Genomic DNA, 72089 nt, shown 5'->3' on the forward strand with positions numbered 1-72089 from the left:
CTGGAAGCTGAGGCTTAACTGAAATCTCAGAGGCCCGGGCTCATCTCTTCCTCAGACATTTTCAGGAGTGACCATGGCCCATACATGTGATCTCTGTCTGTGGCCCTGAGGGAAGCTGGGCAGCTTACACAGTGCCTCGGGGCTTCCAAATCACAGAAGTGTCAACTGCCAAAGAGTCGCCACCTTTCGCCTCAGAACTGGCATGATGTTAACTTCTGCTCATCTGTTTACTACAGTAAGTCATGCAGCCAGCCTGGACTCAGTGTGTACGGGGGCTACACAAGGTCCCAGATATCAGGAAGCAAGAATCACTGGAGGTAACTTTGGCCACTAGATCCACATGAGCTGATAGAATAAATACATTCCTTGTGGCAACTGGCACCAGAGTGCTAATGAAGCACATAGACCTTAATAGTCATCAAGGTCATGTCAGTTTACTTCTCAAATAGCACCCACACCCACTTCCTCATCTCTATACTCCTTGCAGCTCCCCTAATCCAAGCATTTAGCACCTCTCACTTGGATAACTGCAAAGGCCGCTTCACTCTCTTCCTGCCTTTATTCTCAACTCTTTGAATCTGACTTCTACGTGACCACAGAGTTTATATATATATATATATATATATATATATATATAGGAGAAGGAAATGACAACCCACTCCAGTATTCTTGCCTGGGAAATCCCATGGACAGAGGAGCCCAGCATGCTGCAGTTCATGGGTCAATAAGAATTGGACATGACTTAGCGACTGAACAACAATAACAATAACTGAATAACAATAATAACCACAATAACATATAAAATTAGTTCACTTCCTGCTCATCTTTGGATAATGAGGAACCATTAGAAATTGTAAAGATCAAATTTTATATTAAGAATTACAAGGCAATGTACAATTTTCCCCTGAGTTACTTCTAGTTTTCTCATTCACTCTTTTCTGCCTCATACTCTAGATGTACATCAGCCACTTTAAAATAAAACCATTTATGCTGGTATTAAGCTTTTTCCTTAATCTGAACCTTTGTGGATGCTGTCCTCTGTGGTCAGAATGATTTTTCCCAAGTACTTGTGTAAAACACATATATGTTCTCAACCTTTACAGCCCAGTTCAAGCAACATTACTTCTTATGTGAAATCATAGCGGATAATATTGTTAATTTTTAACTATAAATATTTTTGGATCTGGTCCCCTCTTAAGATTGTTTGACAGGAATATTTGCTACTGAGGGACATCTTATATTTATATTCATTCAAACTGGTTCCTACGAGGCATGAAGAGATTCCTTTTAGTCCACAAACCAAACCACAGTCAGGTTCCCTTCTTTTCATTTAGCAAATATCTCCTTCTAGGCACAAGACCCAGAGATAGGCTATAGCAAATAGGATGGTGTGAGTTGGTAAAGGGCAACCTTCTCCAGTGGGTGACTATTCTGTCTTGGTTTACATCCTTCTGTGTAAACTGTGGCAGGGCTCCTGATCTGCATGAAGACCAGGGAGCTTTTAAAGTATCCCCGAGTGCTGCTCCAGACCCCTTGTTCTTTTAGGGTGGAGGTGGAGCCTTCACCAACATAGCATTCCTAGATTTGTCTTCATTTTGGGGATCCAAATCCAACATGGCTGAAAAGGAAAAGTTATCCCAATGATGTGCATTTCAAAGAACTTTGTTAACTCATGGGATTTTCCTTTTCCATTACATCCTAAACCTGCTTCTCTTTCTGTTTCTATATATAAAGTAATTCAGATTCAGATTTACTTTTGACTTCAAAGAAGTCTTGAGATGTCTACCATTTATATAACTGCATGGCAACAGTTCAAAGACATTAAGGACCCTATAGTGCATTGGAGGGCGGGCCCTGAAAGATACATTCACATCCTAATCCTCGGAAACTGTGAATGTGAACTTATTTAACAGAGAAACTTTTCAAATGTAATTAAGAAAAGCGTATCAAAATCCAATCATACTGGATCATCTTGGTGGGGCCTCAATCCAGTGACAAGTGTCCTTTTAAGAGACACACAGGTAAGAAGTCCTTGTGAGGTCTTCTCGATGGAGGAGGAGGTTGGAGGTACACAGTCAGAAGCAAAGGACCACATGGTGCCACCAGAAGCCAGAAGAGGCAAGGAAGGATTCTCTCCTAGACCATTTAGAAGGAGTATGTTCCTGCTTACACCTTGTTTTCAGACTTCTGACCTCCAGATTGTAGGGAACCAATTCTTGCTTTCTAGAGCCATCAAATTTGTGATAATTTGTAACGGTAGAACAAGGGCTACTGGGGCTAACACAGTTTTCCAAAGGTAACATTTCTAAATAGCTACAAGCAACTCCTGATTGTTTACATTCATGGAAAGGCATTTTTTAATTACTTTAAATAGTAATTAATTCAATTACTCTCTGGGACATTTGCATTCAAATTCTCACATAAGTAAACATACCCATTTATTTATCATTTAACAAATGTTTGAGTAACCACTATTTACCAGGTATTACTGGATCAGCAATTTTTGATCCAGTCACAGAGGGGCAGCATCTGCAAACAGACACTCCGTGGGGAAGACGGGCGGGTAACATGGTGGTAAGTGATGGGCTGTCTCAAACTGCAGTCACTCCTTTCTTTTTTATTTCCCAAAGGCAGTCTAGACCAGGTTTCTCTAGGTCTGGAAGAAGGTGATACAATGGAAACCCTTTTAGGAGCAGGCAGATACAGCAACTCTTTCTGAAGAGGAAGAAAAGGGAGATGCTACTGTTAGCACCAGTGTTGATCTTATGGATACAAATATCATGTGAGTTTGGCGTTTCCCTGATTGCTCCCAGAAAATTCAGCACAGCAGAATCTTATCTGCAGGCAACTGTAAGAGTGGGATTTTCTGACTGAGAGAAGGATGTTGAGAAAAAAATGAAAACTAAAATGTGGGAGATAGAGTTGGGGAGAGAGACATGGAAAGAAGGAGAAAATACACAAGAAGAATGAGAGAGACCATTACAGCTGAGAGAATAAACATCTAATCAGACTTTCTCTGTTACTTCCCTCTGTTTTTCTGAACAGAAATGAATAAACAACAGATAAAGCATTTTCCTGAATTCTTGCTTCTGCAAGAAGGAGAGAACTTCACCACGTACTGCAATTCCCTGAGCACTTTTTACAGCTTACAATGGTATAAGCAGAGGCCTGGGGGCAGCCCTGTCCTCTTGATGATATTAGCTAAGGGTGGAGAAGTGAAGATGGATCGGAGATGGACAGGTCGGCTTGGAGAGTCTAGACAACACAGCTCCCTGCACCTCACGGTTTCCCAGCTCTCAGAGGCAGGAACCTACTTCTGGGCAAGGGCACCGTGCTCTGGAGGCACCTGCTGTCTGTCCCCAAACCTCACTGTGGGCTCCAGGGGTCGCTCCTCCTCATCTCTCCTCAGAGCAGGGGCCAGAGAAAGCTGAAGTCATGACATCTACGAAGAAATTGAATTTTTAATAATAAAAAAAAAAATCCCCAGACTCAGTGTCACTGAAGAATTCTGTTAAACATTGAAGCAGAATTAGCATGAATTATGCACAGTTTCTTGCAGACAATAGAAAGAAAATAATTCTTCACTCATTTTATGAGGCTAATATTACCTTGATGCCAAAATCAGACAAAGACCATAAAGAACTGAAAAGTACAGGAAAATATCTTTTATCTAGAAGATAGATGCAAATTTCTTAAAATATTTTAGCAAGTAAAATTCATTGATATGTAAAATGAGTAATATACCAAGCACAAATGTAATTTCTTTCAAGGGTGCAAGACACTTTAATATTGAAAATCAATGGATAAAATTCACCATATTACCAGGGTAGAAAAGAAGAATCATATCATCATATTAATCTAGTCAGAAAAAAAAAGGATTTGCAAAAATTCAGTAGTCAATTATGGTGAAAACTCTGAGAATCACAAGAATAGTGGGGAATTTCCTCAATGACTAATGGTATTCTTATTAATAAAAGACTATAATTTTCTCTAAGAAAGAGAAAAAAATGAGAGTGTCCATTCTTGTCACTCTTTTAGTACAGTGCTAGATGTTGGAGCAAGAAGTAAAGAAAATAGAGGTAATGATCTTATAGAGTTGAAATAAGAAATAAAACTGACACTATTTGCTGGTAACATGATTATCTATGTAGAAAATACAAAGAATATACCCCTAAATTTATATTAGGGAAATCCAAATTAAAACTACAAAGAGATACCACTTCACATATATCATAAGGGCTAAAATTAAAAATAGTGACAATACCAAGTTCTGGCAAGGATGCAAAGAAGTTGGATCACTCATGCATCGTGGCAGGGTGAATGGCCCAGTCATTCTAGAAAACAGTCCAAGAATTTCAAATACACTTAAATATTCACTTCCTGAATTCTTAATACTGCAAATCAACCAGTGATCTTCACTGAATGAACAGATAAATATTCTGTAGTACATTCATACAGTGAAATATTATTTATACATCTTTCTCAACTTCAAGAGGGTTATTTTGCAATAAATCATTTTAAGTTGAAACAATAGGAAGTCAAAAGTTCTTTTAATGTGGGAAGGAAATGTAAAAAAGAATAGAGATAAATATGTACATGTAAAACTGATTCACTTTGCTGCACTGAAGAAACTAACATTGTAAAGGAACTATAATCCAGTAAAAATCAATTAAAATAAAAAAAAAAAAATCCATCCAGTATATTTAAGCTAGCTTCCCTTAAATGTGGCCAATACTTGCATTAGCCTACAGTTGGGAAAAATCAACTCACACAGTCTATTTTATACTAAAAGGATAGAAATCTTATGCAATGTATTGAATATTGTACTGAAAGTGAAAATCAAGATGGTTATATGGGTATGAAATGGCTGTAAATGTGTTAGTTGTTTACACTCATGATTTTGAGGCTGGCCAGGAGCTCAGCTCACTCTTGCTGCCCAGAATCACCAGGAAACATAATACTGCATGTTGCTAGCCCAGGAAAAAATAACATTTCAATATTCCAAGTATGATTTCTACTGAATGCATACCACTTTCTCACTACTGTAAAGTCAAAAATCCTAAATTGAGTTATCATAAGTTGGGGACAGTCTGTAGTGATGAAAAGGAACAGACTATTGATATATGATGTAGTCTAGGTGAATCTCAGGATGTTATGCTGAGTTAAAAAAATCAATCTCAGAGGCTACATGGTATATGATTACACATATTGGATTATTATGACTGTATACGTAGTGTGAACCTATTTATACAGCATTCTCAACAGGACAAAAACAAGATGAAAGGAGATCAGTAGTGACCTGGATTGTAAAGAATTGCAGGCCTCGGGAGGGTGTACAAAGAGAGTTTTTTTAAAGAGATGGAACAACTCTATATCATGATTTTAATGGTGGTAACAAGAGCCTATACATGTGATAAAGTTTCACAGAGCTTTGCATCAAAACCAGAGTGCATATAAAATTGAGGTATCAGATTGCGATCTGTATTTTAATAAAATTTTGGCAATATCAATTTCCTGGTATGTATATGTAATTATTATATTAGCATATATATTTTAGAATATCAAGCTGCTCTTCAGGCTGTTGTGGCCTTTGTGGTCTCTTCTGCTTAGTTAACAAATAATTGGAAACCAGGACATCAGCAGATTTCAGGGATTTTCAAGGGTTGTGGAGGTGGGATGGTCTGCAAAGTAAGTTCTTTTGGGTGATGGAATGATTCTGTATCTTAATTTTAGTGGCAAGAACAAGAACCTACAAATGGGATAAATTTCACAGCTATGCATAAAAAGGTGGATATAAAAACATGTGACATATATAATAAAATGATACATATAATATATGTATTATCATTCTGCTCCCCAGACTGCTCTGGACATTTGTAGTCTCTTCTGCTTCCTTGTAAATAATTAGAAGCCAGGATATCAGGTGCCTGTCATTCAGAGTTGAAATGGGACAGAAGAGTAGATGGTTCAACTACATGTAAACTCTTCTCCTTGCATCACTTATTAATGAGTTCTTTTGACCTTAAATTTTAAGAACTGACACTGTTTTGGAGATTGTGTCTATACTTCCTTTTCCACTTGCTTATTTGCTTTTGGTTCTTTTAAATTAATTCATCTATTAAGATGATCAAACTAAATGGAAGACTGAGAGATACATACTTCATGATCATGCACAGTATATAAAACTTCAATCATCAACTTCTGTGGTATTGACATATACTAAGTGTTTGAATGGGACTCGAAAAGGTCAGTTTTCATTCCAGTCTTGAGAATGTCAAAGATTGTTCAAACTATTATGCAGTTGTGCTCATTTCACATGCAAGTAAGGTTATGCTTAAAATCTTTTAAGCTAGGTTTCAGCAGTGTGTGAACCAAGAACTTCCAGATGTACAGGCTGGATTTCAAAGAAGCAGAGGAACCAGAGATCAAGTTGCTAACATTCATTGGATCGTGGAAAAGCAAAGGAATTCCAGAAAAGCATCTACTTCTACTTCATTGACTATGCTAAAAACTTTGTGTGGATAACAACAAATTGTGGAACATTGTTAAAGTGATGGAAATACCAGCCCACCTTACTTGTCTTCTGAGAAACCTGTATGCAGGTCAAGAAGCAACAATTAGAACCAGACATGGAATAACGGACTGGTTCCAAATCAGGAAAGGAGTCTTTCAAGGCTGTATAATGTCAGCCTGCTTATTTAACATATATGCTGAGTACAACATGTGAAAAACCCGGCTGGATGAATCACAAGCTGGAATCAAGATTGCTGGGAGAAATATAAAAAACCTCAGACACACAGAAGATACCACTCTAATGGGAGAAAATGAAGAGGAACTGAAAAGGCTTTTGATGAGTGTGAAAGAGGAGAGTGAAAAAGCTGCTTTGAAACTAAACACTCAAAAATCTAAGATCATGGCATCTGGTCCCATCACTTCATGGCAAATAGAAGGGGAAAAAGTAGAAGCAGTGACAGGTTTTATTTTCTTTGGCTCCAAAATCCCTATGGACAGTGGCTGCAGCCATGAAATTGAAAGATGCTTGCCCCATGGAAGAAAAGATATGACAAACCTACAGGTGGGCTAAGTCACTTCAGTCGTGTCTGGCTCTGCATCCCTATGAACTGTAGCCCTCCAGGATCTTCTGTCCATGAGATTTCCCAGGCAAGAATACTGGAATGGGTTGTCATGCCCTCCTCCAGGGGATTTTCCTGACCCAGGGATTGAACCCACATCTCTTATGTCTCCTGCATTTGCAGGCAAGTTCTTAACCACTAGTGCCACCTAGGAAGCTTAAGATGACATATTAAAAAGCAGACACATCACTTTGCTGACAAAGGTCTGTATAGTCAAAGCTATGGTTTTTCCAATAGTCATGTGCGGTGTAAGAGTTGAACTATAAATAAGGCTGAAAGCTGAAGAATTGATGCTTTTGAACTGTGGGGCTGGAGAAGACCCTTGAAAGTCCCTTGGACTGCAAGGAAGACAGACCAGTCAATCATAATAGGAATCAACTGTGAATATTCACTGGAAGGACTGATGTTGAAGCTGAAACTCCAATACTTGGGCCACCTGATGCGAAGAGCCAACCCTTTGGAAAAGACCTTGATGATGGGAAAGATTGAAGGCAAAAGGAGAAGGGAGAGGCAGAGGATGAGATGATTAGATAGCATCATTGACTCAATGGACATGAATTAGAGCAACTTTGGGAGATATTGAAGTACAGTGTAGCCTGGGGTGCTGCAGTCCATGGGGTCACAAAGAGTTGGACATGACTTAGCAACTGAAAAACAACAAGAAAGTGTTTGAAACCTGTAGATACCAACTTCTGTGGGAGAGCATTACAGCATTATGTCACAGAAAGACTTGGCATACTTATCTTGAATTATTTTACAAAGAGAAAAATAATGAGCCACTAACAAGTGAGACTGAACACTTTGGACCAATGACATAGAAAATGTGACATCAGGACAATTCCAGGACACATGGTCTAATAAATGCAATTCTACTTGTGGAGGAACAGGACTGAATATCCTGATCTTCCTCAAAGTCTAATAAATAAGACTTAATTTCAAATTTCAAAAGAATACTTTATTCCTGTTATAATTTCATTCAAAATTTAAAACTGAATAGATGTTGAAAGTCAGATGGACTGATTTTTTTGTCATTTATGGTGAAGTAACTTTATTAATTGAAAAACCTAAATAGAGTCATAGAACTCAATACAAAGAGATACAATAATTATTTTGAATAAAATTTCCATTCACCAAGAAGCCTAAGATCTGCAACTTTTATTAAAGAATCATTAGATTCTGGATGAAGAAAAGTAAGTGTAGGCTAATAAACGACCAGTTAATAGATAACAGAACATTTCATAGGCTATAGTAAATTATATTTTAAATCAGCTGGAAAAACCATTTTGCTGAATAATTATCAATGTACGTCAACTTGCTTAATATTCAGTTCCCCTCAGCTCAAATTTGAATACTGATTGCTTTTTTCATGCCTTCTTTCAGGATCTAATTAATTTAATGACCAGGGAAAAACAAGTAGACAAAGTAAAGGTTTGTGGTGAGCCAGACTTTTTCCCATGCATGCACAGACCACGTGGTCTATGAACATGATAACCCCCACTTGCTGTGCGGGGAGTCACACAGGTACCGGGTAGTATGTATATGTGCTGCTGGGCACTCAAAGACACTGAACTCTCAGCTTGAGGCAGAACTAAGCACATTTGAACAGGGGAATCCATGCCTCATGCCGCTCTCCAGCCTGCTCTGGGTGTTCCTGGCCGTCGCCTTCTCTGGTAGGGATGCTTCCAAACATGGGAGTGAGTATTCAGGGTGAAAGGTGGTGCTTCACAGGGACTTGGGGAGGAAAGAAGGACTAGGGAAAAGCAAGCATCTTATGATTTCTTTTTTCTTTTTTTTTTTTGTCTTTGGATCCTAAATAACTCCTACACTATTTTATTCACTGCTTCATCTTTGTTTTCTGATTGTTTTCCCCACAGCATCTGGTGTGGCCCAGAAAGTTACTCAAGACCAGCCAGATATATCCACCCAAGTGGGGCAGTCAGTCATCCTGAATTGTTGGTATGAAACAAGTTGGGGTGTTTACTACCTTTTTTGGTACAAGCCACTTCCCAGTGGACAGATGACTTTCCTTATTCAACAGTATTCAGAATACGGTAATGCAAGCAACAGCCACTATTCTGTAAACTTCCAGAAAGCAGATAAATCCATCAGCCTCATCATTTCATCCTTACAGCTGGAAGATTCTTCAAAGTACTTCTGTGCTCTCTGTGAACTCACAGTGCTTGAAGTAATAGGAAAAGCTGTACAAAAACCCAGAGCTTGATAAGAGAGAGACCCCCTGTTGCAGAACCCCAGCTGAAATGCACACCCATAGACCCCAGACAAGAAATGATAGCCCTGTGGTTGTTTAAGTTCTGGTCTGGATCAGAAGATTTAATTCTAGATAAAGGCTCCTTCTATGTCATTGGAAACAGGTGTCCAGAGTAACTTTCTACTAATACATTCTCCTCTTGAATTTTTGACTTTAAGTCAACCATACAGAACATGTGTAAAGTTGTCTAGATTTGAAAACTTGTCCCATAATGCTTTAAACTGGCAGTTTTACTTCATCACAAACCTGGCTCTAGCTGTGTGGAGTCACCATCAAAACCATGTCCTTAGTCATTTCCTCCTAGACTTTGTGTCAGGGCACAATCAGGAAAGCAGAACCATGGGTGATGTAGAATAAGAGATCAGTTATAAGGACTAGATCTCAGGCAAAGGCTAGAGCTAGTGGACAAGTCTGTAAAAAGCTGTTGTTTTTATATCTGATGTTGAGCCTGAATTCACTTTAAGTGAGCTTAGAGTAACATTTGTAAAGGAAAGTTTGGTGAGGACAAAAGCTGGACAAACTGTGACACATAAAGTCAGACTTAAACTATGAGGACACTTGGAACCCACAAAGACTTGTCTGTCTCACCTTCTTCAGTCTCACAATACTGGGTGACCTTGAAGAGAAGTGGCTGTTATTTGCCATTATGCTACACACATACTTGGCCCAAGACAAAGAAGATGAGGAGGACTTCTAATGGGAAGTGAAGGAGTTGTGAGTCAACAATAAGATGAGCTAGTTCATCAGCAGCAATGTGTAGAAAAAGCATTTGCCAAAATCCAATAGTTCACCATGGTGAAAACTCTAAGAAACCAGGAATAATGGAGAATTTCCCCAACAGCTCATAGTATGTTTACTGATAAAAGACTCTATATTTTTCCCTAAGAAAGGGAACAAAAGGAGAATATCCACTTTAATCACTCTCCTTCAGCACAGTGCAGGACATTGTAGCCAGTGCAGTAAAGCAAGTAAATATATAAACAACCTTTTAAGCCACAAAGGCAGTCAAATTACCACTATTTTCTATCTATGTAGAAAATCCCAAAGAATATACCCTCCAAAACTCTTACAACTAGTAAGTGGGTTCAGAAGGTCTCAGGATATATAAGGTAAACACAAAATCAAATGCATTTCTATATACTAGCAATAAACATGTGAATAGCTAAATTAATAATATAATGCCATTTACAATGGCTCAAGAAAGACCCTAAATCCTTAGGCATGAATCTAAGAAAACATGTACAGAACTTATACACAGAAAGCTACAAAACACTGGTATTTCCAAAAAATACAAATAGCTAATTATTCTAGCTTTTATCCTAGAAAGACCAACTTTCCCCCCATGGAGCTGCATAGGCATCTTTAAAAGTGAAAGTGAAAGTCACTCAGTTGTGCCCAACTCATTGCAACTCCATGGACTATACAGTCCATGGAATTTTCCAGGCCAGAATACTGGAGTGGGCAGCATTTTCCTTCTCCAGGGGATCTTCCCAACCCAGGGATTGAACCCAGGTCTCCCACATTGCAGGTGGATTCTTTACCAGCTAAGGCACAGGGGAAGCCCCATGGAGCTGCATAGGAACTTTTAGCGAAAAAAAAAAAAAATTGGTGACACATGCATTATGACCTCTTTTTGGACTTGATTCTATTTATTGACTTCATTTTATCCTCATACCAACAGACCATTCTACCTTAATTACTGGGGCTTCATACATGTTTTGAAATCTGGAAATGCAAGAGATGTTTTCTTTGTCTGATTCAAGGCTTTTGCTAGGTTTTTGCACTTCCACATAAGTTATACAATAGCTTCTACCACAAGAGATTGAGGTAATTTGCTTGGGATTGTGTTGAATTTATGAATTCATTTAGGACAGTTGACATCTTAACATATGGAGTCTTTGGATCCATAGCCTCTTTATTTATGTCCTGTCTAATTTCCTTCATTAATGTTAAGATTTTTGTAGAGGACATGCATTGTTGCTGTTGTTTAGTCTCTATCATGTCCAACTCTTTGAGACCCCATGCACTGCAGCCTGCTAGGCTCATCTATCAATGGGACTTCCTAGGCAAGAATACTGGAGTGGGTTGCCATTCCCATCTCTAGGGGATCTTTCCAACTGAGGGGTATTTTCTACATGTACAAACGTGTGATGTGTAAATAAACATAATCCACCTGGTTAGCAGGCAGACTCTTTACCACAGAGCCACCTGGGAAGCAAGGCTACTTGCTACAGATATAATAATTTTATCTTTTTCTTCATATAACTTTTTTACCTTTAATTGACCTAAATACCCAGCATCAAATCCAGAGCTAGCATTAACTGGGTTAAGAAAAATGTGAATACAGGGAATTAATTATGTTTTGAAATGGCCAGAACAGAACTAGATATCTGTCAATATGAGAACAGATTCAATTCAACAGCCAAACAGACGATACCAACCTCTTGTTTGGGGTTTTGAAAACACTATTTCATTGAGCACCCTTAGGAAATGGTCTTTCCTGATATCAGTGTCTGTAGTTGGCAAGGACTGGTCACCACTGAGTACCAGGCCATGATTTGCATTTACACCAGACCTTAGAAATGAGAACATTTCTCATCTCTCTAAAATGATCTGTGATTTTTTTTCTCCCAAATCAAAACTATTCTAGAGTTACTGAAGAGGAATCAAGAAGAGGACTTGCATACCTTATATTAAATTAGTTCCCAAGCATTTGATAAATGACATCTTAATTGCATTTTCTAATGCTTTTGCTAGAATCTAGAAATAAAATTGATTTTTGTGTTTGGTGACTGTATCAATGCACTAATATGTTCTAGTTCTTACAGTTTGTTTAGAGGTACTTTGTATTTTCTACATGTATGAACTTATGATCTGTAAATCATAATAGTTTTAATTTGCTTCTCCTTTTCAAACTTAATACATCTTATTTCCTTTCCTGGTTTGATCCCATGCCCTCCATTAGGACAGTGAATAGAAGTAGATAGTCTACCTGTCTTGTTTGTGATCTGATAGGGAATAATATTAACTTTGATATTTTCAATGATACCCTTTATTAGATTTGGGAATTTCTCTTTTATTTTTGGATTGTTGGGAGTATTCATCATACTTACTCCCATACCTCCCATCATAAATACATACAAAAGAGATGTTAGCCTTTCAGCAAATTCTCTTGATTATTTGAAAGTAAATTAAGTACATAATTTTGGTTTTCATCAAGCAAAGGAAGATAACCTCACCTCATATGGTCAAGATACAATCTTCTAAAATTAAAAATTCTGAAAAGAGGCAATAGGCTAGAAAACTTGTTTTTAGATTCTCCATATATTTTTGGTTTTCAATATTATTTAAAATGACACTTTGTGTCAGTTCTAATGAGGTGGATGAAACTGGAGCCTATTATACAGAGTGAAGTAAGCCAGAAAGAAAAACACCAATACAGTATACTAACGCATATATATGGAATTTAGAAAGATGGTAACAATAACCCTGTGTACGAGACAGCAAAAGAGACACTGATGTATAGAGCAGTCTTATGGACTCTGTGGGAGAGGGAGAGGGTGGGAAGATTTGGGAGAATGGCATTGAAACATGTAAAATATCATGTATGAAACGAGTTGCCAGTCCAGGGTCGATGCACGATACTGGATGCTTGGGGCTGGTGCACTGGGATGACCCAGAGGGATGGTACGGGGAGGGAGGATGGAGGAGGGTTCAGGATGGGGAACACATGTATGCCTGTGGCGGATTCATTTTGATATTTGGCAAAACTAATACAATTATGTAAAGTTTAAAAATTAAAAAAAATGACACTTTGAAGTGTTTTTTACAATCTAAAAAATAAAGTCAAAGAAACCAACAAACAAAATGTTCATGCTAGTTTTCTTCTTTTTGCTAATATAATAAAATAATATATTCTCATATAGCTTAAATGAATTCATTTTCATTTGTTCCTATATTTTCAGTAATAGTGGATGTTGACTTGTGTGTGCATGTGATCAGCCAAAGAGAGACTCTCAAAGAATATTTGTGATTCTTTGTTAGATGAATGTAGCATGATTACCATAATATTTATTTCCATATCATTAGTTAAATTTTCCTCCATCCTAGAGTTGAGATGTTTGTTATCTGTTTTTGAATTTTGTCCACAAATAAAACCCTCTATTTATCCTGTTGGAGTCTTCTGTTTAACTTGACTTCCATAGGATTGAAAGATTGCTTTTAGAATAATTTCAAGAGTTGTTCAGCATAACTTCTTTCACTAAGTTCATGAGTAACAGCTCATCCACTCATTCAGAAAACAGATAACTCTTGAGTGCTTTATATGTAGCAACCTCTCTTTACAAACATTGAATAACCTTAAAATATGGGAAGGTTAAAGACAAAAGGAAAACTACAAAGAAGCTGAAAACTGAGGATCATAATGGGGGTGTGACAAAATAAAGGAGCCAAAAATAATTAAAGTCTTCTGTGGAGCAGTATAGAACTAAGAAAACACAGCTGAGTACAGAGGTGGTACAACTACGATGTGTGTGTTCTCAGTCGTGTCCAGCCCTTGGGACACCATGGACTGTAGCCCACAGGCTCCTCTGTCCATGGATTTACCCAGGCAAGAATACTGGAGTGGGCAGCCATTTCCTTTACCAGAGGATATTCCTGATCCAGGGATCGAACCCCCTTGCCTACATTGTAGGCAGATTCTTTACCGGCTGAGCCACCAAGGATATTTACCTTTCAAATGAGGAACTTTTCAAAAGGTTGACTTCTGCTGGGAGTTTAGCTCTGCAGTTTGTTTATTCAGTCACAGGAGGGGGCTGCTTTATCTGGAAACAGTGGTCCTTTCTGGCTATAAAGGAAAGGAAACATGTTGTCCATCGATGTTCCACAGAAAAGAGAAGAAAAATGACAGATTTTCAATGTCTTTAGATAAACTGATTTTATAATCCTTTGTTGAGTGCATGTGGTCAAGGATTCAGGGAATCATAGCCTTATAGCCTAAACCTTCTCCATGTACCTCCCTAAACCCTGCTTTCCCATTTCCCACCCCTGGTTAACTCTTTCCTTCCCTATTCCTTACGCTCTTTTCTCTTCACTCCTCTTTTTCTGCCAGGATCATCTACCTTCACCCTTCTCCACCCCAGATAGTTTGCTTTCCCTTTGTCTTTTCTCTCAGTGTCTGCATCCTTGGTGCAGAGCACCTACAAACTTGGGCACAGAGGGCGTAAGGATTAAGGACAATTGTTCAAGGAGGATGAGGAGAATATCATCCTTGTCATCAGTTACTATATCAAGAACCGATGCACTGAGAAATGTCTGCCTAGATGGAGACAGATGCATGATTCCAAGGACCTTTTCAGGATGCTGAGCTCCAATGTCCAAGCTCAAGATGTTTAGCTTTCTGTCTCAATGTTACTACTATTTCCTGTCCCTCAGAACAACCACAGCCAACTTTGAAATCTCACATACATTTACTAGAACATGGATGAGAATTTTCATCTCTTTATAATGTAGAACTCAGTAAAGCTTTCTGGGATTAAACAATGTTTTCCACAAGCTTCACGGAGCATCAGAAAATTTCTTTGAAGAAGAAATGATAGAAGACAGGTTCTGGATAGACACACCACTGTGACTGATGTTCCTTTTCCAGAGCCAGACTTTAAACTTCACAAGGGATAGCAGTTGGTACCCTCTGAGATGGGGATGTCTCACCTTCTTTGCAGGATGTGACTAAAACAGGGCAGGAAGACCTAGACAGGGAGCTGCTTGATCATTGGCTGACAGATTCTGGCAACAACACACTGCAACAGATACCTGCACTGGTTGTAAGTCTCTAACAGCAGCAGTTGTTTCTGTTCTCTGGAAACAAGCCTAGGAGCAGACACAAGTGAGAGCTCTGAGCCCACAGTCCTGGTTTGTCCTTGAAGTATGAGGCTGGTGATTGGAGTAACTGTTTTTCTGACCTTGAGTAAGTGTTCTATGTCTACAAGGGTTGACTTTGAGGCCAAGGGACCATAAAGCGTCACTTGATCTCTACTCTTCTTCCTGTGTTTTATTCAGCATTATAGCAATGGAATTGAGAACAGATCTATGCATTTGCTAGTGAGCGCAAACTTCTACATGACAGATTATTCCATAGCCATGATCCGGAAGAGACCTTAGCAGTAAGTAGGTTGGAAGAAATCTCTGGGGTTATTGAGCCAAGGACCCTGGGATAAAGCCTGTTGAGTTCTTAGATTTTTGCCGTGTGTCTTTGGTCCCTATATAATAGGCACCAATAATATTTCTCAGGACATAGATAAAAACACTGGAGTAGGGGGTAGGTCCAGACAGCTTGGGGAGTGTTGTGCCCTTGATCCACAGAATTACACTGATTTGTTGTCAGGGGATAATTTTATTTTCTTGACCCTTTAGGGACTGTGATTAATGCTAAGACCACCCAGCCTGGCTCCATGGATTGTGCTGAAGGAGAGGATGTAGCCCTGCCTTGTAGCCACTCTACCATTGGTGGAAATGAGTATATACATTGGTATCGGCAAAATCCCAATCAGAGTCCACAGTATATCATTCATGGCGTACGAGGCACAATAAACAGCAGCATGGCCTCTCTGACCGTAGCTTCAGACAGAAAGTCCAGCACCCTGGTCCTGCCCCAAGTCACCCTGAGAGACACCACTGTGTACTACTGCGTCCTGAGAGAGGCACACTGGGACAGACGGGGCTGCACCTGTGCAATATCTCTGGTGGGAAGAAGGGGGGACACAGTGGGGGAGCAGTCACGAGAGCAAATCTAGAGTCCTCTGGAAGGAGAATCAGAAGAGCAGTAAGACATGAGGGAAATGAAGGGAAGGGAAATGGAAGAAGATGCATAAAGAAAAGAAGAAAAAGAGGACAAAGAAGAGTGTTTCGTTGGTTGATGTGGCTATGAATGATAAGGAAACTAAGAATCATAATTTTAACACAGGAATAAAGTGAAGAGGTATTAGTAGTTTGTCATGGCTCCTCCTTGTGTCAATAAAATGTTGGTTTCAGTGCGTTAAAGATGAAAAGATAAAGAAAACACAATTAATTCTCCTATTCCAAAGGCTTCTTTCATTTGGACCCAGGACAAGTCCATACTCAGAAACACATATTATTACAGTTGTTTCACTTGCAGATTGATCTTACTCAGAGGAAAATCTGAAATGTTATTTTGTTACTACTCTAATGTGATAAAAAAATTGTTTAAGAAAACAAAAACTAAGTGAATATTTATTTTTAATCTGTCTAGTTCTGCCTCTATAAAGAGTTTTCATCATTTTCTATATTCTTTAAGCAGCACATAGATCCATCTCATCATAAAAGTCTCAGGCAGAGCAAAAGTGAAGGCTCATAGCTGTATCTCCTTCATTCAACCAAATGAAGGAGACTCCTCCCACTGTCCTTTTCTAACAGTTTAATGTATATCATATCAGCCTGTTTATTTCAATTACATATATTTTTGCACAGTTCCCCAGGTCAAAGGTTTCCCTGTTGAAAGGCTTCCCCTTGATGAGAATGAAAGAGGAGAGTGAAAAAGTTGGCTTAAAACTCATCATTCAAAAAACTAAGATCATGGCATCCAGTCCCATCACTTCATGGCACATAAATGGGGAAACAACGAAACAGGGAGAGACTTTATTTTGGGGGGCTCAAAAATCACTGCAGATGGTGCCTGCAGTCATGAAATTAAAAGACGCTTGCTTCTTGGAAGAAAAGCTATGACCAACCTAGATAGCATATTAAAAAGCAGTGACATTACTTTGGTGACAAAGGTCTGTCTAGTCAAAGCTATGGTTTTTCGAGTAGTCATATATGGGTGTGAGAGTTGGACTATAAAAAAAGCTGAGTGCTGAAGAATTGATGCTTTTGAACTGTGGTATTGGAGAAGACTTTTGAGAGTCCTTTGGACTGCAAGGAAATTAAACCAGTCCATCCTAAAGGAAATCAGTCCTAAATATTCATTGGAAGGATTGATGCTGAAGCTGAAGCTCCAGTACTTTGGCAACCTGATGTGAAGAACTGACTCATTTGAAAAGTCCCTGATGCTGGGAAAGATTGAGGATAGGAGGAGAAGGAAATGACAGAGGATGAGATTGTTGGATGGCATCACTGACTCAATGGACATGAGTTTGAGCAAGCTCTGGAAGTTGGTGATGGACATGCAAGCCTGGCCTGCTGCAGTCCATGGGGTTGCAAAGAGTCGGACACGACTGAGCCACTGAACTGAATTGAACCCCAGGTGGTGCAGTGGTAAAGAATCTACCTGCCAATGCAGGAGACACAACAGAGGCAGGTTCAATTCCTGGGTCAGGAAGATCTCCTGGAGTAAGAAATGGCAACCCACTCCAGTATACTTGCCTGAGAAATTCCATGGACAGAAGAGCCTGAGTGGCTACAGTCTAGTGGGCCACAAAGAGTTAGACACAATTGAACACACATGCACATACCTTTGCACATCACTTTATGCAACTGCATACACATTTATACACATACATGCATATGTACACACAAACAGATCAAACGATTTGCCATTAAATTGAATTTATTTGGATTTTTTACATTGTGCCTTTTAATTTTCATTTAATAATGTCCTGGGGCTCTTCCTACAGTTGAAACAAAGTGGAGCGGCCCACTACATTCTTTCTGATGCTTATTTAGTACTTTGAAACATTTTATCATTAAATTAATTAATAATTAATTAATTTTAACTCATTAATGAATAATTGTTTCTTATTCTTTGCTATCATAAAGAATGCTGTCTTACACATCTTTGTAGAATCACTTTGGCATGTACATGAAAATTTTGATTAGATATACGAATTAGATACTAGAAAATTTGACTAGATGTTCAATAAAGGGCACATTTAAAATTTTTGGAGAAGTGGCATCTTGCCCTCTATATGCTGTAAACAGTCATACTTCAACAGAGTGAGAAGACGTATCTTGCATCCTCGACAAATAGGAAATTACCTGTATTTTTTATTTTAACAATCCAAATGTACTTTATCTATACACAATGTGCATGTATGCTAAGTCGTTTCAGTCATGTCCGACTCTTTGTGACCCTCTGGACTGTATCCTGACTGTCTCTCCATGGGTTCTAGGCAAGAGTACTGGAGTGGGTTGCCTTGCCCTACTCCAGGGGATCTTCCCAACCCTGGGATTGAACCTGTGTCTTTATATCTCTTGCACTGGCAGGCAAGTTCTTTACCACTAGTGCCACCTGGGAAGCCCCAATATAAGAAAAGGCTTTTTATTAATCAAATTGGTTCACTACTTTAGGATTGACAAGCACTGTGCTTCCTTGGGCACGTTGCTGAATCATTATATGCATTGTTTAGATTTTCATTGACTTATAGTTGTGATAATATGCTGACTGTGAGTATCCAACTGACGTCTAAATGAACATTTTTTTGTTATTCTTTTTTGCAAAGTTAGGAGAATTCCTTGCATCTTTCCAGGGGGCTCTATCTAGCTACATGCAATCATAATCTTTCAAACTATGTGGTATCCACCACCTTATGACAAACACAATAATTAAAAATTTTAATAAAACAAGCAGAAATTTATTCCATTTATCACAATCTATGAAGAATGTCAGAGATAAAGAGAAGTTTGTATTGGAATGAACTGAAGTTCACAGGAAGAGCCTAACAAAATAATTGGGGACTAATTTCACATTTAATAATGATAGGAATGGGGAACAGAAAAAGGATGGAAGGAAAAGAGAGAACGTGGGAAGAAGGAAAGAAAAAAGGTAAATAGGAAAGAAAAATTTAATGAGTCCATGAATGAGTAAGGATTTTGGAATACATTCTTGTCTTCATTATGAGATCCCGTGTTATGTCCTTTGACTCTTTCTTCTATTTTTATAGAAGATCTAACTCATGCCCTCTATATTTTATTGCATCCCTAGCAATTGTCAGTAAAGTGTTCAGCCAAGAATATTTCTTTATTCAATAGATGTTTATTGAGCAGCTACTATACATCAGGTAGTATGCTAATTACTGAGAACACTTCAATAAATTAAACAGACAGAAAGATATGTTTTAGGAAAAGCAAAGTGAGGAAATAAACAAGTGAGCTCTAAAGCTGGGAAGAGGAGGAAATGAGGGGAAAGGTGACTGAAAGTGTCCTGAAGGGGTATGCTGATCTTTGGAAGGTGCTAGAGCACATCTCATTGTACTTTCTGAGACTTGAGTACAAGTATCTGTTACCTCAGATTTCACTCACAGAATCAAAACAATTTCCAAAGTATGATAAACATAGCCATTTACATATTTATACGCATCATACACACCAGGACAAATTTCTCAGTCTTTTTGAATATCCAAGAATACGATGTGAATGATGCCACATTGAGGATTCTAATGTTTCACAAACTCCATCTGTTAGGCACATCTGAGAGACTGATTCTAAGTTAGAAGAATATCTAATTCATTCTATCAGAATTGCATGAAATGTGCAACATACTAAGTGATTTCAAATTGACTTGCCCCTAAAGTAGATAAGATGTAAGAGGGTTATAAGAAACAAATAACAAGTGTATACACTCATGGCACATGGAAAAGACAATTTCCTGAACACAAAGAAAAGAAAACTTCTGAAAATAATCCATTGGGATAGCCAAAATTTACTGATTTATGACGTCTTCTTACAGACTTGAGTACCAGTTGATCTGGTTGTGGCCACATCCCTCTGTATTAGGACCTTTGAAGGCACATTTGCTCCTAACTCTGATTGACTCCTTGTAGAGAGGAATTATTCACCAAGGAGTCTGACCTGTTTAATTTTCTACATTGGCCTAACTACCTCTTACCATTCCACACTGCTTTCTACTTTGCCCTCTAAATCCTCATTCTATTGAAAATAAACATTCAGTAGCCCCTGTAAAAGTTCCTTCCACATATCCTAACTGAAACCTGACTGTTTGTAATAGAGCTGTTTTGCTTGTGGTTACTTCTGGTCCTCCCTCATCTAAAACACTTCAAATCTAGAGATGAGAACAGCATTCTTGTCACTACCACATCCCCCCAAAAAACAGACTCTTGTCTTTGACCCTTTGGGGCTTTGCCTTTTACCCCTACTTTTCCCTATTCCTTTTATCACTCTCATCTTTATAAACATCAGACACTCTTCTGTGGGAACCATGTTTTACTGTTTTCTCAGAAATGTCTCCTGGAATTGAATCTTACTCATTCCCTCTTCCTTGCTTGCTCTCCCCTGTCTTTAAGTTAGATGTTCTGGTTGACAAGTCAGCATTGCAAGATGCTGTTCTGCATGATAAACAAACCCCCCTTTCTTCAAAGACCTTTCTTTAGGACTCTCATGTGATTTCCTGCAGATCTGCAGGAGGTAGCTTCCTTAACCCCAGAGTGCTGGTCTCTGTCTTGCTTTACTGCTCTTAGTTAAAGATTACATGACAAGTTACCAATAAATATGCGCTCAGCTTTTTCTCAGAGAGTTGCTCTTCCACTAACTCTCCCTGCACTGTCTCTTACAATCCTGTGTGTTTGTGAGAATTATTCAGTGTGACACCACCACACTTTTCCTTATATATTGAAGATGTAAACACATAAGATTCTACTGTAACCTAAAATACTCCTTGACTTAAATTCAGAGAGGACAATTCAGAGAGAAACCTGAACTCATCAAGTCTGAAGTCTATCAATTAGGATCCCTCTCAGTCACAAACTCCCATGGCCACACTCCAGAAAGATGTGATGATATTTCTCCAGTTAGATGCCGCTCCACCTCTGAAATCGTATACCTGTCTAAATCTTGCATCCTCAAATTCTTACACTCATATACTTCTGCTGCATTCGTTCTTTGACTCTTTATGATCATTTAGTCCCCAGATCTCTTTATTGTTATCTTATTTCTCAGAAGTTTCCAATCTTTTATTTCTCTTTCTACAATATCTAAACTTCACAGCCCTCTTTCAATCAGTCTTCAGTCACTAACTTCATTGTTTTGAGTTAATTCTGTGTCATGTCAATGATATTATTAATTCTTAAACATGGATTAATATCTGCCTTCTTATGTACCTCATGGGGGTAATGATTCAAAACACTATATTACACACATACCATGGAATACTGTTCAGTCATCATAAAGATCAAATTACAAGAAAATCTACTTTCTTATATACTTTGATAAAGCAGAGTTCAAGAAAATCACACAGATGGGCAGATTGATGTCATTGAAATTGTTATCACCTCCAACACTAACTAGACCCACAGTGCTTCCAAGAAAGTATTCTTTTTCTCTGTAATCATTTCTCATTGTCAATTCCTACAGTGACTTTTTCAAAACTTCTCACACTCATCACATTTCTTAACACAGGATCTTTTCTATTAATTATCTTGGAAGGTACTTAATCTCTATCTACAAGAAGTAAGTGAGTGAGTGAAGTCGTGTCCGACTCTTTGCGACCCCATGGATTGTAGCCTACCAGGCTCCTCCCTCCATGGGATTCTCCAGGCAAGAGTACTGGAGTGGGTTGCCATTTCCTTCTCCAGGGGATTGTCCCGACCCAGGGATCAAACCTGGGTCTCCCGCATTGCAGACTTTAACCTCTGAGCCACCAGGGAAGCCTGTACAAGAAGTAAAAAATTCATTAAAATTAATAGATGTGTCAACTTTCTGCCTTCATACCCTGAAATAATACTGAAATCCAAACCAATTCTTTCTTCATTCCAATGAAATTGGAAATAACTGTTTCTCAGCTCAGCCCCTCCTCCAGCCACAGTCACACCGTGACGCCAGGTATTTGCCCCGTTTAGTATTTCTTACCTACACCAGTACAGCTTTAACCACAAACACTTTTTGGCCTAACAGATTTGGGTTTTGGTCTTTTCCCTTCTGAATATCTCCTATATTTCCTTCTGCACTAGAACCTCTGACTTGTAGCTAGGAGAGTATCTAGATAAGACTACAGATTTAAAGTAAATATTTAAGTGGTTGACCAGTTTTCCCAGCACCACTTGTTAAAGAGATTGTCTTTAATCCATTGTATATTCTTGCCTCCTTTGTCAAAGATAAGGTGTCCATATGTGTGTGGATTTATCTCTGGGCTTTCTATTTTGTTCCATTGATCTATATTTCTGTCTTTGTGCCAGTACCATACTGTCTTGATAACTGTGGCTTTGTAGTAGAGCCTGAAGTCAGGTAGGTTGATTCCTCCAGTTCCATTCTTTTTTCTCAAGATCGCTTTGGCTATTCGAGGTTTTTTGTATTTCCATACAAATTGTGAAATTATTTGTTCTAGCTCTGTGAAGAATACAGTTGGTAGCTTGATAGGGATTGCATTGAATCTATAGATTGCTTTGGGTAGTATACTCATTTTCACTATATTGATTCTTACTTGTAAAAGAATGAAACTAGAACATTTTCTAACACCATACACAAAAATAAACTCAAAATGGATTAAAGATCTAAATGTAAGACCAGAAACTATAAAACTCCTAGAGGAGAACATAGGCAAAACACTTTCTGACATACATAACAGCAGGATCTTCTATGACCCACCTCCCAGAATATTGGAAATAAAAGCAAAAATAAACAAATGGGACCTAATTAACCTTAAAAGCTTCTGCACATCAAAGGAAACTATTAGCAAGGTGAAAAGACAGCCTTCAGAATGGGAGAAAATAATAGCAAATGAAGCAACTGACAAACAACTAATCTCAAAAATATACAAGCAACTCCTACAGCTCAACTCCAGAAAAATAAATGACCCAATCAAAAAATGGGCCAAAGAACTAAATAGACATTTCTCCAAAGAAGACATACAGATGGCTAACAAACACATGAAAAGATGCTCAACATCACTCATTATCAGAGAAATGCAAATCAAGACCACTATGAGGTACCATTTCACACCAGTCAGAATGGCTGCGATCCAAAAGTCTACAAATAATAAATGCTGGAGAGGGTGTGGAGAAAAGGGAACCCTCTTACACTGTTGGTGGGAATGCAAACTAGTACAGCCACTATGGAGAACAGTGTGGAGATTCCTTAAAAAACTGGAAATAGAACTGCCTTATGATCCAGCAATCTCACTCCTGGGCATACACACTGAGGAAACCAAAAGGGAAAGAGACACATGTACCCCAATGTTCATAGCAGCACTGTTTATAATAGCCAGGACATGGAAGCAACCTAGATGTCCATCAGCAGATGAATGGATAAGAAAGCTGTGGTACATATACACAATGGAGTATTACTCAGCCATTAAAAAGAATACATTTGAATCAGTTCTAATGAGGTGGATGAAACTGGAGCTTATTATACAGAGTGAAGTAAGCCAGAAGGAAAAACACTAATACAGTATACTAACGCATATATATGGAATTTAGAAAGATGATAACAATAACCCTGTGTACGAGACAGCAAAAGTGATGCTGATGTATGGAACAGTCTTATGGACTCTGTGGGAGAGGGAGAGGGTGGGAAGATTTGGGAGAATGGCATTGAAACATGTAAAATATCATGTATGAAACGAGATGCCAGTCCAGGTTCAATGCACGATACTGGATGCTTGGGGCTGGTGCACTGGGACGACCTGGAGGTATGGTATGGGGAGGGAGGAGGGAGGAGGGTTCAGGAGGGGGAGCACATGTATACCTGTGATAGATTCATTTTTATGTTTGGCAAAACTAATACAATTATGTAAAGTTTAAAAATAAAATAAAATTAAAAAAATAATAAAGTAAATATTTAAACACAATATGCTGGACACCAAAACGATAAAAAGTGAAGGGATCTAAAAGGAGAGAAAATGACTCCAGTAAAGATGTTATCCAGTTTAGTTGGGTGTCTCAAGAATATTCAAATCTGCCTTGCCATAATTGCAAATACAAATAACTCACAATTGCAATTACTCACATTTGCAAATTGCAAATACTCACATCTCATCCTATGACTGGGGCAAAGCAAACAGAAAATATTTGTTCAGTGTTCATATATGAATTAATCACTTGAAACAAATTTATCCTCTTTCAGTTCTGGATGCAAGAACTCTAAAATCAGTTTCACTGGCTACAGTCAAGTTCTTGGCAGCGTTGATTCTTTCCCTTCACTGCACATTACCTAGTTTTAATTTATTTATTTTGTAAGTGGAAGTTTCTACCTCTTAATCCCCTTCACCTAGTTCACCCCTACACCCACCCCTTTCCCCTGTAGTAACCAATAGTTTGTTCCCTATATGTCTGAATCTGTTTCTGTTTTGTTATATTTGTAAATTTGTTTTGGTTTTAGATTTCATAAAAGTGAAAGCACACAGTATTTGTCTTTCTCTATCTGACATTTCACTAAATTCGATATCCTCCAGGTCTATCATGCTATCTCAACTGGCAAAATTTTATACTTTTTTATAAATACTAATATTTTGTTGTATACACACACACATACTCACACATATATATCTTCTAGATCCATTCATATGAGTGAAAACTGAGGTTGTTTCTATATATCTTCACTATTGGAAATAATGTTGCAGTGAACATTTGAGTGCATACATATTTTTGAATTAGTGTTTTGTTTTCTTCTGATAGATACCCAGGAATGGAACTGCTGAATCGTATAATGCATGTGCATGCTAAGTCATTGCAGTCATGTTCTACTCTGCAACCTCATGGAAACATGGATCACCAGGCTCCTCTGTCTCTGAAAATTTTCCCAGCAAGAACACTAGTTTAAAAATAAAATAAAATTTAAAAAAAAAAAAAAAAAACTAGAGTGGGCTGCCATTTCCTACTCCAGGGGATCTTCCTGACCCAGGGATCGAAATTGTGTCTCCTGCACTGAAGGTGGATTCTTTATTGCTGAGCCACCTGGGAAGCCCCAAATCATATAGTAGTTAAATTTTTATTGATTTGGGGAATCTTCATACTGTTTTGAATAGAGGCTACACCAGCTTACTTTCCCAGTGAGAATACACAAGTTTTCCCTTTTATCCACATCCTTAACAACACTCAATTATTTTTCATTTTTGTCATGATAGTATTCTGGTAGGAGTGAGGTGATATCTCATTGTGGTTTTGGTTTGCATTTAACTGATGATTAGAGATGTTGAACATCTTTTCATGTGTCTGTTTGCCATCTGTATGTTTCTTTGGGAAAATGATTATTTACGTCTTCTGCCTGTGGTTTTGATATTGTGTGCAAAAGTTATTTTATATATTCTGGACATTAACCCCTTATTGGCCAATCACTTCCAAATATCTTCTCCCATTTGATAAGTTGCCCTTTTTTGTGTGTTAATGGTTTCTTTCACTGGGCAAAATATTTTAATTTGATTAGGTCCTATTTTCTGTGTTGTTTCTTTTTTGTCCTTGCCTGAGGAAATAGAGACAAAAATATGGCAAAGATGAATCTCATAAAGCATATTGCCTATACCTATACTTTCTTTAAGAATTTATGAGTTCAGATCTTATATTTAAGTCTCTAATCCATTTTGAGTTTCTTTTAGTATATGCTGTGAGAAAATATTCTAATTTCATTCTTTAACATGTAGCTGTCTAGTTGTCTAACACCACTTATAGAAGAAGCAGTCTTTCCCCCAATTGCTTATTCTTGCCTTCTTTGTTATAGATAGATTGACCGTGTATACAAGGGTTAAAATCTGGACTCCCTATTCTGTTCCATTGACTGAATCTCTGTTTTGCGGCCAGCAATGTATATTTTAGATTATAACACCTTTGAAGCACATTTTGATGTCAGGGACTGTGATATCTTCAACTTTGTTCTTTTTGTTTCAAAATGGCTTTGACTATTTGTGGCCTTTTGTGGTTCTATACAAATTTTAGGATTATTTGCAGTAGTTGTGTGAAAAATGCCATGATTATTTTGAGAGGGGTTGCATTAAATCTATAGATTACTCTGGTTCAGAGGACATTTTCACATTGTTTATTTTTAAAACCCATGAACATGGAATATTTTTATATTTACTTGCATTATCTTCAATTTTCTTCATCAATATCTTATAGCTTTCAGAGTGACATCAGTACAATTCTAGGGCACATGATCTAGTAAGTACAATTCTCCTCGTAGAGGCAACAAGACTGAATATCCTGATCCTCCTCAAAGTCTAATAAATAAGATTCAATGTCAGATTTCAAAAGAACGATATTCTATTCCTGTTTCAGTTTCATAAAAACACATACAAATGAATAGATTCTGAAAGTCATAAGAACTGATGTTCATTCATTTCATGTTAAAGTAATTTTATTTACTAAAAAATCTAAATAGAGCCCTAAAACCCAGTTAAGGAAAAAAAAGATAAGCTAATTATTTTGGATAAGATAGCTTTTCACCAAGAGAGCTGAAAATCTGTGGGTTTTAAAAAAGTCATTGTTTCTGAATGGAGAAAAGGTTAAGTATAGGTTAAATGAATGGCCAGTAAGTAAGTTACAAAAAGAGTTCATAGCCTATACTAAATTCTATCTTAAATGAGCTGGTAAAATTATTTTACTGAATGATTATCAATTTTTGTCAACTTGTTTAAAATTCAGTTCCCCTCAGCTCATACCTTTAATAGTATTTTTTTTTTCCGTACTCCTTTTCAGGATCTGCCTAACTCAATTACCAGGAAAAGACAAGTAGACAAAACAAAGTTTGTGGTGAGCCAGACTTTTTTCCCATATGTGCACAGACCACGTGGTCTATGAACATGACAAACCCCACTTCCCATTGCGGGGAGTCACACAGGTACCGGGTAGTATGTATATGTGCTGCCAGGCACTCAAAGACACTGAACTCTCAGCTTGAGGCAGAAACTAAGCACATTTGTGCAGGGAAATCCACGCCTCATGCCGCACTCCAGTCTGCTCTGGGTGTTCCTGGCCTTCACCTTCTCTGGTAGGGATGCTTCCAAACATGGGTGCATGTGTTCAGGGTGAAAGGACTGCACACAGGCGCGTGGTGCTTCACAGGGACTTGGGAGGAAAGGAGGGTTGGAGAAAATCATACTTATTATGATTTCAACTTGGGTTTTCTTTGGGTCCCAAATTAGTCTAATTCCTAAATTATTTTGTTCATTACTTCAGCTGTATTTCCTGATTTTTTCTCCACAGGATCTGGTATGGCTCAGAGAGTTATTCAAGACCAGCCAGACACATCCAGTCAACTGGGACAGTCAGTCACCCTGAACTGTCGGTATGCAACAACCTGGAGCTACATGTTTTGGTACAAGCTGCTTCCCAATGGAGAGATGATTTACCTTATTGGTCAGGTTTTTTCTGGCCAGAATGCAAGGAATGGCCGCTACTCTGTAAATTTACAGAAAGCTAGTAAATCCATCAGCCTCACCATTTCAGACTTACAACTGGAAGATTCTGCAGAGTATTTCTGTGCTCTCTGGGAGCTCACAGTGCTTGAAGTAATGGGAATAGCTAAACAAAAACCCCAGAGTTTAATAAAAGAGAGCTTCCCTGCTGCAGAACTCCAGCTGAAATATGCACCTGCAGATCCCAGACCAGAAATGGTAGTTGTGTGGTTGCTTAATCTGTGGTCTGGAAGTTCCTTTTAAGTCACTTAGGAACAGATGTCCAGACTAACTTTCTAGTAATATGTTCTCAGTCTTGATTTTTTTAATTTTATATCAATCATACAGAACATGTGCAAAGTTGTCTAAATTTGAAAACTTGCCCTGTAATAATTTAATGTGGCAACGGCACCTAAAAAAATCTCACATCATAAATCTGGGTTTAATTTTCAGAAATTGTCATGAATATAATTTCCTTAATCTTTTCTTCTTAGGTGTTGTGTCAGTTAGGGTACAATCAGAAAAGTAGAACCACAGTAATCCAGAATAAGAGACTCATTTTAAGGAATAGAACTCTCAGGCAATTGCTAGAGTTGGTGGAGGAGTTTATACAAAGCTGTTATCTTTGCATCTTGTGCTGAACCTGAATTTACTTTAAATCAACTAGAGTGTCATTTGGAAAGGAAAGTTGGATATGGATAAAAGCATGGAAAAACTGGCATTTAAGGACATACTAGAACTCATGAGGATGACTGGAACCCACAAAAATACACTAAAAACTTGTCTGTCTCTCACTTCCTTCAATCTCAGGAGAAGTGGATATTTATCACCATGCTACATGCACATTTGGCCCAAGACAGAGGGATGATGAGGAGGAGATCTGGTTGGAGGTTAAGGAGCTGTAAGTCAACAGTAAGATGAGCTAGCAGATCAGCAGCAACACGTGTGAGTTGCATAGTGACTGGAGCCCTGCACCAACCAGCAGGGCATAAAAAATGTGGCTACTTTATGACAACTACCTTCTAAACCTTGCACAATCTTTTTTATGGCCAACCCTAACCCAGAACAATACAGAAAAACAAATTCTGAGTCATAGATTTCCAGCTAGTAGAGACACTACAAAGCTATTCCAGTACCTTCTGTGTCAACTGGTCATCCATGTATACCTCTTTTAACAATGCACTTTCAAATAAAGAAAACAGCAAAACTATGCTTCTTGTTCAGTTCAGTTCAGTTCAGTCGCTCAGTCATGTCCGACTCTTTGCAACCCCATGAATTGCAGCACGCCAGGCCTCCCTGTCCATCACCAACTCCTGGAGTTCACTCAAACTTACATCCATCGAATTGGTGATGCCATCCAGCCATCTCATCCTCTGTCGTCCCCTTCTCCTCCTGTCCCCAATCCCTCCCAGCATCAGAGTCTTTTCCAATGAGTCGACTCTTCGCATGAGGTGGCCAAAGTACTGGAGTTTCAGCTTTAGCATCATTCCTTCCAAAGAACATCCAGGACTGATCTTCTTTAGAATGGACTGGTTGGATCTCCTTCTTGTTAATATGATGCAATTATTCCCCATTCGACCATAATCAACGTAACCTTCGCCTGAAAAGAGTATACCAGGTTTGTGCATGCATGCTAATTTGCTTCAGCCACATCCGACTCTTCATGACCCTATGTACTGTAGCCCACCAGGCTCCTCTGTCCATGGGATTCTCCAGGCAAGAATACTGGAGTGGGTTGCCACGCCCTCTTCAAGGGATATCAAGTTCAATTATCCATTTTTGGGTGTTGTTCTTTCTTTTTGTACCTCACCCATACTGTCCCATCAGATCCTGTATCTTAACTATTGAGATACAATCAGATACAAGATTAACTTGTATTTTGCACATCATGTTTCCATAGGCAGGCAAGTGGGGGAGAGATTTTAAAATGGTTACTCTATGCATAAATATATTCATATCAAACTGAAAAAGAGATTGTCATAACTACTGTCAACTTAAAAAATATTCACAACCAGAAGTTGAGAGTTACGTTTTATCTGGTGGGAATTTTTAGGACTTCAAGCCTGGGAGATAGCATCTCAAGTAAACCTGAAAGAACTGCTCTGAGGAGGTGAGCAGAGTGGCCAGGTTGTATAGAAGTTTTGCAACAAAGTGCAGGTAGTCGGAACATCAAAAGATTATTGTTAATTAAAGAAAAACGGATATCTCAAGTTAAGGATGGACTTCCCTGGTGGCTCAGACAGTCAAGAATCTGCTTGCAATGCAGGAGACCTGGGTTTGATCCCTGGGTTGGGAAGATTCCTTGGAGGAGGGCATAGCAATCCACTCCAGTATTCTTGCCCAGAGAATCCCCATGGACAGAGGAGCCTGGCAGTCTACAGACCATGGGGTTGCAAAGAGTCAGACATGACTGAGCGACTAAGCACAAGTTAAGGAGTCTAGCACACTTCTATGCATGGGAAGATGCAAGAGTCCGGGCTTACTGAAGTCATTCTTTTACTATTCACCTCAGCTATCTTGGGGCCATTATCTGTGTTTCTTACATCCTGAGCTCCTTTAGTCTCATGGTAGGGAGTGACTGCAGTTCTGATGGTTGTTAGATCACAGATAGTCTTCTCCTTCCTGAGTGCCCTTAGGCTCAGGAGCTCACATTGGGCTGCGGTTACTGATGACTGTGACATCCTTGTTTACTGATATGGCAGGAAGTACTCCATTTCTGATTATTACAGTTTTTGTTACTGCAAATGACCACATGATTGTTGATAGTATTTATAACTACCTTTCTATTGCCCATTCCATAACATTTTTGCTCATAACAAGCACCTTCACTCACTGCCATACTTCACTTCCTATAAAACAAGCTCCTTACATAGGAGCAATGCTATGTGGAAAGTCATCAAGGTGAGTAAGACATTCTGCAAGCCCACCACTGTGGTTTTGACAGAAGCTCAAAGGGTATTGAAGGCAAATCCAAGGGTCTATTTAAGTGGAAATAATCTTGCCAATAAACAGGGAAAACTGATATACTGTATTCTGAGAAATATAGTTCAGAACGATGCTTGATTTCATATCAGATGCAATAGAAGTCACCAAGGGAAAGCATTTTTAAAGTGTTAAAAGGAAGCAAACAAGTAATACTTTCAAACTAACTTCTTATGAACATGAAAATGAATCCTTTATTTAAATCTTTCTATTTTTTTTCTGCTGAGAATCAGGCTGTAACACACTGCATGAATCAAGAATGAAAGCTAAAGCTCTGCCAGCTGGTGTCCTGCTCAAATATCTTATGATGCTTACACTGGCCTTTCTGCTCCCCTCTAGTGATCATGGGTTAAACTGTGAGGAAGCCTATTGCAGTGAAAAGGAAAAAAGAGAAATGAGGTTTTTTTCTTTCCCTTTCCTGGGACCAAAGAAGATAAAAAGAACAGTGAGCAGGCCTGAACATTCCTGAAGTGAAGTGAAAGTTGCTCAGTCATGTCCAACTCTTTGCAACCCCATGGACTATAGTCCATGGAATTCTCCAGGGCAGAATACTGTAGTGGGTAGCCTATCCTTTCTCCAGTGGATCTTCCCAACCCAGGAAGTGAACTGGGGTCTCCTGCATTGCAGGTGGATCTACCAGGGAAGCCCTGATAGAGATTCCCAGAAGTCTCAATAGGGAAAGGTGTGAACATTCCTAGTTGTTTTGTTTTGTTTTGCCTTAACTGCTCCTAACTCTGCATATCTGTAAGTTTGCTTTACTGCTCCCTAACTCTGCAGGAGCTGCAATTCACACTGTCTCCCTTGTCTCTATGCTAAATACATCTCCTATCTAGTGTTTTCCCTTACAACACCCTTCCCTTTGTAGTTACATATCAGAAAGAAGGCTGCAGAGCCACCTAACTGCCAGAGTCAATTGCTGGGTTACAGATGCCAGGCTATGACTATCTTTGAAACAATGCAAGAGGAAGAAATCAAGATCTTATTATCACCTTGACTCCTGACTGTGAGCCCTTGCCTTGTGGTTCAGATGGTAAAGAATCCACAGGTTTGATTCTTGGGTCAGGAAGCTCCCCTGGAGAAGGGAATGGCAACCTACTCCAGTATTCTTAAAGCCACCTTTCTATTTCCTCCAAATTCTGTCTCTGTCCTTTTTATTTGGCTTTGGTGGGCAGAGAAAACCAAAACTTTGGCCAGCAAAAGTGTAATCACAATAGGAGCTCTCACTGCTGAACTGTTCAGTAAACTTCCCTATGCAGAAATGGGGAGAAAGAGGATTCAACCAAACTGGCTGTTTTCTTTTTTTCTTCTTCTTTTGCCTGCCAGATGTGAAAGTGATTGACTTCAAATGACAAATACAGCACATGGCCTGATTATGGCTGCAGAGTAAGAGGCTACCTTGAAAAGAAATTTTGAAATTGTTGCACAAGATGGATGTCTTTCTTCTCTGGCAAGTAAAATTGTATGTACTGCTCTGTCTTTTCTTGTAGTATAGAAATAGCTAGCTAAGTGGGAGCAAGAGTCAATAATGGGAAAAAATAAACAATTGCAGAAAACACTGCTTGGTATACTTATTCCAGTTTATATTATGGCACCCAATCTTTCAAAATAACACCCTAATGAATTAATTTCTCATTAATAGTAATAAGAACATGATAGACATGGACACTTATGATAACACATGAAATCTGCCGGGTAAACTACTACATATACATCAGAAAGGGCTCCCCTGGTGGCTGAGCTGGTAAAGAACCTGCCTGGAAATGCAGGAGCCACAAAAGATGCAGGTTTGATCCTTGGTTATGGAAGATCCCCAGCAGTTCAGTTCAGTTCAGTTCAGTCATTCAATCATGTCCGATTCTTTGTGACCCCATGAACTGAGGCACGCCAGGCCTCCCTGTCTATCACCAAATCCCGAACTTCACCCAAACCCACATCCATCGAGTCGGTGATGCCATCCAACTATATGTCCTCTGTTGGCCCCTTCTCCTCCTGCCCTCAATCTTTCCCAGCATCAGGGTCTTTTCAAATGAGTCAGCTCTTTGCAAGAGGTAGCCAAAGTACTGGAATTTCAGCTTCAACATCAGTCTTTCCAATGAACACTCAGGACTGACCTCCTTTAGGATGGACTGGTTGGATCTCCTTGCAGTTCAAGGGACTCTCAAGAGTCTTCTCCAACACCACAGTTCAAAAGCATCAATTCTTCGGCACTCAGCTTTCTTCACAGTCCAACTTTCATATCCATACATGACTACTGGAAAAACCATAGCCTTGACTAGACGGACCTTTGTTGGCAAAGTAATGTCTCTGCTTTTGAATATGCTGCCTAGGTTGGTCATAACTTTCCTTCCAAGGAGGAAGCGTCTTTTAATTTCATGGCTGCAATCACCATCTGCAGTGATTTTGCAGCCCCGAAAAATAAAGTCAGCCACTGTTTCCACTGTTTCCCCATCTATTTGCCATGAAGTGAAGGGACCAGATGCCATGATCTTCATTTTCTGAATGTTGAGCTTTAAGCCAACTTTTTCACTCTCTTTAGTTTTTCTTCACTTTCTGCCATAAGGGTGATGTCATCTGCATATCTGAGGTTATTGATATTTTCCCCGGCAATCTTGATTCCAGCTTGTAATTCCTCCAGCCCAGCTTTTCTCATGATGTACTCTGCATACAAGTTAAATAAGCAGGGTGACAATATGCTCTGGAGTAGGAAATAGCAACCTGCTGCAGTATGCTTGCTGGAAAATCCCATGAACAGAAGAGCCTGGCAGACCATAGTCCATAGGTTGCAGTCAGTCATGAATGAGCACACATGCACTCATACATATCCCAGAAAAATATTGACCTTTATCTTGTGGATAGATTATTCTGCAATTTCAGATTCTGTCTCCCAACCCCATCCCCAAGATTTTGCACATTGCTGCAGTTGATTGAATATTTAACTTAGGGAAGGTATTATGTTGGGTGATTTGAATGTTTGTTCCTACTTAATTCTTATTGGAACACTTCAAGGTTGGATCAATTCACCTTTAGGCAGGCAATGTTACAAAGTGCTGGAAACCGAAAACTTGGTTTGTATTTCTAGATCTACCACTCATTAGTTGAGTATCTTGGCAAAATGACTTAATGATTTTTTGCTTTAGTGTTCGCGTATCTACAATGTTAGATATTGATAGAATATCAATATTGATAGAATCTACCATGCAGAGTTCTCATGAGAAGTGAATGAGTTAATAAGTGCCAGTGCTGAATCCAGTGCCCAGCAGAAAGATACTGACTACTTACAGGAAAGGAAATTGAACTTGAAGGGGGTTCAATATTTTTCCTGGTGTTGCATAGTAAGTATCAGAGTGGAGCCTCCTCTCCATTAGAGCAGATGCCCTTTTTCACCCCAAGAGTAACTTTGTCTCAACACAGTATTGTATTGTGTTTATAGTACTTATTACTCTTTAAAATTATTTTTTCTAAAAAAAAAAAAAACATTAATTTAATTTTTCTCTCTTCCTACTGAACTATAGGCATTTAATATCTCTTTACTACAGCATCCTCCAGACCTGCTTGGCACACAAGAGGCCATACACACACACACAAACACACACACACACACACAATATGAAACCCAGTAGGATTCTATAGGGTCTTTCTGAAACAGACTCCCAATACTCAAACTCTGTTGCTTCTTGTGCATAGAAAACCATTAGCCTCTTGCACTTTCCTTGAATTCCAAAGAATAAACTTAATCAGAAAAAAATGCAGAAGGAGAGGAAAACAGTCAAGCAAGACAAAATAATAATAGTTTCACCATTAAGCAAAGCTAAGAAGGACTTTTTGTTTCTTTCCATTTGAAAGTTTCAAATTTTTAAATTGAAATTTTATATAAAAAATTTCTAACCAAAGTGCTTTTCCTCCCATGGGTTGCCATCCCAATCTCTCTCAAGTTGAATAGCAGCAGTCCACAACAAGGAAACTGATTTCTGAAAGTTCTCAGAAACGTTCAGTTTCTCTTTGCTGAAAGAGTGTGGTCAGTTCTTCATGTGACTTTACAGGGGATGTCTGATTAAGCTTCTTCTTTGGCTTAAGTTTTTTCACAGATAAGGGCAGGCTGAGGACATGGGAGGCAAGGACCATAGAGCCCAGCTCCATTTCAGTATATTTAAATGAATCTTCAACTTTCTGCATCTCATAAAACATTCTGCTTTTACACTTGTAATTCACTTTCCCTCCCATAATAATAAAACAGGTATCTCTTTTACTTTGAAATAGTACCTCTCGGCCTAAACACTTCACCGACATCATTCTTTCTGGTTTCTATGGCACCTTAGGCCACTGATCATCCAAATTCTATGGTCTAATTCTATAGGACTCATTTAAAATATTCAAGCTTTCTCATCTTAGAAAAAATATTTCATATTCCTCCAAACCCCATACATGCCACTCCTGCAACCAATCTGTCTTTTACTCCCTGGCTATTGTTTAAAAGCCTTAACCATATAACTGCTTACACTCTGACATCTTTTTTCACTCTGTACACTTCTGTTTTTCCTCCCAATATTTTCGAAAATCTATTTTCTTAAAAATCACCAATGATCTCTTTATTGTTAAATCTAAAAGACGTTTTTAACCTCCTCCATCTAGACAAGTATTTCTCAAGTTCTAATGTGCACAGGAGTATTATTAAAATGTAGATTCTGACTTAGGAATTTTGAGTTAGGCCTGAGATTCTGAAGTCAGAGTAGCTCCCTGGTGACGCAAATGCTACCTACCTACAGACCACATTTGAGCAGCCACTCTCTGCAGTGTGTGACACTCCTTTTGGGGACCTTTGTGTTCCTGGCACACAGTACCCCAACCTTAAACTTTAACTTCTGGGAGATCCTTTGCAAGATCTCCTATTCTTCTTTACCCACCACACTTCAAGACCATTCCTACTGCTTAGACCCTGTTTTCCTCTCAATCTGTATACTATTCTTTGAAAATTTCATCTGCTCATATTGCTCCAATTATCATGCAAACAGTCTTAGTGGAGTGCACATAAGACTGGTCTCTGGAGTTAGATCTAGATTCTAATCACTACCCTGTCACTTAAAAATACTGCAATCCTGTGTAATTTAAATTCTTTGAAGCTAGGTTTACCATCTATAAAATGGAGGGTAAAAACGAGTAACCCAAGATGTTGTTGTATTAAATAAGATATTTCTTATAAAGCTCAGACAGTAAAGAACCTACCTACAATGTGGGAGACCTGGGTTCAACCCTGCGTCAGGAACATACCTTGGAGAAGGGCATGTTAACCCACTCCAGTATTCTTGCTTGAAGAATCCCATGGATAGAGAAGCCTGGCAGGCTACAGGTCATGGGGTCACAAAGAGTCAAACACCTCTGAGCAACTAACACTTTTAGTATTTCATTTTAAAATAAAGCTTAAACTGCAGTGCCCCTTACTTAAACATGTCATTTCCAAGATGCATAGGGCCCTAGCCATATTTTATAAATGTTTCAAAAAATAAGATATCTTAACGAGTTAAGATCCTTGCCAGTTAAACCCCAACTTCCACTCTACTATAATTCTAGTCTGTCAGGTGGTGATGGAGTGAGCCACAGGCTTATTTAGCATCTGCAAGAGTGAATTTGAATTAAGAATGCATATAATTTTGACCTAGCGGAATTTATTTATGCAGCTCACAGTCACTTCAGTATATAAGTGTTTGTCATCAAGATCTCACAGGCTAAGTATCAGAGACTGATTTCAAACAAAAATCTGTTTGACACTAATGCTAATTACCTTACATTACACTGTACTGCTGTTCCTTTGGTAATGATTCATTAACAAGTCTTTGTTTCCAAAAGGCATGAGAGTCTATTGCCAGAACTTTTAGTGTTTTAAGAGCAGGTAACACCTCCCTAACTGGTTCCAATATGTTTTTATAGTTTCCTTGCACGCTGCTGCATTCCACTCTGTGGAATATCTGTGCATTCCACCCTATCCACTGGAAGATGAGTTTGCTTATGTTCTTCCTCTTGTATGAAAATGGCCTTGTCTGATCATATTTATTATTGTTCATATTAACTTCTTACTGACTGGTCACAATGTTTTACATTTATGAGAATAAAGTGAAACTCATAGCATGCCAGTCCAATGAGGGCATTAACAACTATGGTAGGTAGATGATACCAAGGTTCCCCAGGTAGTGCAGTGGTGAAGAATCTGTCTGCTGATGCAAGAGATGTGGGTTTGATCACAGGATTGGGAAGATCCCTTGGAGGAGGAAATGGCAACCCACTCCAGTATTCTTGCCTGGAAAATTCCATGGACAGAGAAGCCTGGTGGGCTACAGTCCATGGGGTTGCAAAGAGTCTGAGGGACTGAGCACACACACACGCACACATAAAAGAAATTTGCAAATGTAATTAAAGTCTCTAATCAGTATGACCTTGAATGAATCAAAAGGAGATTGTCCTAGGTGGGCCTAATCTAATCAAGTGAGCTCTTTAAAAAAGAGTTTAAACTTTTCCTTCGATCAGAGACATCCTCCTTCTCTTGAGGAAAGAAGTTGCCATGAGTGCTACAGCTACAAGGAAATGAATTCTACCAGCAACCACTGAGTCTGGAAGAGGACCCCATGCTCCAGACAGTCTTAGTTGACTCCTTGACTGCAACGTTGTGAGTTCAGCTTAACTGTGTGCTGATTTCTGACTTACAGAACCTGTGATATAAAGAGATGTTGTTCCATCACGAAAGTTCTTGATAATTTGTCACTCATCAATAGGAAACTAACATAGAAAATAAACTCATTAATTGGTGTGATCAGTTGATAGTATTTAGGATTTGTTATGACATAAGAAAATTTGGAATGTAATGAAGTCTTGTAGTACATAGTACTGTGATAGATTGTTTCCAATTTTGACCATAATCCTATAAATTTTCATCCATTTTCAAAATGCACTTTGCATTTTTTAAGAAAGCAAATTTCAATCAATGGTTATCTCTCTTTTCTCTGTATTAAAGTTTTTACAAATTTATTGTCATAAGAAGAAAAGTGTAAAAAGTATGAAGACAAAAAGCATAGAAAAAAAGTATTATAGCAGTGTGTCATGGAAATAAGTACTAAAATATGACTCAATTTTCTAGACTTATGCTGTCTGTGAAATTTGCTTTCTAAAATTTATCCCACACCCCCATGACCCAGGCCAGGGGCGGTGGCTGGGAGGACCAACCCCACGTCCAAGGAGCCGTGACTGCGTGGGCACAGGAGGGCTTAGAGGAGCTATCCCACACTGAAGGTCAGGAAGGGTGGCAGTGAGGAGATACCCCTCGTCCAGGGTAAGGAGCAATGGCTGCAATTTGCTGGAGCAGCTGTGAAGAGATACCCCACTCCCAAGGAAAGAGAAACCCAAGTAAGACAGTAAGTGTTGCAAGAGGGCATCAGAGGGCAAACACACTGAAACCATACTCACAGAAAACTAGTCAATCTAATCACACTACGACCACAGCCTTGTCTAACTCAATGAAACTAAGCCCATGCCCGTGGGACAACCCAAGATGGGCGGGTCATGGTGGAGAGATTTGACAGAATGTGGTCCACTGGAGAAAGGAATGGCAAACCATTTCAGTATTCTTGCCTTGAGAACCCATGAACAGTATGAAAAGGCAAAATGATAGGATACTGAAAGAGAAACTCCCCAGGTCAGTAGGTGCCCAATATGCTACTGGAGATCAGTGGAGAAATAACTCCAGGAAGAATGAAGGGATGGAGCCAAAGCAAAAAGAATACCCAGCTGTGGATGTGACTGGTGATAGAAGCAAGGTCCGATGCTGTAAAGAGCAATATTGCATAGGAACCTGGAATCTCAGGTCCATGAATCAAGGCAAATTGGAAGTGGTCAAACAAGAGATGGCAAGAGTGAATGTTGACATTCTAGGAATCAGCAAACTGAAATGGACTGGAATGGGTGAATTTAACTCAGATAACCATTATATCTACTACTGCGGGCAGGAATCCTTCAGAAGAAATGGAGTGGCCATCATGGTCAACAAAAGAGTCCGAAATGCAGTACTTGGATGCAGTCTCAAAAACGACAGAATGATCTCTGTTCGTTTCCAAGGCAAACCATTCAACATCACAGTAATCCAAGTCTATGCCCCAACCAGTAACGCTGAAGAAGCTGAAGTTGAACGGTTCTATGAAGACCTACAAGACCTTTTAGAACCAACACCCAAAAAAGATGTCCTTTTCATTATAGGGGACTGGAATGCAAAAGTAGGAAGTCAAGAAACACCTGGAGTAACAGGCAAATTTGGCCTTGGAATACGGAATGAAGCAGGGCAAAGACTAATAGAGTTTTGCCAAGAAAATGCACTGGTCATAACAAACACCCTCTTCCAATGACACAGGAGAAGACTCTATATATGGACATCACCAAATGGTCAACACTGAATCAGATTGATTACATTCTTTGCAGCCAAAGATGGAGAAGCTCTATACAGTCAGCAAAAACAAGACCAGGAGCTGACTGTGGCTCAGACCATGAACTCCTTATTGCCAAATTCAGACTTAAATTGAAGAAAGTAGGGAAACCACTAGACCATTCATGTATGACCTAAATCAAATCCCTTATGATTATACAGTGAAAGTGAGAAATGAATTTAAGGGCCTAGATCTGATAGACAGAGTGCCTGATGAACTATGGAATGAGGTTCGTGACATTGTACAGGAGACAGGGATAAAGACCATTCCCATAGAAAAGAAATGCAAAAAAGCAAAATGGCTGTCTGGGGAGGCCTTACAAATAGCTGTGAAAAGAAGAGGTGAAAAGCAAAGGAGAAAAGGAAAGATATAAACATCTGAATGCAGAGTTCCAAAGAATAGCAAGAAGAGATAAGAAAGCCCTCTTCAGCGATCAATGCAAAGAAATAGAGGAAAAACAACAGAATGGGAAAGACTAGGGATCTCTTCAAGAAAATCAGAGATACCAAAGGAACATTTCATGCAAAGATGGGCTCGATAAAGGACAGAAATTGTATGGACCTAACAGAAGCAGAAGATATTAAGAAGAGATGGCAGGAATACACAGAAGAACTGTACAAAAAAGATCTTCACGACCCAGATAATAACGATGGTGTGATCACTGACCTAGAGCCAGACATCCTGGAATGTGAAGTCAAGTGGGCCTTAGAAAGCATCACTACCAAAAAAGCTAGTGGAGGTGATGGAATTCCAGTTGAGCTATTCCAAATCCTGAAAGATGATGCTGTAAAGTGCTGCACTCAATATGCCAACAAATTTGGAAAACTCAGCAGTGACCACAGGACTGGAAAAAGTCAGTTTCCATTCTAATCCCAAAGAAAGGCAATGCCAAAGAATGCTCAAACTACCGCACAATTGCACTCATCTCACACGCTAGTAAAGTAATGCTCAAAATTCTCCAAGCCAGGCTTCAGCAATATGTGAACCGTGAACTTCCTGATGTTCAAGCTGGTTTTAAAAAAGGCAGAGGAACCAGAGATCAAATTGCCAACATCCGCTGGACCATGGAAAAAGCAAGAGAGTTCCAGAAAAACATCTATTTCTGCTTTATTGACTATGCCAAAGCCTTTGACTGTGTGGATCACAATAAACTGTGGAAAATTCTGAAAGAGATGGGAGTACCAGACCACCTGACCTGCCTCTTGAGAAATCTGTATGCAGGTCAGGAAGCAACAATTATAACTGGGTATGAAACAACAGACTGGTTCCAAATAGGAAAATGAGTTCGTCAAGGCTGTATATTTTCACCCTGTTTATTTAGCTTCTATGCAGAGTACATCATGAGAAATGCTGGACTGGAAGAAACACAAGCTGGAATCAAGATTGCCGGGAGAAATATCAATAACCTCAGATATGCAGATGACACAACCCTTATGGCAGAAAGTGAAGAGGAACTAAAAAGCCTCTTGATGAAAGTGAAAGTGGAGAGTGAAAAAGCTGGCTTAAAGCTCAACATTCAGAAAACGAAGATCATGGCATCTGATACCATCACTTCATGGAAAATAGATGGGGAAACAGCAGAAACAGTGTCAGACTTTATTTTTCTGGGCTCCAAAATCACTACAGATGGTGACTGCAGCCGTGAAATTAAAAGACGCTTACTCCTTGGAAGGAAAGTTATGACCAACCTAGATAGCATATTCAAAAGCAGAGACGTTACTTTGCCAACAAAGGTTCGTCTAATTAAGGCTATGGTTTTTCCTGTGGTCATGTATGGATGTAAGAGTTGGACTGTGAAGAGGACTGAGTGCTGAAGATTTGATGCTTTTGAACTGTGGTGTTGGAGAAGACTCTTGAGAGTCCCTTGGACTGCAAGGAGATCCAACCAGTCCATTCTGAAGGAGATCAGCCCTGGGATTTCTTTGAAAGGAATGATGGTAAAGCTGAAACTCCAGTACTTTGGCCACCTGATGTGAAGAGTTGACTCATTGGAAAAGACTCTGATGCTGGAAGGGATTGGGGCAGGAGTAAAAGGGGACGACAGAGGATGAGATGGCTGGATGGCATCACTGACTCGATGGACGTGAGTCTGAGTGAACCCCGGGAGTTGATTATGGACAGGGAGGCCTGGCGTGCTGCGATTCATGAGTTTGCAAAGAGTGGGACACGACTGAGCGACTGATCTGATCTGATCTGATCTACCTAGTTACAAATAATTGGAAACCAGGACATCCGCTGCCTGCCAGCACCCAGAAGTGAAATGGAACAGAGCAGTAGATGTCTCAGCTAAATATAAACTCTCCTTCCTGCATCACTCATTAGTGTGTTACTTTGACTTTAAAATCTAAGAACTGGCACTGTTTTAGATCTTTCTGTACTTTCTTTTCTACTTGTCTATTTTCCTTTGTTTCTTTTATATTAATTCATCTATTAAAACAATGAAATCAAATGGAAGATTGACAATGACATTCTACATGATCATGTACAGTATGCAAAACTTCAGTCACCAAATAGCTTGGTGTCAACATTTACCAAGTGTTTACAGATACCATATTTTGAAGGAGCACACTGTAGCCTGTGTCACAGAAAAAGTCAGCATGCTTAACTTGACTTTACAGAGAAAAATAACAGACCACTAAGAAGAGAAACTGAACACTTCGGGGTAAAAAATATGACATGAGGACAACTTAAGGACAGCGATTCATGGGGTCACAGAGTCAGACACGACTGAGCGACTGAACTGAACTGAGCTGAACTGATCTAATAAATACAATTCTACTTGTAAAGGCAGCAGGATTGAATATACTGATGCTCTTCTAAGGCTACTAAGTAAAACTCAATGTCAGATTTCAAAGATTAATATTTTTTCCTGTTAACCATTTCATTAAAAATACATACAACTGAATAGATTCTGAAAGTCAGGAGTGATTTTTTTATCATTTGATATTGAAGTAACTTTATTTATTGAAAAATGTAAACAAAGACCTAGAACCAAATGAAAAGAGAAAAAGATACATTAGTTATTTTGGAAAAGACTGTCTTTTGTTGAGAAAGCTAAAGGGCTTCCTAGGTTGAGCTAGTGGTAAAGAACCCAGCAGGCAATTCAGGAGACATGAGATGCTGGTTCAATCCCTGGGTCAGGAAGATTCCCTGGAGGAGGGCAGAGAATCCTACTCCAGTATTCTTGGCCCTTCCCAAGTGACGCTAGTGTTAAAGAAGCCGTCTGCGAATGGAGAAGATGTAAGAGACGAGGGTTTGATCGTTGGGTTGGGAACCCACTCCAGTATTCTTGCCTGCAGAATCCTCATGGGCAGAGGAGCCTGGCAGGTTACAGTCCATGGGGTTGGAAAGAGTTGCACATGACTGAAGCAACAGCACAGCACACACATAAGAAAGCTAAAGATCTGTGAGTTTGTTTTATTGTGGTTTTTTAAAGAGTCATTAAATTCTGGATAAAGAAATATAAGCATTGGCTAAATGAATGACAAGAATGACCAGTAAGTAGATTACAGAAAGGATTCATAGTGTATACTAATATGTTTTGAATGGGCTGGCAAAATTATTATCAGTGTATGTCAACTTATTTAGTCTTCTGTTTCTCTCAGCTCAAACCCTTAACATGTGTGTGTGTTAGTTGCCCAGTCGTGTCCAACTCTTTGGGACCCCATAGGCTGTAGCCACCAGACTCCTCTATCCTTGGAATTCTCCAAGCAAGAACACTGGAGTGGGTTGCCATTCCCTTCTCCAGGGGATCTTCTTAACTCAGGGATCAAACCAGGGTCTCTTGAACTGCAGGCATATTCTTTACCATCTGAGCCATCAGGGAAGCCCTCACACACATAATACTAACTGCTTTTTCCATGATGCTTTCAGGATCTACCTAACGTAATAATCAGGGAAAGAAAATTAAACATCTGTGAGCCAAAAGTTTTTCTTATCTGTGAAAAAGACCATGTGATCTATGAACATGACAAACCCCACTTCCTGTCTGAAGGAGTCACACAGGAACAGGTACTATGTAAATATGCTGCCAGGCACACTAAGACACTGAACTCTCAGCTGAGGCAGAACTGAGCACATTTGTGCAGGGGAACCCATGCCTCATGCCGCTCTCCAGCCTGCTCTGGGTGTTCCTGGCCTTCACCTTCTCTGGTAGGGATGCTTCTAAACGTGGGTGCGAGTGTTAAGGGTGAAAGGGCTGCACACAGGCGCGTGGAGCTTCACAGGGACTTGGGGAGGAAAGGAGGATTGGAGAAAAAGGAGCATTTTATAATTGCAGTTTGATTTGTCTCTGGGTCCTAAATTAGTCTAAATCCCACACTATTTTATTTAGTGCTTCATCTCTGTTTTCTGATTTTTTTCCCCATAGGATCCAGTGTGGCCCAGCAAGTAACCCAAGTCCAAACAGCCGTACCCAGTCAAGTGGGGCAGACAGTCACCCTGAATTGTCGATATGAAGTAAGTTGGACCAAGAACTACTACTACATTTTTTGGTATAAACAGCTTCCCAGTGGAGAGATGACTTTCCTTATCCGTCAGTATTCAGTACACCTGAATGCAAGGAACAGCCGCTACTCTGTAAACTTCCAGAAAGCAGATAAATCCATCAGCCTCATCATTTCATCCTTACAGCTCGAAGACTCTGCAAAGTACTTCTGTGCTTTCTGGGGGCTCACAGTGCTTGAAGTAATGGGAAAAGCTGAACAAAAACCCCAGAGCTTAGTAAGAGAGAGCCCCACTGCTTCAAGACCTCAGTTGAAGTGCACACCTGCACATCCCAGAAGAGAGATGGTAGTCCTGTGGTTGCTTCATCTGTGGTCTGGATCAGAAGATTTAATTCTAAATAAAAGCTCCTTCTAGGTGGATCATCAGGCTACAGCTGGAACAAGGAGGGCCTTCCTCACAGGAACTGGAGCCTGAAGAAGACAGGGAATCACTGAGGTTTCTCCCTCCCTTTGGTCCCCCAATTTCCCACCACTGCTTTGGGTCCCATTTGAGCAGGAGGCCGGTAGATGCTGGAACTGGGAAAGCACATCTTATCTCCTGCAACGCCTTTCTGGTGGATCCACTTCAAGCTCTTGCCTCCCCTTTCACTAAGAGTTTCCTCTGATTGCCCAGGTTGACACAGGCTTTCAGCTCTTGCTAGTATCTTGATAATTCCCATCTCTTCTTTGTTTACCTTAACCCTGTCTGCAAATCTATAAATATTCCCTTCATTAAATTTTGTAGTTAAATCTTCAAGTAAATCAAAGATCTTTCTATGTTATTTGGAAGCAGGTGTCCACAGTAACTTTCTACTAATACATTCTTCTCTTGAACTTTCGACTTTAAATCAATCATACAGAACATGTGTAAACTTGTCTAAAGCTATAAACTTGCTCCATAATAATTTAAAGTGACTGCTTCACTAAAATACACTCACATCACAAATCTGGGTACAGTTATCTGGAATCGTTATGAAAATCATTTCCTTAGTCCTTTCTTCTTAAACTTTGTGTCACTTAAGGTATAATCAGGGAAGCAGACCATCAGTGATGTTGAATAAGAGATTAGTTATATATAAAGATTAGAACTCAGGCAGTTGCTAGAGTTGATGGAGTAGTCTATACAAGCAGAAAATATATAAGCACTCTAACGTTCATTGCAGCACTAATTACATTAGGTGGACATGAAGCAACCTAAATGTCCAATGATGGAATAATAGATTAAAAAGATATGGCATATATATACAATTGAATATTATTCAGCCATGAGAAAGAACAAAACAGTGCCATTTGCAGTGGCATAGATGGACCCAAAGATTGTCATACTGAGTGAAGTAAGTCAAACAGAGAAAGACAAGTGTTATCTGATATCTCCTTTATCAGATGGAATTTTAAAAAGTGGTATGTACAAATGAAGGTGTTTACAAAACTGAAATAGAGTCCAGGATGTAGGAGTAGCAATACTCATATCAGATAAAATAGACTTTAAAACAAAGGCTGTGAAAAGAGACAAAGAATGTCACTACATAATGATCAAAGGATCAATCCAAGAAGAAGATATAACAATTATAAATATATATGCACCCAACACGGGAGCACCGCAGTATGTAAGACAAATGCTAACAAGTGTGAAAGGAGAAATTAACAATAACACAATAATAGTGGGAGACTTTAATACCCCTCTCATACCTATGGATAGATCAACTAAACAGAAAATTAACAAGGAAACACAAATTTTAAACGATACAATAGACCAGTTAGACCTAATTGATATCTATAGGACATTTCATCCCAAAACAATGAATTTCACCTTTTTCTCAAGCACACATGGAACCTTCTCCAGGATAGACCACATCCTGGGCCATAAAGCTAGCCTTGGTAAATTCAAAAAAATAGAAATCATTCCAAGCATCTTTTCTGACCACAATGCAGTAAAATTAGACCTCAATTACGGGAGAAAAACTATTAAAAATTCCAACATATGGAGGTTGAACAACATGCTGCTGAATAACCAACAAATCACAGAAGAAATCAAAAAAGGAATCAAAATTTGCATAGAAATGAATGAAAATGAAAATTAAAACACAACAACCCAAAACCTGTGGGACATGGTAAAAGCAGTCCTAAGGGGAAAGTTCATAGCAATACAGGCACACCTCAAGAAACAAGAAAAAAGTCAAATAAATAACTTACCTCTACACCTAAAGCAACTAGAAAAGGAAGAAATGAAGAACCCCAGGGTTAGTAGAAGGAAAGAAATCTTAAAAATTAGAGCAGAGATAAATGCAAAAGAAACAAAAGAGACCATAGCAAAAATCAACAAAACCAAAAGCTGGTTCTTTGAAAGGATAAATAAAATTGACAAATCATTAGCCAGACTCATCAAGAAACAAAGGGAGAAAAATCAAATCAATAAAATTAGAAACGAAAATGGAGAGATCACAACAGACAACACAGAAATACAAAGGATCATAAGAGACTACTATTAACAATTATATGCCAATAAAATGGACAACGTGGAAGAAATGGACAAATTCTTAGAAAAGTACAACTTTCCAAAACTGGACCAGGAAGAAATAGAAAATTTTAACAGGCCCATCACAAGCACGGAAATTGAAACTGTAATCAAAAATCTTCCAGCAAACAAAAGCCCCGGTCCAGATGGCTTCACAGCTAAATTCTACCAAAAATTTAGAGAAGAGCTAACACCTATCCTGCTCAAACTCTTCCAGAAAATTGCAGAGGAAGGTAAACTGCCAAACTCATTCTATGAGGCCACCATCACCCTAATACCAAAACCTGACAAAGATCCCACACAAAAAAGAAAACTACAGGCCAATATCACTGATGAACATAGATGCAAAAATCCTTAACAAAATTCTAGCAATCAGAATCCAACAACACATTAAAAAGATCATACACCATGACCAAGTGGGCTTTAGCCCAGGGATGCAAGGATTCTTCAATATCTGCAAATCAATCAATGTAATACACCACATTAACAAATGTGGTGTAAAAAAATAAAAACCATATGATTATCTCAATAGATGCAGAGAAAGCCTTTGATAAAGTTCAACATCCATGTATGATAAAAACCCTCCAGAAAGCAGGAATAGAAGGAACATACCTCAACATAATAAAAGCTATATATGACAAACCCACAGCAAACATTATCCTCAATGGTGAAAAATTGAAAGCATTTCCTCTAAAGTCAGGAACAAGACAAGGGTGCCCACTTTGACCATTACTATTCAACATAGTTTTGGAAGTTTTGGCCACAGCAATCAGAGCAGAAAAAGAAATAAAAGGAATCCAAATTGGAAAAGAAGAAGTAAAACTCTCACTGTTTGCAGATGACATGATCCTCTACATAGAAAACCCTAAAGACTCCACCAGAAAATTACTAGAACTAATCAATGACTATAGTAAAGTTGCAGGATATAAAATCAACACACAGAAATCCCTTGCATTCCTATACACTAATAATGAGAAAACAGAGAGAGAAATTAAGGAAACAATTCCATTCACCATTGCAAAGGAAAGAATAAAATACTTAGGAGTATATCTACCTAAAGACACTAAAGACCTATACATAGAAAACTATAAAACACTGATGAAAGAAATCAAAGAGGACACTAATAGATGGAGAAATATACCATGTTCATGGATTGGAAGAATAAATATAGTGAAAATGAGTATACTACCCAAAGCAATTTATAGATTCAATGTAATCCCTATCAAGCTACCAACTGTATTCTTCACAGAGCTAGAACAAATAATGTCACAATTTGTATGGAAATGCAAAAAACCTTGAATAGCCAAAGCAATCTTGAGAAAGAAGAATGGAACTGGAGGAATCAACCTACCTGACTTCAGGCTCTACTACAAAGCCACAGTTATCAAGACAGTATGGTACTGGCACAAAGACAGAAATATAGATCAATGGAACAAAATAGAAACCCCAAAGATAAATCCACGCACATATGGACACCTTATCTTTGACAAAGGAGGCAAGAATATACAATGGATTAAAGACAATCTCTTTAACAAGTGGTGCTGGGAAAACTGATCAACCACTTGTAAAAGAATGAAACAAGAACACTTTCTAACACCATACACAAAAATAAACTCAAAATGGATTAAAGATCTAAACATAAGACCAGAAACTATAAAACTCCTAGAGGAGAACATAGGTAAAACACTCTCTGACATACATCACAGCAGGATCCTCTATGACCCACCTCCCAGAATATTGGAAATAAAAACAAAAATAAACGAATGGGACCTAATTAACCTTAAAAACTTCTGCACATCAAAGGAAACTATTAGCAAGGTGAAAAGACAGCCTACAGAATGGGAGAAAATAATAGCAAATGAAGCAACTGACAAACAACTAATCTCAAAAATATACAAGCAACTCCTACAGCTCAACTCCAGAAAAATAAATGACCCAATCAAAAAATGGGCCAAAGAACTAAATAGACATTTCTCCAAAGAAGACATACAGATGGCTAACAAACACATGAAAAGATGCTCAACATCACTCATTATCAGAGAATTGCAAATCAAGACCACTATGAGGTACCATTTCACACCAGTCAGAATGGCTGCGATCCAAAAGTCTACAAATAATAAATGCTGGAGAGGGTGTGGAGAAAAGGGAACCCTCTTACACTGTTGGTGGGAATGCAAACTAGTACAGCCACTATGGAGAACAGTGTGGAGATTCCTTAAGAAACTGGAAATAGAACTGCCTTATGATCCAGCAATCCCACTGCTGGGCATACACACTGAGGAAACCAGAATTGAAAGAGACACATGTACCCCAATGTTCATAGCAGCACTTTTTATAATAGCCAGGACATGGAAGCAACCTAGATGTCCATCAGCAGATGAATGGATAAGAAAGCTGTGGTACATATACACAATGGAGTATTACTCAGCCATTAAAAAGAATACATTTGAATCAGTTCTAATGAGGTGGATGAAACTGGAACCTATTATACAGAGTGAAGTAAGCCAGAAAGAAAAACACCAATACAGTATACTAACACATATATATGGAATTTAGAAAGATTGTAACAATAACCCTGTGTACAAGACAGCAAAAGAGACACTGATGTATAGAACAGTCTTATGGACTCTGGGAGAGGGAGAGGGTGAGAAGATTTGGGAGAATGGCATTGAAACACGTAAAATATCATGTATGAAACAAGTTGCCAGGCCAGGTTCGATGCACGATACTGGATGCTTGGGGCTAGTGCACTGGGACGACCCAGAGGGATGGTATGGGGAGGGAGGAGGGAGGAGGGTTCAGGATGGGGAACACATGTATACCTGTGGCGGATTCATTTTGATATTTGGCAAAACTAATACAATTAGGTAAAGTTTAAAAATAAAATAAAATAAAAAAAGAAAACTAATTATGGTTACCAAAGGGGGAAGGGGATATGAGGGATAAACTGGCAGACTGAGATTCACATATACACACTGCTATGTATAAAATCGGAGAAGGCAATGGCACCCTACTCCAGTACTCTTGCCTGGAAAATCCCATGGACGGAGGAGCCTGGTAGGCTGTAGTCCATGGGGTCGCTAAGAGTCGGACATGATTGAGTGACTTCACTTTCTCTTTTCACTTTCATGCATTGGAGAAGGAAATGACAACCCACTCCAGTGTTCTTGCCTGGAGAATCCCAGGGACGGGGAAGCCTGGTGGGCTGCCGTCTATGGTGTCACACAGAGTCGGACAAGACTGAAGTGACTTAGCATAGCATAGCATATATAAAATAGATAACTAATGAAAACCTTCTGTATAACACAGGAAACTCTACTCAATATTCTATAATGACCTACACAGGAGCACAATCTAAAAAAGAGTGGATATATGTATACATATAACTGATTCACTTTGCTGTATAACAGAAACTAACATTGTAAAGCAACTATACTCCAATAAAAATTAATTTTAAAAGTAGAGATAATAAATCTACTGGAAAAAAATAAGAGTGTTCAGAATTTTGAAAAAACAGTGATACCTGACTTCTCATCCAGACCAATAGAAGTTACAAAGGAAAAGTATTTTTAAAGTGTTTAAGAAAATAAACAAATAAAACTTTCCAGCTAGCTTCTTATGAAAATGAAGATATATATTAAAATGTCTGTGTTGAATAGCAATGCTAAGAGGGTGGAAAGTCCATGTGCAGACTTTTAAACTATATTTGCAATGCATATTTCTGAAAAAGGACTCAAGTGAAAAAAATATATAAAGCACATACAAATTAATCAGTAAAGAAAACAGTAAAGAAGAATGGGACAATCTTGGAGATCCAATTCAGAAATTTGATATCCAATACCTAATACATATACTAAAAATAATATTATTATTCATCAGGTAAGTGAAAATAAAGCTTCCTCTGAGTGCTCCATCTGTGTCTTTTCAGCACCCTGAATGTACTAATGTAGCTAGGAGAATATGACCCAAGAGAACAGGGAAAAATAATGACTGTCTCAAAGAAAATAAGTGATTAAATAAATTTATTATAGTTTCCCTCATCAAACCAATGTGGAGGGAAAAAAAAAAAAAGGAGTAACAAGTCACAGATTCTGGATATTGAAGAAAAGGCAGATATCACTAGAAAAAAATAAAGATGGTATTTTTTCAGCTTATTCTATGTCAGGCACTGTGGTATGCATTTCAGACTCATCATCTAATTTAAATATCAAAACCCTATGAGATAGGTTTTATTGTTTCTTTTTTTTTTTAATCTTTGGGAAATGAGCCATAACTTCCTAACTGTGAAATGCTTCTCTACCTTTTATTAACCACCAGAGTGTAGCATTTTAGGGGGCTCCTGAGGAGCAAGGTCTGGACTATGGAGAAGCACTTGGACTCAAAATAGGGTGCCTGGACATCTGAGTGATGGTGACATTACTGGTTTAAACTGAAACCAAAAGTGAGCTAGAATAGAAGATTCCAAACCTAGGCACAAAGTCCCAGGATGAGTAGATGAGGAAATCATCCACTAACCAGTTAACAGTGCTGAATGCTTTAGCAAGTTTTTTATATTATAGTATGCTGGGAAAATTGAGGGCTACGATGGGGTATTATTCTTTAAACACTCCTGTGATGCTATCTTCCCAAATATCTACATGGTGTTATCTCTGAACTTCCTTTACATCTTTACTCATCTTTACCTGGTGAATTCTTTATTTAAATCTTTCTATTTTCCTTCCTTGAGAATCAGACTCCGGCACGCTGCATGTAGCAGGCATGAAAGCTGAAGCACTGCCACCTGGTGTCCTACTCAGATGTTTTGTGATACTTACACTGGCTTCCTTGCTGCCCTCTGTGCTAAGTCTCTTCAGTCGTGTCCGACTGCAACCCCATGGACTGTAGCCCACCAGGCTCCTCTGTACCTGGGATTCTCCAGGCAAGAATACTAGAGTGGGGTTGCTATGCCCTCCTCCAGGGGATCTTCCCGACCCAGGGATCAAATCCCCACCTCTTAAATCTCCTACAATGACACTCCTATACACCTTTACCACTAGTGCCACATGGGAAGCACTAAATCGTGAGGAAGTCTAGTCAAGGTCTGGAAGCAAAAGTTAGAACTGGACATGGAACAACAGACTGGTTCCAAATAGGAAAAGAAGTACGTCAAGGCTGTATATTGTCACCCTGCTTATTTAACTTATATGCAGAGTAAGTCATGAGAAAAGCTGGGCTGGAAGAAGCACAAGCTGGAATCCAGATTGCTGGGAGCAATATCAATAACCTCAGATATGCAGATGATACCACCCTTATGGCAGAAAGTGAAGAGGAACTAAACAGCTTCTTGATGAAAGTGAAAGAGGAGAGTGAAACAGTTGGCTTAAAGCTCAACATTCAGAAAACGAAGATCACGGCATCTGGTCCCATCACTTCATGGGAAATAGATGGGGAAACAGTGGAAACAGTGTCAGACTTTATTTTGGGGGGCTTCCAAATCACTGCAGATGGTGACTGCAGCCATGAAATTAAAAGCTCTTACTTCTTGGAAGGAAAGTTATGACCAACCTAGATAGCATATTCAAAAGCAGAGACATTACTTTGCCAACAAAGGTCCGTCTAGTCAAGGCTATGGTTTTTCCAGTGATCATGTATGGATGTGAGAGTTGGACTGTGAAGAAAGCTGAGCGCCGAAGAATTGATGATTTTGAAGTGTGGTGTTGGAGAAGACTCTTGAGAGTCCCTTGGACTGCAAGGAGATCCAACCAGTCCATTCTAAAGGAGATAGGCCCTGGGTGTTCATTGGAAGGATTGATGCTGAAGCTGAAACTCCAATGCTTTGGCCACCTCATGTGATGAGTTGACTCATTGAAAAAGACCCTGATGCTGGGAGGGATTGGGGACAGGAGGAGAAGGGGATGACAGGGGATGAGATGGCTGGATGGCATCACCGACTCGATGGACATGAGTCTGAGTGAACTCCAGGAGTTGGTGATGGACAGGGAGGCCTGGCGTGCTGTGATTCATGGGGTCGCAAAGAGTCAGACATGACTGAGTGACTGAACTGAACTGAATTGAACTAGTCAAGGTTGGGCCTGTGGTTGCTGAACCAGTCAGTAAACTCAATGCAGACATCTGAAGAGAGAGAATTCAGGACAACTGCCCCCTCCTTTTTTCCCCCTCTCCCTCTCTTTTGCCTGCCAGATATAAAAGGGATTGACTCAAACATAGAATACAAATACATAGGATGATTCTGGCTGGAGAGTAAGAGGCTACCTCGGAAAGAAAGGTCTAAATTACTTCACAAGGTGAGAGTTTCTTCCCTGATAAGTGAAATTGTGCTTACTGTTATGTCCTTTCTTGTAGTGTAGAAGTAGCCTGAGAAGTGGGAGCAAGAGTCAATAATGGGAAAAATAAATAATCATAGCAAATATTGCTTGGTTATACTCATTACATATTATAATATTCCACCCATTCTCTCAGTATAACACCATATGAACTGATTTCCCATTGGCAGTGAGAAACATGATAGATGATGGATACTTAGGATAATACATGTAATATGCTATGTAAACTGATAAAATACACCTGAGAAAAATATTGAGCTTTATCTGTGGGTAGATTCCTCTGCAATTTCAAATTCTGTCTCCCAATCTCCTGCCCCAAGAATTTGTACATTGCCTGCAGCTTGTTGAGTGTTTATGACAGGATTTCTGCATCTCTTCTCTTGGGCAGGAAAGATAGAGGTTAGTCATTGAGATGGCTTCCAGTTCTGTTCCACTTTTCAGAACAGAATTTAAATTTGAGTATGTAGAAGGCACTGCTGTCTAGTTTTGGCACCTACTCTGTTTCCTTTGTTTATTTCAGTTGTTTATGAAATAAACAAGAAGTTTATGTAGTCAATTTATACTATCAATTTCTCAGAAGTAGATTTACATTCTGAACAATCATAATTAGTGCTATCTTGCACTATTAAAATTTCCCTGATTATGTTTTATTTTTCTGACAATATTTTGAGCTTACAGAAAGCAGAGAATATTGCTTTTATAACTTTTGGAGCTTAGAAATCAGGGGCACAAAATCATTGTTTAAACAAATGTGTGCATGTTCAATGAAACTAACCTGATTCATGAGCTGTGACACAGGCAAAATAGAACATAAATCTTATTTACTTTAACCAGCTCTATTGAGGTATAACTGACATTCCATAAAATTCATCCATTTTTGCATCTACAGTTCAATGATTTTTGGTAAATTAGCTTAGTTATAAAATTATTTCCATAATCATAATCATTACCATGGCCCTTCCACGCACTTTCTTTTAGTGGTCTCTCAGGGAAGCTGTTCATCTCACCTGATGCCTCACAAAAGCATAAGCTGAGAAAAAGCATAAGTCTTCATATTTAGTCTTACTACTGCCACAATGCTAACTTTGATGCATCTGTTTACTACAGTGAGTCACCAAGCCAGCACAGATTCAGTGTGCACAGGGTCTACACAAGGCCATGGATATCAGGAAGCAGGGATGTTTGGAGGCATTTCGGTCTCACATTTGTGATACTTTGTTATGATATAAGGAGGATTCTAACACAGTTCCTAAAAGTAACGTTTCTAAATAGCTATAGCCAATCTTTGATTGTTTACATTCATGGGAGAATGCATTTAAATTGGTCTTTGGCCTATGTTGAGTTCAAACTCTCAAGCATGAAAATACACACATTTATTTATCACTCAACAAATGTTTGAATGTTCACTATTCACCAGGTATTCAAGTAGTTTCTGGGAACATGGTTATGAACAATAAACAAATATTTGTTTAGTGTATACCACATACCTGGGACTTTAATTATAATATGAAAGACAAAATTTCTTATTTTCATAGATCTTCCCTTCTAGAACATCACAGTCCAATAGAACTCTCAGAGGTGGTGGAAATGTTCTCTATCTGCACTGTCTAATAGCCCCTAGCCTAGTAGTATAAGTGTGGCCTGTAGCCCAGCAGGCTCTCCAGGCAAGATTCTCCAGGCAAGAATACTGGAGTGTATTGCCATGCCCTTCTCCAGGGATCTTCCTAACCCAGGGATGGAACCTGCATCTCTTATGTCTCCTGCATTGGCAGGAAGGTTCCTACCAATAGCACCATCGAGGAAGCCCCAAAATGAGGCTAGCATGACTGAAAAGCTAAAATTTAATTCTATTTAATTTGCAGTTCAGTTCAGTTACTCAGTCATGTCTGACTCTTTGAGGCCCCATGGACTGCAGCACACCTGACCTCCCTGTCCATCACCAACTCCCAGAGTTTACTCAAATTCATGTCCATTGAGTTGGTGATGCCATCAAACCATCTCATCCTCTGTCAGCCCCTTCTCCTCCCACCTTCAATCTTTCCCAGCACCAGGGTCTTTTCAAATGAGTCATTTCTTTGCATCAGGTCGCTAAAGTATTGTAGTTTCAGCTTCAGCATCAGTCCTTCCAGTGAATATTCAGGACTGATTTCCTTTAGGATGTAAATCCTTGGATCCTGGTTGGATCTCCTTGTAGTCCAAGGGACTCTCAAGAGTCTTTGCCAACACCACAGTTCAAAAGCATCAATTCTTCAGGACTCAGCTTTCTTTGTAGTCCAACTCTCACATCCATACATGACTTCTGGAAAAATCATAGCTCTGTCTAGATGGACCTCTGTTGGCAAAGTAATGTCTCTGCTTTTTAATATGTTGTCTAGGTTGGTCATAACTTTTCTTCCAAGGAGCAGGTGTCTTTTAATTTCATGACTGCAGTCACCTTTTGAAGTGATTTTGGAGCCCCCCAAAATAAAGTCTGACACTGTTTCCATTGTTTCCCCATATATTTGCCATGACCTGATGGGACCAGATGCCATGATCTTAGTTTTCTGAATGTTGAGCTTTAAGCCAACTTTTTCACTCTCCTCTTTAACTTTCATCAAGAGGTTCTTTAGCTGTTCTTCACTTTCTCCCATAAAGGTGGTGTCATCTGGTATTTGAGGTTATTGATGCTTCTCTCAGCAATCTTGATTCCAGCTTGTGCTTCATCCAGCCCAGGGTTGCTCATGATATACTCTGCATATAAGTTAAATAAGCAGGGTGACAATATATAGCCTTGACATATTCCTTTCCAAATTTGGAACCAGTCTGTTGTTCCATGTACAGTTCTAACTGTTGCTTCCTGACCTGCATACAGATTTTTCAAGAGGCAGGTCACATTGTCTGGTATTCCCACCTCTTGAAGTATTTTCCACAGTTTATTGTGATCCACATAGTCAAAGGCTTTGGCATAGTCAATAAAGCAAAAGTAGATGTTTTTCTGGAATGCTCTTGCTTTTTCAATGATCCAGCTGATGTTGGCAATTTGACCTCTGGTTCCTCTACTTTTTCTAAAGCCAGCTTGGATATCTGGAAGTTCACGGTTCACATACTATTGAAGTCTGGCTGGAGGATTTTGAGCTTTACTTTACTAGCGTGTCAGAGGAGTGCAATTGTGTGGTAGTTTGAGCATTCTTTGGCATTGCCTTTCTTTGGGATTGGAATGAAAACTGACCTTTTCCAGTCCTGTGGCCACTGCTCAGTTTTCCAAAAATGCTGACATATTGAATGCAGTGCTTTCATAGTGTCATCTTCCAGGATTTGAAATAGATCAACTGAAATTCCATTACCTCCACTAGCTTTGTTTGTAGTGATGCTTCCTAAGGCCCACTTGACTTTGCATTTCAGGATGTCTGGCTCTAGGTGAGTGATCATACCATCATGATTATCTGGGTCATGAAGATCTCTTTTGTACAATTCTCCTGTGTATTCTTGCCACCTCTTCTTAGTATCTTCTGCTTCTGTTAGGTCCATACAATTTCTGTCCTTTATTGAGCCCATCTTTTCATGAAATGTTCCCTTGGTATCTCTGATTTTCATGAAGAGGTATCTAGTCTTTCCCATTCTACTGTTTTCGTCTATTTCTTTGCATTGATCACTGAGGAAGGCTTTCTTATCTCTCCTTGCTATTCTTTGGAACTCTGCATTCAAAGGGGTATATCTTTCCTTTTCTCCTTTTCCTTTCACTTCTTTTATTTTCAGTTATTTGTAATGCCTCCTCAGACAGCCATGTTGCTTTTTTTGCATTTCTTTTCCATGGGGATGGTCTTGATCCCTGCCTCCTGTACAATGTCATGAACCTCCATCCATAGTTCTTTAGGTACTCTGTCTATCAGAGTTAATCCCTTGAGTCTATTTCTCACTTCCACTGTTTAATTTTAATTTATTTTAAATTAAGCATAGCGCACGCGGCTGCGACGGGCACGGCCGAGAGGAGCCACCCCACGTCCAAGGTCGGGGCAGCAGCCAGGAGGACCCCATGCCCGAAGGGCGGCAGCCAAGAGGAGTTACCCCACGTTCGAGGTCAGGGGCAGAAGCTGGGAGGACCCCAGGCCCGAAGGCCAGCAGCCAAGAGGAGTTACCCCGCGACTGAGGTCAGAGGGGGCGGCCGAGAGGAGATACCCAGCTTCCGAGGTCAGGGGTGGCGACGAGAGGAATTACCCCGTGTCCGAGGCCAGAGGGCGGTGGCCCAGAGGAGCTAACCCACGCCCCTAAGCCCAGGCCAGGGACAGCAGCCAGGAGGAGCTACGCCACGTCCCTAAGCCCGAGGTCGGGGCAGTGGCCGGGAGGGGATACCCCATGCCCCAAGCGAGAGGCCAGGGGCGGCAGCGGGGAGGAGCAACCACAGGACCGAGGCCAGGGGAGGTGGCGGAGAGGACCAACCCCACATCCAAGGAGCCGTGGCTGCATGGGAGCAGGAGGGCCTAGAGGAGCTATCCCACATTGAAGGTCAGGAAGGGCAGCGGTGAGGAGATACCCCTCGTCCAAGGTAAGGAGCAATGGTTGCACTTTGCTGGAGCAGCCGTGAAGAGATAACCCACGCCCAAGGTAAGAGAAACCCAACTAAGACGGTAGGTGTTGCAAGAGGGCATCAGAGGGCAAACACACTGAAACCATACTCACAGAAAACTAGTCAATCTAATCACACTAGGACCACAGCCTTGTCTAACTCAATGAAACTAAGCCATGCCCGTGGGGCCACCCAAGATGGGCGGGTCATGGTGGAGAGATTTGACAGAATGTGGTCCACTGGAGAAGGGAATGGCAAACCACTTCAGTATTCTCACCTTGAGAACCCCATGAACAGTATGAAAAGGCAAAATGATAGGATACTGAAAGAGAAACTCCCCAGGTCAGTAGGTGCCCAATATGCTACTGGAGATCAGTGGAGAAATAACTCCAGGAAGAATGAAGAGATGGAGCCAAAGCAAAAAGAATACCCAGCTGTGGATGTGACTGGTGATAGAAGCAAGGTCCGATGCTGTAAAGAGCAATATTGCATAGGAACCTGGAATCTCAGGTCCATGAATCAAGGCAAATTGGAAGTGGTCAAACAAGAGATGGCAAGAGTGAATGTTGACATTCTAGGAATCAGCAAACTGAAATGGACTGGAATGGGTGAATTTAACTCAGATAACCATTATATCTACTACTGCGGGCAGGAATCCTTCAGAAGAAATGGAGTGGCCATCATGGTCAACAAAAGAGTCCGAAATGCAGTACTTGGATGCAATCTCAAAAACGACAGAATGATCTCTGTTCGTTTCCAAGGCAAACCATTCAACATCACAGTAATCCAAGTCTATGCCCCAACCAGTAACGCTGAAGAAGCTGAAGTTGAACGGTTCTATGAAGACCTACAAGACCTTTTAGAACCAACACCCAAAAAAGATGTCCTTTTCATTATAGGGGACTGGAATGCAAAAGTAGGAAGTCAAGAAACACCTGGAGTAACAGGCAAATTTGGCCTTGGAATACGGAATGAAGCAGGGCAAAGACTAATAGAGTCTTGCCAAGAAAATGCACTGGTCGTAACAAACACCCTCTTCCAACAACACAAGAGAAGACTATACATGGACATCACCAGATGGTCAACACGGAAATCAGATTGATTACATTCTTTGCAGCCAAAGATGGAGAAGCTCTACACAGTCAGCAAAAAGAAGACCAGGAGCTGACTGTGGCTCAGACCATGAACTCCCTATTGCCAAATTCAGACCTAAACTGAAGAAAGTGGGGAAACCACTAGACCATTCAGGTATGACCAAAATCAAATCCTTTATGATTATACAGTGAAAGTGAGAAATGGATTTAAGGGCCTAGATCTGATAGATAGAGTGCCTGATGAACTATGGAATGAGGTTCGTGACATTGTACAGGAGACAGGGATAGAGACCATTCCCATAGAAAAGAAATACAAAAAAGCAAAATGGCTGTCTGGGGAGGCCTTACAAATAGCTGTGAAAAGAAGAGAAGCGAAAAGCAAAAGAGAAAAGGAAAGATATAAGCATCTGAATGCAGAGTTCCAAAGAATAGCAAGAAGAGATAAGAAAGCCTTCTTCAGCGATCAATGCAAAAAAATAGAGGAAAACAACAGAATGGGAAAGACTAGGGATCTCTTCAAGAAAATCAGAGATACCAAAGGAACATTTCATGCAAAGATGGGCTCGATAAAGGACAGAAATGGTATGGACCTAACAGAAGCAGAAGATATTAAGAAGAGATGGCAGGAATACACAGAAGAACTGTACAAAAAAGATCTTCACGACCCAGATAATAACGATGGTGTGATCACTGACCTAGAGCCAGACATCCTGGAATGTGAAGTCAAGTGGGCCTTAGAAAGCATCACTATGAACAAAGCTAGTGGAGGTGATGGAATTCCAGTTGAACTATTCTAAATCCTGAAAGATGATGCTGTGAAAGTGCTGCACTCAATATGCCAGCAAATTTGGAAAACTCAGCAGTGACCACAGGACTGGAAAAGGTCAGTTTTCATTCCAATCCCAAAGAAAGGCAATGCCAAAGAATGTTCAAACTACTGCACAATTGTACTCATCTCACACGCTAGTAAAGTAATGCTCAAAATTCTCCAAGCCAGGCTTCAGCAATATGTGAACCGTGAACTTCCAGATGTTCAAGCTGGTTTTAGAAAAGGCAGAGGAACCAGAGATCAAATTGCCAACATCTGCTGGATCATGGAAAAAGCAAGAGAGTTCCAGAAAAAACATCTATTTCTGCTTTATTGACTATGCCAAAGCCTTTGACTGTGTGGATCACAATAAACTGTGGAAAATTCTGAAAGAGATGGGAGTACCAGACCACCTGATCTGCCTCTTGAGAAATCTGTATGCAGGTCAGGAAGCAACAGTTAGAACTGGACATGGAACAACAGACTGGTTCCAAATAGGAAAAGGAGTACGTCAGGGCTGTATATTTTCACCCTGTTTATTTACCTTCTATGCAGAGTACATCATGAGAAACGCTGAACTGGAAGAAACACAAGCTGGAATCAAGGTTGCTGGGAGAAGTATCAATAACCTCAGATATGCAGATGACACCGCCCTTATGGCAGAAAGTGAAGAAGAACTAAAAAGCCTCTTGATGAAAGTGAAAGAGGATAGTGAAAAAGTTGGCTTAAAACTCAACATTCAGAAAATGAAGATCATGGCATCCGGTCCCATCACTTCATGGGAAATAGTTGGGGAAACAGTGAAAACAGTGTCAGACTTTATTTTTCTGGGCTCCAAAATCACTTCAGATGGTAACTGCAGCCGTGAAATTAAAAGACACTTACTCCTTGGAAGGAAATTTATGAGCAACATAGACAGCATATTCAAAAGCAGAGACATTACTTTGCCAACAAAGGTTCATCTAGTCAAGACTACGGTTTTTCCTGTGGTCATGTATGGATGTGAGAGTTGGACTGTGAAGAAGGCTGAGCGCCGAAGAATTGATGCTTTTGAACTGTGGTGTTGGAGAAGACTCTTAAGAATCCCTTGGACTGCAAGGAGATCCAAGCAGTCCATTCTGAAGGAGATCAGCCCTGGATTTCTTTGGAAGGAATGATGCTAAAGCTGAAACTCCAGTACTTTGGCCACCTCATACGAAGAGTTGACTCATTGGAAAAGACTCTGATGCTGGGAGGGATTGGGCGCAGGAGGAAAAGGGGACGACTGAGGATGAGATGGCTGGATGGCATCACTGACTCGATGGACGTGAGTCTGAGTGAACTCTTAGAGTTGGTGATGGACAGGGAGGCCTGGCGTGCTGCGATTCATGGAGTCGCAAAGAGTAGGACATAACTGAGTGATTGAACTGAACTGAACTGAACGTGGTGAGACAGCCAATATATAAGCTTTAAACTGGATAATTTACAGCCAGAGTGTTCTATATGACAGCAGAGAAAAAGATACATTTTATCTTCCATTTTGACATCATAAGTTGTCTAACAATAAATTATGGGTCTTTTCCACATTTATTAAAATGACTTAATATATTTTCCTCAGTACATACATAAAAACACACTACATGATTCTGATAAATTTGGAAATGACAAATGAAACATTTTATTTCATTCTGATGCCCTGGTTTTTAAAAAATCACAGAATCTATTCCTGAAGGGCAAAATACACCTCCCCAAACACTATCATGTGGCTCAGCTGGATGTGGGAGACCTGTGTTCAGTCCCAGGGTTGGGAAGATCCCCTGAAGAAAGGAAAGGCTATCCATTCCAGTATTCTAGTCTGGAGAAATCCATGGACTATATAGTCCATTAGGTCACAAAGAGTCAGACACGCCTGGGAGAATTTCACTTTCACTTCCACTTTTTAAGCACTATCAGCATGAGTAATGGAGAAGGTAGTGGCACCCTACTCCAGTACTCTTGCCTGGAAAATCCATAGACAGAGGAGCCTGGTAAGCTGCAGTCCATGAGGTCGCTAAGAGTCAGACACGACTGAGTGACTTCACTTTCATTTCTCACTTTCATGCATTGGAGAAGGAAATGGCAACCCACTCCATTAGTCTTGCCTGGAGAATCCCAGGGACGGGGGAGCCTGGTGGGCTGCCGTCCATGGGGTCACACAGAGTCGGACACCACTGAAGCGACTTAGTAGCGGTAGCAGCATGTGTGAACTCTTTCCAAGCCTTGACAAACATTTACCACAGGAGTTAGAAAAAATATTGACAAAGAATAGATACATGTATATATATAACTGAATCACTTTGCTGTAAACCTGAAACTAGCCCAACATTGTTAATCAACTATTTATTTTAAAATAAAATTTTAAAATATATCTGCAATAATAACAGAAAGAAAACTTTGTAAGAAATTAGTTATAAAATCAGCAAAATTTGATCCAACCACATGGGGGCAGCATCTATAAACCCTGCCCTCTTGAAAATAACCTGAGTAAAACAGTGGTAAGCCTGATTGGCTGCCTCAAACTGCAGTCGCTCCTCTCACCTTTCTTTCCAAAGAGCAGTGCAGACCATGTTTCTGTGGGTCTGGAAGAAGCTTGGACAAGGAAAACCCTTTAAGAGCAGGTAGATTCAGCAACTCTTCCTGACGAGAAGAAGAGGGAGATGCTGCTAGTAGCACCAGTGTTAATCTTATGGATGCAAATACCACGTGAGTTTGGGGTTTCCCTGATTGCTCCCAGAAAATTCAGCACAGCGGAATCTTATCTGCAGACAACTGGAGGAGTGGGACTTTCTGATTGAGAGCAAAGTTGTGAAAAGACACAAAAATTATGAAGTAAGAAGATAGAGGGAGTTGAGGAGGGAGACTTGAAACAAAGGAGAAAAATACACAAGAATGAGAGAGACCAGGGTAGTTGACGGATTAGACATCTAATCAAATTTTCTCTGATGCTTCCCTCTGTTTTTCTGAACAGAAATGAATGGACAACAGATAAAGCATTTTCCTGAATTCTTGCTTCTACAAGAAGGAGAGAACTTCACTACATACTGCAATTTCTCGAACACATTTTACAACTTACAGTGGTATAAGCAGAGGCCTGGGGGAAGTCCTGTCTTCTTGATGATATTAGCTAAGGATAGAGAAGTGAAGACAGAGCAGAGACTGACAGGTCGGCTTGGAGAGACCAGACAGCACAGCTCTCTGCACCTCACGGCCGCCCAGCTCTCAGATGCAGGAACCTACTTCTGTGCCGTGACACAGTGCCCTGGAACCACCTGCTGTCTGCCCCCAAACCTCACTGTGGGCTCCAGGGGCCGCCCCTCCTCAACTCCCCTCAGAGCAGGGGCCAGAGAAAGCTGAAGTCATGATGGCTATGAAGAAACTGAATTTTTAATTACAAAAGTCCGTGGACTCAGACAGTGTTACTGAAGAATTCTGTCAAACATTGAAGAGGAATGAGCATGAATTATACACAATTTCTTCCAGAAAATAGAAGACAATAACTTCTCACTCATTTTTTGAAACCAGTATTATTTTAGTACCAACATTTTTAAAGAGTCACAAAAAGAAAACTGCAGAGAACTATCCCTAATGAATATAGATACCTGTTTGGGTAAAGAATCTGAAAAAAAATGAATATATGTATATTTGTAACTGTATCACTATGCTGTACACATGAAACTAACACAATATTGTAAATCAGTTCCATTCAGTTCAGTTCAGTCGCTCAGTCGTGTCTGACTCTTTGCGACCCCATGAACCTCAGCACACCAGGCCTCCCTGTCCATCACCAACTCCCGGAGTTCACTCAAACTCATGTCCATTGAGTCAGTGATGCCATCCAACAATCTCATGCTCTGTCATCCCTTTCTCCTCCTTCCCTCAATCTTTCCCAGCATCAGGGTCTTTTCAGATGAGTCAGATCTTTGCATCAGGTGGCCAAAGTATTGGCATTTCAGCTTTAACATCAGTCCTTCCGATGAACACCCAAGACTGATCTCCTTTAGGATGGACTGGTTGGATCTCCTTGCAGTCCAAGGTACTCTTAAGAGTCTTCTCCAACACCACACTTCAAAAGCATCAATTCTTCGGCTCGCAGCTTTCTTTATACTCCAACTCTCACATCCATGCATGACCACTGGAAAAACCATAGCCTTGACTAGATGGACCTTTGTTGACAAAGTAATGTCTCTGATTTTTAATATGCTATCTAGGTTGGTCATAACTTTCTTTCCAAGGAGTAAGCTTATTTTAATTTCATGGCTGTAATCACAATTTGCAGTGATTTTGGAGCCCAGAAAAATAAAGTCAGCCACAAATAAATTATATGCCAATAAAATTTTTAAAGGCAAAAAAATTTATTAACAAAATATTAGCAAGTAGAATTCATCACTATATAAAAATAGTGATATACCAAGCACAAGTGGATTTTTTTAATTTAATATTTGAAAATCAGTTGATGGAATCCACTATATTACATGGTGAAAAGAAATCATATGATTATATGGCCACCTCATGCAAAGAGTTGATTCATTGGAAAAAACTCTGATGCTGGGAGGGACTGGGGGCGGGAGGAGAAGGGGACGACAGAGGATGAGATGGCTGGATGGCATCACTGACTCGATGGACGTGAGTCTCAGTGAACTCTGGGAGTTGGTGATGGACAAGGAGGCCTGGCGTGCTGCGATTCATGGGGTCGCAAAGAGTCGGACACGACTGAGCGACTGATCTGATCTGATCTGATCTCAATCTATGCAGAAAAAGCATTTGCCGAAATTCAACAGTCAACTGTGGTGAAAACTCTGAGAAACCCAGGAATAGAGGGGAATCTCCTCAACTTCTAATTGTATGCTTACTAATATAAGACTATGTTCATTTCCTATCACTGGGAACAAGGCAAGAATAGCCATTCATCTTTTTCCCTCAACATGTGCCAGAAATTCTGTTCAGTGCAACAAAGCAGTAAATGTAAAGACAGTCATATAGATCATCAAGAAGATGTAAAGCTGCCCCAATTTGCAGACAATATGATTTTCTATTCAGAAAATCTCAGAAAATATACCAAAAAAAGCCTTCCTAGAACTATTAAATGGAATCAGCAAGATCACTGAATGTAAGATCAAAATACAAAAATAAAATGTATTTCTGTCTTCTAGCAGTGAATATGTGGACACATAAATTAAAAATATAATACCATTTATAATGACTCAAAAAAAAAAAAAAAAAAACAACTCAAAAAACCCAAATCCTTGGAAGTAAATATAAAAAAACATATACAGAACTTTTGTGCTGAAAACTATAAAGCACTGATAAAAGAATTCAAAGAAGACAAATGAAGAGATATCCTCTGTTTGCAAATTAGAAGGCTCCAAAAAGTACCTGTGTCATTTCTCTCAAATTGATATACACATTTTACATAGTGCCTGTTAAAAAACAAACAACCCAATCAAAAAGTGGGAGAAAGACCTAAACAGACATTTCTCCAAAGAAGACATACAAATGGCTAACAAGCACATGAAAAGGTGGTCAACGTTGCTCATTATTAGAGAAATGTAAATCAAAACTACAATGAGATATCACCTCACACCAGTCAGAATGGCCATCAACAGAAAGTCTACAAAAAATAAATGCTGGAGAGTATGTGGAAAAAAGGGAATGCTCTTGCATTGTCGGTGGGAATATAAATTGATACAGCCACTATGGAAGACAGCACGAGGGTTCCTTAAAAAACTAGGAATAAAACCACCATATGACACAGAAATCCCACTCCTAGGCATATATCCTGAGGAAACCAAAATTGAAAAAGACACGTGTATCCCATTGTTCATTGCAGCACTATTTACAATAGCTAGAACATGGAAGCAACCTACATGTCCATCAACAGATGAATGGATAAAGAAGTTGTGGTACATATTCACAATGGAATATTACTCAGCCATAAAAAGGAATGCATTCTAATGAGGTGGATGAACCTAGAACCTATGATACAGAGTGAAGTAATTCAGAAAGAGAAAGATAAATATCATATTCTAACACATGTATACAGAATCTAGAAAAATCATAACGAAGAATTTATTTACAGGGTAGCAATGGAGAAACAGACAGAGAATAGACTTATGGATGTGGGGAGGGGGGAGGAGAGGGTGAGATGTATGGAAAGAGTAACATGGAAACTTACATTACCATATGTAAAATAGATAACCAATGGGAATTTGCTATATGGCTCAGGAAACTCAAACAGGGGCTCTGTGTCAACCTAGAGGGGTGAGATGAGGAGGGAGATGGGAGGGAGGTTCAAAAGGGAGGGAGATATATATATATACCTATGGCTGATTCATGTTGAGATTTGACAGAAGAAAACAAAATTCTGTAAAGCAATTATCGTTCAATTAAAAAAAATAAATGTTTTAAAAATCCATGCAGGATTTTTTATAAATACAGGCAAGGTTATTTTAAAATTTGTATGAAAAGACAGCAATACTGGAAAAGCTAAAGTAAGCCTTTAAAAAAGAAAGAAATAGAAGCCATCAGTCTACCTGATTTCAAGCTATAGCTGCAGTAATCAAGATTGCACATAATTTGATTGGGATTCTGTTGAATTTATAGATTCATTAGGTAAAACTGATAATCTTAACAAATGGAGTCTTCTAATTCATATGATGTCCTGTTCATTTATGCAGGTCCCCTTTAATTTCTTTTATTAATTTTATAATTTTTATTTTGGAGGACTTGCATATTTTGTATTAAATTATTTAAAATTGATAAGTGGCATTTTAATTTAATTTTCCAGAGATTTTTGACTGAAAGGGCTTCCCAGTTGGTGCTAGTTGTAAAGAATCTGCCTGCTAATGCAGGAGGCACAAGAGACGTCAGTTCAATCCCTGGGTCAGGAAGATCCCTAGAGTAGGAAATGGCAACCCATTCCAGCATTCTTGCCTGTAGAATTCCACAGACAGGGGAGACTGATGGGCTAGAGTCCATGGGGTTGCAAAGAGGTGGACACAACGGAGCACACACACTTTGACTGAAATCTAGAAATAAAATTGATTTTTGTGTTTAGTGACTTTGTAGTTTGTTTATAGATTCCTTTGTATATTCTACCTACACAGATGTAGGTAGAATAAAAGTAAAAATAAAAACCTATGAATAAAAATGGCCCCCTTCTCCCTTTTCAAATTTAATACATCTTATTTCCTTTTCATAACTTGATACCAGAACCTCCAGTATGATAGTAAACAGAAGTAATGATAGTGAATCTATCTTATTTATTACCTTAGACAGAACAATATTGAATTCGGATATTTTCATTGGTACCCTTAATCAGACCCAGGATTTCTCTTCTATTTCTGGGTTGTTGAGAGTATTCATCATGCAAGCATTGGCCTTTTATCAAGTCCTCTAGTTTTTATGGAAGTAAGTACATTATTTTCATTTTCATTAAGCAGAGAAAGATAACCTTACTCCATATGGGCCAGAGATAATAGGATCTTTTAAATTCAAGACTCTGAAAAGAGCCAATACATAATTTAAGATTTTCCAGCGCCAAATAGAGTTGGTTTTCAATAAGATTTAAAATGCTACTTTGTAATGGTCCCTACTGTCTTCTAAAAAATAAAGACAAACCAGCAAACAAAAAAGTTATTGCTTTTCTTCTGCCTTTGCTAATATAATAAAACAACCTACTTTCAGTTATTATTTGTTCTTATATTTTCAGTAGTAGTGCTCGTGGCTTATCTGTGTGTGTGAGAGAGAGAGAGAGAGTTGCCACAGAACAAGCAGGCTCTCAATGAATATTCAATGAGCATGATTACTGTGACATTCACTCCCATATCTTCAGAGTCTGATTTCTCCCATCCTAAGCCTGGGATATTTGTTGCCTATTGCTGAATTTTGTCCACAAACATAACTGTGAATTTATTTTGTTGGAGTCTTTTGTTTAACATGTTTTCCATATAATTGAACAATTGCATTTAGAAAAATTTAAAGAGTTCCTCAACATAACTTCTACCACTAAATTCATGAATGATAAATCATCCACTAATTCAAGATACAGGCAATTTGAGTGCCTAGTCTGGACCAACTTCTCTTTTAAACATTGAATAGTATGGACTTTTGAACTACCGTCACAAATGAGAAGCTTAGGGATAGAAGGAAAATTAAATAGAAACCAACAACTGAGAATGATATGCTGAAATAAAGCAATGAAAAATAATTAAACCTTCACAGAGCTATGGAAACAAAAATAAGTACAGAGGTATTACAACTAAGATGTAAAGTGAAAGTTAAAGTCACTCAGTCATGACTGACTCTTTGTGACACCATAGACTATACAGTTCATCCATGGAATTGTCTAGGTTAGAATACTGGAGTAGGTAGCCTTTACCTTCTACAGGGGATCTTCCCAACCTAGGGACTGAGCCCAGGTATCCCACACTACAGGCGGATTCTTTACCAGCTGAGCCACAAGGAAAGCCCAAGAATACTGGAGTGGGTAGCCTTTCCCTTCTCCAGGGGATCTTCCCAGTTCAGGGATTGAACCCAGGTCTCCCACATTACAGGCAGATTCTTTACCAGCTGAGCCACAAGGGAAGACCAAGAATCCTGGAGTGGGTAGCCTATCCCTTCTCCAGTGGATCTTCCCAATCCAGGAATCAAACCGGGGTCTCCTGCATTGCAGGTGGATTCTTTACCAACTGAGCTATCAGGGAAGCCCTACAACTAAGATGCTGCTGCTGCTAAGTCGCTTCAGTCATGTCCGACTCTGTGCGACCCCAGAGATGACAGCCCACCAGGCTCCCCTATCCCTGGGATTCTCCAGGCAAGAACACTGGAGTGGGTTGCCATTTCCTTCTCCAATGCATGGAAGTGAAAAGTGAAAGTGAAGTCGCTCAGTCGTGTCCATACCTTCAAATCTGAGGAGACTTTCAAAAGATTGCTGGCTGACTTTTGGTCTGGGTTTAGCTCTGCAGATTATTTATTCAGTCACAAGATGGGGCTGCTTCATCTGGAAATAGTGGTCTTTTCTGGGAAAAGTGAAGGGAAGCTTGTTTTCAGTTGGTATTCCACAGAAAAAGGAAAAACAACATACTTTCTTCCTTTTTAGACAGCCTGTAGTTTGTAATCCCTTGTTGAGTGTGCGTGGTCAAGGATTAGGGTATGTTAAAACTAGCCACGGAAAAGGCAATGGCACCCCACTCCAGCACTCTTGGCCTGGAAAATCCCATAGATGGAGGAGCCTGGTAGGCTGCAGTCCATGGGGTCGCGAAGAGCCCGACACAACTGAGCGACTTCACTTTCACTTTTCGCTTTCATGCATTGGAGAAGGAAATGACAACCCACTGAGCAACAGCAACACTAGCCTAAATCCTTTCCATGAATTTCCCTAAACACTGCTTTCTCTGTTTCTCTTTTCTGTTATCCCTTCCCTTCCCTATTCCTTATGCTCTTTTTTCTTCCCTCCTCCAACTTTTTCCACCAGCCTCACCCACCTCCACCCCGTCCCACCTTGTCTGCTTTCCCTTCTGTCTTTTCTCCCTGCCTCAGCATCCTTAGTGTACCTACAAGCATAGGCATAGAGAACATAAGGATTAAGGACCACCGTTCAAAGAAAATGAGGTGAACACCATCAGAGTCATCGTTACTATGTCAAGAATGGATGCATTGAGAAATTTCTACCTAGAGGGCAGTAGATGCTTGAAAACAGGGACCTTTATAGGAACTCTGAGCCTGAGCTCTAGAACATTTAACTTTCTGTCTCAACATTATTAATTTTTCCTGCCCTCCCTGAGCACATCATTGCCCACTTGGAAACTCACATACATTTTCTGGAATATGGATAGGAATTTTCATCTCCTTACAATACAGTGCTCAGTTCAGTTTTCTAGGATTGATCAGTGCTTTCCACAAGCTTCATGGGGCATCAGAAAATTTCTTTAAAAACACAAATGATGGAACAATGGTTGTGGATAGACACAATATTGTGTTTGGTGTTCCTCATCCAGAGCCAAACTTTAAACTCAACAGGGATGACAGTGGGCACCCTGTGAGCTGGGGATGACTCTCCTTCTTTGGGGGGCATGACTAAAACAGAGGAGGAAAACCCAGACAAGGGACTGCACAATGATTGGCTGAGAAGGTCCTGGCAACAAGACAGTGGTACCTGCACTGGTTGTAAGTCTCTACTAGCAGCAGTTGCTTCTGTTCTCTGGAACCTCTTTATCCAGGATTAGACACAAGTCTGAGCTCTGAGCCCATGACCCTGGTTTATCCTTGAAGTATGAGGCTGGTGACTGAGGTAACTGTGTTTCTGACATTGGGTAAGTGTTCTGTGTCTGCAAGGGATGATTTGAAACTAAAGGACTGTGAATGGTCATTTGTTGTCTACTCCTCTCCCTGTGCTTTATCCAGCATTATAGTGATGGAATTGAGAAATGATCTGTGGGTTTGTTAAGGAGCACAAGCTTCTACTGGAGTAGGAAATGGCAACCCACTCCAGTATTCTTGCCCAGAGAATTCCATGGACAGAGGAGCCTGGCGGGCTATAGTCCATGGGGTTGCAGAGTCAAACACAATTGAATGACTAATACACTTGCACACACAAATTTCTACATGACAGGTCAAATTATCTATGATCCCAGAAGAGCACTTAGCAATAACTAGCTTATAAGAAATCTCTGGAGTTATTGAGCCAAGGACCCATGGAATAAAGCCTATGGAGTCTCTGCTTCTTGCCATGTGTCTTTGGACTCTATATAATAAGCATCAGTGATATGTTTGCAGGACACAAATGAAAACACTGGAGTCGGGGGTAGGTCCAGACAGTTATGGGAATACTGTACGCTTGATGCACAGAATTACACTGATTTGTGGTCAGGGGATAATTTTATTTTCTTGACTCTTTAGGGATTACGGTTGATGCTGAGATCACCCAGCTCAGTTCCATGGATTGTGCTGAAGGAGAAGATGTAAACCTGCCTTGTAACCACTCTACCATCGATCCATTGGACTATATACTTTGGTATTGGCAAAATCCCAATCAGAGTCCACAGTATATCATTCATGGCTTACGAGACACAGTGAACAGCAGCATGGCCTCTCTAAACATAGCTTCAGACAGAAAGTCCAGCACCTTGGTCCTGCCCCAGGTCACTCTGAGAGACACTGCTGTGTACTACTGCATTCTGAAAGAGGCACACTGGGATAGACCGGGCTGCACCTGTGCAGAATCTCTCTGGGGGTAAGAAAGGAGGACACTGTGCGGGAGCAGTCACGAGAGCAAATCTAGAGTCATCTGGAGGGAGAGTCAGAAGAGCAGTAAGAGATGAGGAAAATGAAGGGAAGAGAAATGGAAGAAGATGGATAAAAACAGAAGAAAAAGAGGACAAGGAAGAAGTGCTTCTTTGGTTCACGTGGCTGAGACGAATTATGAGAAGAATCTTAATTTTAACATAGAAATGAAGTGAAGAGGTATTAATCATTTATCATGGCTCCTCTTCATGTCAATAATGTTGGTTTCAGTATATTAGCCTCCACATAAAAGGTGAGGAAAATACAAATTGCCCCATAGACTTCTTTCCTTCGAACCCAAGGCAAGTCCAGACTCTGAAAATCACATTATTATCATTGTTCCACTTAATAGAAACAAATTCTTGTCCTGAGAAATATTTCAAATTTTTTTGTTGTTAGTCTATAACATGTATATATGTGATGAACTATTTTTTGGAAAGAAACAAGAATCAGGTGAATATTAATTTATTTTTATTTATCTAGAAACCCCTGTCCTATAAAAGACCTTTTATCTGTTTTTGATATTCCTTGAGTAACACATGGGGCTTCGCAGGTGGGCTCAGCAGTTAAGAATCCACCTGCAATGCAGAAGCCACAAGAGACATGGGTTCTATCTTGGGTCAGAAAGATCCCTTGGAGGAGGGAATGGCAACCCAATCCAGAATCCCATGGATGGAAGAGTGTGTTGGGCTACAGTCTATAGCATCACAAAGAGTAGGACATGTCTGAAGTGACTTACCAAGCAAGCAAGCAAGCAGCACATGAGCTTCCCAAGTGGTTCAGTGGTAAAGAATCTGCCTGCCAATGCAGAAGACACAGGGGATTTGATACTTGGGTCAGGAAGATCCCCTGGAGGAGGAAATGGCAGCCCACTCCAATATTCTTGTCAGAAAAATCCCACAGACAGAGCAGCCTGGCAGGCTACGGTCCATGGAGTCACAAAGAATCTGATACTGATAGCTTATGGTGAACAGTATGGGATTTATGATCTCCAAAGAAGAAAATTTAGCTTCAGGATCAGGGACCAGGCTGAACCACTCAGGGCTCTTGTGTGGCAGAAGTTTTATTACAGTGAAAAAGGACAGAAAAAACTTCTGATATAGACATCAGAAGGGGGCAGACAGTGCTCCCCTCACTAGTTTTAGCAAGGGATCTATATACTTTTCAGTTGGTTATTACAGTAAATCAAAAGACTGTAAAGGTTTTACCAGACCCACTCCCAGAATTTACATTTTAAGAAAATGGGATTAGAATTAACAATAGAAAGATCTTACCAGTTCAGTTCAGTTCAGTTCAGTCACTCAGTCCTGTCCTACTCTTTGCGACCCCATAAACTGCAGCACACCAGGCCTCCCTGTCCACCACCAGCTCCTGGAGTTCACTCAAACTCACGTCCATTGAGTCAGTGATGCCATCCAGCCATCTCATCCTCGGTTGTCCCCTTCCCCTCCTGCCCTCAATCTTTCCCAGCATCAGGGGCATTTCAAATGAGTAAGCTCTTCGCATCAGGTGGCCAAAGTATTGGAGTTTCAGCTTCAACATCAGTTCTTCCAATGAACACCCAGGACTGATCTCCTTTAGAATGGACTGGTTGGATCTCCTTGCAGTCCAAGGGACTCTCAAGAGTCTTCTCCAACACCACAGTTCAAAAGCATCAATTCTTCGGCACTCAGCCTTCTTTATAGTCCAACTCTCACATCCATACATGACCACTGGAAAAACCATAGCCTTGACTAGATGGAACTTTGTTGGCAAAGTAATATTTCTGCTTTTTAATATGCTGTCTAGACTGGTCATAACTTTTCTTCCAAGTAGTAAGCGTCTTTTAATTTCATGGCTGCAATCACCATCTGCAGTGATTTTGGAGCCCAGAAAAATAAAGTCTGACACTGTTT

The 72089-nt window shown here is 39.7% G+C and overlaps 1 pseudogene and 1 gene segment (V, D, J or C); both read left to right on the plus strand.

Moving 5' to 3' along the window:
- The first annotated feature begins 27144 nt into the window (after positions 1–27144).
- LOC147365066 (T cell receptor delta variable 1 pseudogene) lies at positions 27145–27952 on the plus strand (annotated as a pseudogene). The gene is made up of 2 exons (XR_015133791.1): positions 27145–27282; positions 27498–27952. The product of XR_015133791.1 is annotated as a T cell receptor delta variable 1 pseudogene (transcript).
- A 15280-nt stretch (positions 27953–43232) lies between these two features.
- LOC147365067 (T cell receptor delta variable 1-like) lies at positions 43233–44015 on the plus strand. The segment is given in 2 exon segments: positions 43233–43281; positions 43499–44015. Coding segments are annotated over 2 exon segments (540 nt in total).
- Positions 44016–72089: the final 28074 nt, after the last annotated feature.

This window comes from Bos grunniens, chromosome 10 (assembly GCF_055505025.1).
Source record: "Bos grunniens cultivar Pamir isolate PY7600 chromosome 10, Bosgru_T2T1.0, whole genome shotgun sequence".
In the NCBI taxonomy this organism is placed as follows: domain Eukaryota; kingdom Metazoa; phylum Chordata; class Mammalia; order Artiodactyla; family Bovidae; genus Bos; species Bos grunniens.